We start from the raw sequence: 60948 nt of genomic DNA on the forward strand, positions 1-60948 counted from the left end.
GAACTTGGCGCTCTTATACTTCGTCAGCATACTTTCTTATTTGGTATATTTATCATAGTCTCGCATTGCCAGACCTTCCTCGACAGCGCTGCGGATGAAGGTCTGGCTAGTCCACCCAGCATTTCAGGATGGTAGAAACACGTGCTGTGGTTTATTGCCATTTCTTTAAACCAATCACAATCTTCTTGGGAGGCGCAATGCGCTGGTCGGAGCAACGGTGCCTCTGCAAAATAGCCTCGGGAAGGAACTTGTTTTGGTGGAACGTGTATGTTCAAAGTTGTTTTAGTCGCGCAACAGAAAACTCAGATTGGACAGATAGTCTAGCTAGCTGTCTGGATTTACCCTGCAGAGATCTGAGGAGCAGTTAACCATAGTCCTCACAAATCCACCGGAGTTTAGAATTACAACACAAAGAAAGAGGAAAGTAACGGACATCCGGCCGAAATGAGGGACATCTGGCGGAACCTCTGGTGGCACCTGAACAATCCCAGAAACGAAATGTCGTCGATATAGACTACTCACATCATAATTACTATGGCGACTAGAGGGCAGCGCCATTGTAAACGTTAATATAAGCGTAATTGCTGCTTGAACCTCCTGTTTTTGGTTAATATTCAGCTGTAGTGTTTTCTACAGCGATCCTGGGTAGAGCAGACAAAAGGGGAGTCAGTGGATCAGGATGGAATCTGGCCATGAATAATGCTCTTTTCATTCCCTAATCCTCTGTGATTGATCAGGATCTGATCACTTTAGTCAATGTGTTTAATTAATGTGCAGTTGGTTTAGCATTCATTCACTTGAGCTTAGTGAAGAAAAAAACATAAATTAGCAAGTTTGCAGCTCATCGGGCCAGATGGTGGTAAAAGAGACCTTGACAACATCATGTCTGTCGCCATGTTTCTTTACTGGCAGATGGTTCAGACAGGAAAGTCCTCCAGCAGTCACAAAATACTTTCAGGGACGTGTCCAAGTTTTAAGGAGAGTCTCTGGTGACTTCTCTCCTGAACAGATCCTGAAAGTGAAGTCTACTCTGATTGTTTCAGCTCTCTGGCCTAGAAAATGAATTTCATGGTTTTATTCAGTGTAACTGAAATGAAGCTGCACCAACACAATATGCTGAGTTTGGGGTATTTTTGGGTAAATTGGCAATTCAGTCTGGCCAAGAGCCCATTCAAGCCCATTTCCAATTTTTCCAAATCAAGGCACCAATCACAACCGTTGAGGCGGGCTTTACGTGATGGCGATAGCGCAGCGACGGTGAGCAGCTTTTTGTTTACATTCAACATAACGGCTACTGAACATAGAGAGTATATAAACTGGACCAACAGATCCCGTTGCTCTGGACGGAGACCAGTGACGGATATTAGAAGCACTTTTCTGGTGATGGCTGAGCGTTACTGCACAGCCTCCAACTGAGAGAGACGACGTAAATGTGACGTGAGCAACCTGTCTGAAAGTCTTCTGGTAGCTGTGCCAAGAGAAATCTCAATCATTCCCAATCTTGCAGAGACGGAGAGCGTAGGTATATGTAAGGAGATAACATGGACACAGGCTAATTATTGCTAACTAAAATGCTAGTAAACGTAAACAGCTAATGTAAGTCGAAACTGCCTGGGAGCTTCTCCTGTACTATACGGTAATTTCTCTACTGTGCGACAGTAAGTCGCGTGGTTATGACACAATCGTTAGCCTATTTTTACAAAAACGTCTGCTACGAAGCCATAACGTGAGATACAAGGTAATGGAGCCTTTTATGCATTGTCGTGTTTCTTTAGAAATAAACAATGGACAAATAAAGTCTTTCAATGCTTCAGAAGTTATTCCCTGTCAAAGTGACGTCAAAATGAATGGCAGTCAATGGAATGCTAACGGCGGGTGAGTGCTTGTTAGCATCAAAATAGCACCATAGGATCTACGGGTTGTTGACAAGCGCTTACCCCCTTGCTACCGAAACGCAGCAACCTCTTGATGCCGCTGTCGCTGCTACGTCACCCGGATCGTTGGTCTGATTGGTTGAAGGACTATCCAATTGCGCCCAGAGGCATTTGAGCAGCGTCCATTGGTGACGCCCCTTTGGAAATGAGCTGCGACTGAACCTTGCCCAGACCCACTCTCGGTTACAACTGAGAAGGGTCTGGTGTCAACCAGGCTAACGCCTTTTATAAGTTAGACAAATATAGTGGATGGCTCCTAAAGTTAGTACCAGTCTGTGGAAACACAGAGAGGGAATTTAACTTTGATTTGTCTAACTCAGACAGCTGAAGCCTCAGATTAGCTTCAGCTGAACATAAGAATGCATTTTATACAAATTACTTACTTAAGTAAAAGTAGAGATTCCACAATGTAAAACTTAACCCTGCTGTCGTCCTCGGGTCAAATTTGACCCATTTTCAAAATGTTTCTATATCAGAAATTAGTTTTTGTTTTCAACCAAATCTTCCAAAAGAAATAATGTGGATGGTTCCCTACAACCTTCTGAAATAAATGATCAGTTCACTACTTTTGATTGAATTTGGGTGTTTTAATCAATTTGATAGCATTTGAAGAAGAAAAATGATTATGTAACGTTGAAAAAAGTGACAAAAATGTCGGAAAAAGGGACAGAAGTGTCGGGAAAAGCTTTAAAAGCATCGGGGGAAAGCAAGAAAAAGTGTCGAAAAAGACGACCAAAGTTTTAATTTTAAATTTTGACCAAGAAAAACAAAAAGTCGCCAGGTCGACGGGAAGACAACAAAGGGGTTAATAAAAAAAATATTGAGAACTTTCAGCCCTTTCTATCTCTCTCACCTCACTCTGCTTTTTTTTAGGACTTCTGCTGCCACCTAGTGTTCAAACTCAGAGCTACAGGATATAATAATATAATGAATCAGTCAGCAACTGATTCACATCTTTGTTTTTAGAACAAGAGAAATGGATGCAACAACAACATTAATATACAGAAACAAATGTCCAGTGGTGGAAAGTAAGGAAGAGTTAAGTACTCAAGTACTGTACTTAAGTACAATTTTAAATTACTTGTACGTTACTTGAGTATTTTGTATATGCTTCTTCACTCCTGCTCCACTACATCTCAGAGGGAAATATTGACAGCTGTAGTTTACAGATTCAGATTATTCATACAAAACATAGTCGACAAATAAATGATGATAGCCTATATACAGTATATTAAACATAAAGTCATTAAAATGATTTTGAAGGCAGGATTTTTACTTGTTGAATACTGCTTCCACCACTGCAGATTACAAGTGCAACTTAAAAGCTCTAAAATGACTCACTGTTTACATCACTAACAACCAGACTGATCTACATGTGTGTTGTTAGTAACAATTGAATTATGGGGCTGTGACGGTGCAGTTTATTTTTTTTGCTGAAAGTAAAGTTGTGATAACCGTAATAAAGAGACGAATGATCTTGTAAGCATCACTGAGAAAGTTTCATTAAAAGAAATCAAAAGGTGACATGGGTTTTATTATGATACACTTTTAATTTGATAAGTAGAGAGCAGGTTGTGGAGATTTTATTTAACTCATGAGTGGGATCTAGAAGCTCAGACATGGATGAATAACTTTTAGATTTCATATATGAAACCCCACCTTGACTGATACCTACTGTTTAACCTGACTTGGCATATATTATATATCGGATTTGCACCTTATTTGTTCCTTAAAGTTATTGTTATCTGAGACTTGTATAGTTGCACTCTTTCCCACTTTGCATTGCAACTGCTGCACAGACATTTCCCTCTGGATAAATATATAATAATAATATAATACAAAATGTGACCCCGCAAGAGCCCTCCCCCCCCCCCCAATCCCTTGCTGCTGTAACGTGTGAATTTCTCCATAGTGGGATTAATAAAGGATTTTAAATCTTGAATAAAATCACAGCTGTGATCCGAATTGATTATTATGAATTGAGTTGTGTTTTTGTGATTTGCATGAGCTGACCCTTAAAGTTACACAGTCTCTGTTGAATACAGTAACAGGACTTGTTTGGTACAAACAGTCTTCATTCATTTGACGCGGCTGTGAGTCGTCTCTGTTCAGACAACACAACTGTTATCTGTTTCTGCACACAGAAAGTCGGTCACGACTGCCAGCTGACACAGTTCAACACCAGCAACAGGCAGTGGTGGGAAGTAACTAAGTAAATGTACTCAAGTACTGTACTTGAGTACACAACTGATGTACTTTACTTGATTATTTCCATGTTAAACTACAGGGAAAAAATGTACCTACTTCGGAAGTTACTTTTCAGATACAAAAAATGCACACAGAAAATGTCCAATGTGGTGGTTGAAGCAGGGAGCCGGGCTCAGCCTGCTGGGGAAGCCACTACAGCGCATAGTGCAGCCAGAAAAATGTGCGCAACTGGGAACAAAGTGCTGGAGAGCCCAAGGGCCTGGACGTTCATCTAACATGTGTTTGTGTACGATTAATGTCACCGGTAGCCTACTGCGAAGACATACTTGGGCTCTCAAGGTAGCAGAGCAGAGCCGGTGAATCCGCCGTATGTCCTTATTTTCGCCCGGATTTCCGTTACCTAACGCGTTCTTTGTGTTGACATTCTAAGCTCTGGTGGATTTATGAGGACTATGGTTAACTGCTCCTTAGATCTCTGCAGTGTAAATCCAGACAGCTAGCTAGACTATCTGTCCAATCTGAGTTTTCTGTCGCACGACTAAAACAACCTTTGAACGTACACGTTCCACCAAAACAAGTTCCTTCCCGAGGCTCTTTTGCAGAGGCACCGTGGCTCCGTTCAGAGCTTAGCCCCACACATTACGACTTCAATAAACCAGAGCACTGTTGCTGTGTGGAGTAGCCAGACCCTCCTTCGCAGCCCAGTGGAGGAAGGTCTGGCAATGCGAAACCAAGCTACAACAAACCTGCTTACAGTGTTGTTTTCTTCCATTGTACCATTAAGAATATTAAACTGGAGCCACTGAACCCCTTAAAATGTTGCTTTTATCTAAACTGTACACATGTTAATTTTTTAAATCATGACTTTATGTTGATGAGGCTGCTAACCGTACTTCCCATATTATGTACAATATTGTGGACTATTATGATGTGTTGTGCAACGGGCAGTGTGCAGTTGTTTTTGGCTGGTGGCAGTCTGTGCATGTAATATGAGTGTGTCCATGCGGAGTGGTAACAGTCTGTGTACTGTATGTATGTGGTTGCAACACATTCTCACTCCCATTGCGTAAAATATGGATGCTTGGTATGTATGCACTATGCTGTGTTGTATTTCCTAAACAGTGTATGTGTCCAAGACAAATTTCCTTCAGGACAGTAAAAATCCATATTTATTTATTTATATTTATTCATACAACAAGTCACACTGTAAATCACGGGCTTGATTGTAAAATGTTACCGGATGTTTTTGCACAACTTCATTAACTGTCAAAGTGCACAGAGAAGTTTACATCTGTGGTTGGTAAGATTTATTCTATATCGACTTGAGTCTTACTGCTGCCAGCTTTAAAATAGTTGTTTTCTCTTTATCAATCATTGTTGGATGCTGTTTGTCTGCATCCTTCACGACTGTCAGGACGCTGTTTTGAGAATGACATTTTGAAACATGCTAAATCTGCCCAGTTGGTTTTGAGATTTTTGGTTCACCAGGAAACGTTGGCAGGAAATGTTGCAAGATGTTGACAGCTCTGTGCCCCCACCCACAGAGACTGGAGGGGGGATTAATGCCATCCTGCTGTGGTGACATGTTTTCTGTCTGTTGAAGCAGAGCATGCTCACATTCAGCTTGGTTTCTTCTTTCATGTGACAACCAGAAAACAGGGAGGGAGAAGCATGCTTTTGTAGGGCTTCTCATTAACAGTGTTCTTATACGTATAACTGACTTTATGAAATGATAGTGGAATAAGGGTTTTATTTTCCCTTTATGTTTTACAGCTGATAAATTGCACACAAAAAAACTTTACAGATGCAAGTTTTTACGACTATATTTTAATCCAGAGAACGTTTGTTTGTTCATTAACAGATGAGATCAATATTTAAAAACCTACCTATGGATTATAAATACACAGTTACAGAATATTTTACAGGCAGGTTCCGTACCTTTTAATATGACAGAAAGACAACCTTCAGGTCAGTGGGGGGGGTCCTATTGTCCCTGTAATGTGTGTTTTTACTTGCAGGGGAGACAGGAGTCAAATGAGAGCTTCACCCAATGATTTTAAGAACTGAAACGGCTTGTTTTCTTATTTCTCATTTTTCTGTAAAAATTGATTTCATACTAGTTTCTGAGTTATCAAAATTTAGAACTGTCAAATTAAAGATATAAATTGTAAGAATTATTTAATTTTTATTTTTTTTAACCTCTCCTGACCCATAGAACAAATGGAATAAGAGTTAAATACAAACTTCAGGAGAACATCAAGTGGGCCCAGATGAAAATCAAGCTGAATAAGTCACAAATCATCTCAATAGTCAAGGGACAGCTTAAAAACGTGAAGTTCTGCATTGGTGACGACCCAATTAAACACAGTGTCTGTCCGTCAAAAGCCTGGGCAGATGGTACAACGCAAGCTTCAGGGACAAAGACGCAGCAAGTAAGGCAGGACATCACCAACAGTCTGGGAAACATCAACAAGACCCTACTGCCAGGGAAGCTCAAGCTCTGGTGCCTGCAATTTGGACTTCTCCCTCGGGTAATGTGGCCAATCACTATCTACGAGCTCCCAATAACAACTGTGGAGAAGATGGATGAACCATGATTTCATACGTGAAGAAATGGCTCGTTGTCCCATGCTGTCTGACTAACATCAGCCTCTATGGCAAAGGGGTCCTTGAACTGCCTATCACAAGCCTCAACAAAGAGTACAAGTGCTCTAAAGTAAGACTCCAGATGACTTTGAATGAAAGACTCCAGAGACCAGACCATCAGCAATGCTGTTCCACCCCTGTTAACTGGACGGAAATGGACACCATCCGACGCCGTGCAGCATGCTACGTCAGTCCTGACGTACAGCGACATTGTAGGGCATATCCAGTTGGGAAGAGGAGGCTTTGCCTTACAGCAAGTAAGCCAACTTGGCGTAAGGCCTCAACATCAGAGAGGAGGAAAATGGTGGTCGAGGAGGTGCGCCATCAGGAGGAGGCGGAAAGAAGCGTAAAGGCTGTCTCTCTTGCAAGCAGGGACAATGGATGAGGTGGGAAGGCCTGGAGAGGAGAAAGCTCAGCTAGAAGGAGCTTTGGGAAATGGAGGCAAGCAACATCAGCTTCATCATCAGAACCACCTATGATGTGCTCCCATCTCCAAAAAACCTCTATCAGTGGTATGGCGAGGACCCAATCTGTGCTCTCTGCCCAACTCCAGCGACTCTCAAACACATCTTGACTGGTGGTAAGACCAGCCTCACACAAGGCAGCTACACCTGGAGGCACAAGAGACTGGCAGCTTGAGAGCAAGAGGAATACCACCAACTCCTTGCCCCTGAGAGTAACCAATTCATACAGAAAAAGCCCAACCATCCCCCTACCAAACCAGTAGCTGGACAGCTAGCCATGGCCCGGGACTGGAAGATGCTAGTCGATATTGGCCAGCAACTAATCTTTCCACCTGAGATTGCAGCCACCACCCTTAGGCCAGATTTGGTACTCTGGTCCCCTTCACTGAAGTCTGTTTACATCACAGAGCTCACAGTCTCATGGGAGAATTCAACAGAAGAGGCCTATGAGTGCAAGAAACTGCGCTACACAGAACTGGCATCAGACACTCAACAACGAGGATGAAAAGCGAGAGTTTATCCAGTGGAATGCAGAGGCTTTGTGGCTTCTTCCACCATCAGGCTGCTGAAAGACCATGGCATCCATGGACAGGCTCTGCGACAGACAATTAGATCAGTCTCTGAAGCGGCCGTAAGAAGCAGCCAGTGGATATGGATCAAGCGGAAGGACCCTTGCTGGGCTCAAAGAGCATCAACATGACCCGCTCACTAATCCCGCCCACCCCATACCCCACTTGAGAACCCAGGTCACAACCCTCCAGGAGTAGAGTGAACAAGGTATGCTGTCAGCTCTAGGCTTAAATCAGGGAAGAGGACGCCCCCTGCCTTGCATAGTCCCGTGGGCTGCACCATTTAAACAACCAGGCAATTCTCATGATTGGGCATGGGACACAAGCTCAGGTTTGATTACTCCGTAGCTGGCCACCTTTGATGACGGTGTCTAGTGTTGAAAGGCCGAAACACCCCCTGATTCAAAGGTACACTGCTGATGATGTGTCCCGAAAATGATTTTATTAAATAATATGTGTACATCTCATTCAGTACTTTTGTGGTATATTCCATACAGATATTTTTGCTTTGACTGTATTCATTTGTGCTAAAAGTTCAACTTCATTTAAACAGACTGTGCTTTAAAAAACAACGGTAAAGCTTGACATTTCCAAAAATGCCAAACAGCAATTAGTGATTCAATTATTTCATAATGAAATATGCCAAATTAGCATATATTATTACTTGAAAAAAATGACATTTAGAGAGACATAATGACATCTACCTGGAGGAAATATTTAAATTCTTCATGTTCAGTCAGAGACGGTTTAGAACCGAGACGCCCCAACTCAAGCTAGTTTCCTGTATCTGTGTCACATGGGCTCCGCCACTGCCACGCCTCTTTAGGAGACTAGCTTCAGGTCCGAGCGTATGATTCCAACAGGAGAAGTGAACATGAACACAGGTTATGAGCGATCCTTTTGCCCCATAGTCACCAAAGTAGATATTGGACCCATTTCTCACAAGCCACATATCTCCAGAACATTCTGACACTAAAATTTAGACGGACACATCAGGAGAAAATTACCTTTGTTTGAGACCTGTTTCTGTCTCAGGACCGAACTCTCGCAAGATCAGGCAACACAGAGAAGCCAACGTCAGCTAACGTTCGTGAACGCCCTAACAAAGCTAATCTCTGTGATGCTAAATATGTCTTTTGGCTGTGTAAACATCTAACGTTAGCAAAAGAACATATTAATACATTTTTCAAGTATAACTTTTCATTCATCCACATGACGTTCACTACACGTTCAGACAGGAAGTGTGTACAGTTTCATAGCATTGGCGATGCTTGAAATGCGTTACCTTTAGTATAAAGGATCTATGGTTCAGTACGTCAAATAAGCGAAATTGGAAAAATAGCGTACTGCATTTCAAGCAAAAGTACAAGAAGTAAACATTATAGTTTTTGTTTCCATCAAATAACAACAATTGCCATAGAACAGGGGTCTTCAACGTTTTTTAAGCCAAGGACCCCTTAACTGAAAGAGAGACGGATCAGGGGCCCTACCTTAGTGACTACATTACCTATTGGCCAGTAAGCCTATCATCAGTGGGGATTTATATTTGCTAGTAATATGCTGAAATCATGTTGTGACTTTTTTTTTTTTTTTTTTTTTTTTTGAAAGTTTTTAAAAAAATTAACAATAATTTGGAGGCCCCCCTGCAGTGACTCTGAGGACCCGCTAGGGCTCCCGGACCCCCTGTTGAAGATCCCTGCCATAGAGGATATTATTTTTGTTCATTATGTAGTTTTGCGCTATTTGTATGTTTGTCATATGTTGTCTAGTAAACAAAATTGAAAATAAAGTTACATAAAAAAAAGTACAAGAAATAAAACTGTCGCTGTCAGATTATATCTTAATGTATAACAGTATATTTGTGTTATAGCTTGTGTTATGTGACTACATCATCACACTTTATCAAATTATGTGGTTGCTGTCATGAGAAAACCTCCTATTTCCTGTTCTCAGGTCAGGTGGTTTGATTCATAGGCAGTGCTAGGCTATTTTTTAAAATCATCTCAGCACCCCTGACAAATAAAGTCCTTATCATTGTGATTTTGTGAAATCGTTTAGTGCTCAAACGTTATTACTTCTGCAAACCTAATTTTAGCGATGGGATAGGATAAATGACGACTGTGACGACAGGCTCAGCTCAGTTGTAGCCTAAAGTCAACAGCCTGTCAACTTTGGGGAATTCGGTCGTCAGAGTATGGCTACTTTCAACCACTGAAAAGGTATGGCTAATGGAGGGAAAATTAAATCTAATCGAATGAACACGTTAAGTAGGCTACAGGTGTAGTATTTGTGGAACCAATCTGTAATTCCCTGATCACAATGATGGCAATTATATCTGAATTAGCCTACCTTATTCACAACGGAGTCCAATTTTGTTGTGCAACGTTAGACAAAATTGCTAACTGTAGGCAAATGTAGCTTAGGAATAGCCTATAACAAGTTTTTAAAGGGTGCTATTAATAGCCTGCCGTAACGGCTTGAGCACCGCTAACTCCCTACCAGACACTTTCTTATTTTTAACTGTCAATACAAATGAAAAATAAATAATTCGACCTGACGGATCATCAGACTCATTCATATCAGAACTGAAACTGAAACTGTGTTTCCCCATATATGGATATACGTTTCTTTTTTTTAAACGAAAACAGCCAGGTTCAGGTGAGAAAGTATAAGATAAGCCTTTAACATTATCCCACTGCACTGAACAGCAACCCCATATTCACATATGTTATAAATAGGTGAATGTATAACCTTTGGTAGCCACACGATACATTCTCTGTTGATTAGTCGATTACATTTGCCTTCTGGTTGACAGCACAAAGGAGTGAGGAGAATAGAGAGGGAGAAGGGCAGAGAGCAATATGAACAAGGTGAGAAAATGGCTAGGTAGCCTATAAGACACACACATATATATATATATATATATATATATATATAGTAGGACTACTGTGTTTTTTGTTTTCTCTTTTATTTGATTATTTTCTAGTTGATTACAAAATGTTTTGTATGTGATTGTCAGTGATATGACGGAGGGAGGGGAATAGAGAGTGAGAGCAGGATAGAGAGAGAGTGGACAAAGAGAGGGACCTGGAAGAACCAGGTGAGAAAGTGGACATATATTGTATGGGCAAAAACATGTAAAACACTTAAAATATTCCATTCTCATTATATTTACATATGCATTTCATGGAGGACTAGGCTCTTAAGAAAAAGAGATGTTGGATTTTCCCCATCTGGTTCAGAGGCATTATTAGATTAGATTATTCATCATTTAGCTGTATAACCATATCAGTTTCTATCAATGATGTAAATGAAAAAGTTGCAAATTAACAGCAGAAAAAAACATGAATAATCCTATCTAAAAATATGTTAAGGCTTATTTTACCAGTTCAAGGTACTGTATGTGCAGGGGCGTAGCTCAAAATTCTGGGCCCTGTAGAAAGGCATTTCCTATGGGCCCCTCCCTGCATCCACAGCTATTAATTCTAGCATCTTTTTGGGCCCTCCTCACATGAGGGCCCTGGGTACTCAGTCTCCCCAGTCCGACGCCCCTGGGTATGTGTGCTGCAATAATCATGCTTTGTAGTTGCCATCTTTTTTTTCACAGCAGATGCCTTGAATCTGTTGATAGTTTGTCATAATTGCATGTCTCAATCTGTCTATTTATTTCCCCAAAACTCACAAGAAGTCATGATTTAAGGGTTTAAAAAAAGAAAAAATCTTGCCCCCGGACCCCCCTAGCTTAACTGCTATCAACTTTTCATTAGGGGCTGAGCCCCCCCAAAGGTCAGATCCTAGAATCACCCCTGGTTGGATTTGAGGAGTCTTGATAGTATTTAGCATCTAACATCCCTAATGTCGAAATACTTGTATTCCATGTGTGTCAAATTCAGGTTTGTATACATTTTTTGGCATTATTGAAGTTTAATTTTTTATCACAAATGACTTTTTCTGGCCTTAATATGGACATCCACATCTTATATCCTGTCAAAAACATCCAAAGTGACTGTAGACTGACGTTTCCAGTGTGAAGTCACAACGTGACTTGTCATCTAATTGTATCAACATGACATGAAAACTGTTTCGAAAAATTTACCCCCAACGCTTCCGCTGTGTTCAGAAGACAGGAAGCAGTGTCACTCTGTCGACATCATTATCACACTGCAGTCACAAGTGGCAGAAACTCTTATATCATTGAATAAATCAAGAAGTCCACGTCTGAACCATGAACAAACGAAAACTGAGTAAGTTATATTTAACTTTTTTTTACTTAGTTGATGCTGTTGTTCAAAATTTAGGATATTTGGGGGGTTATTTCCACAAATTATCATAAGAGAAAAACCAGACATGGTAAGACCAAAGTTGTATGAATATATATATGTCTCCATAGCACAAAAATAACATATTTTTACTTTATCATCACAGAAAAATCTATAAAGAGATGTATAAAACTATATACTATAAAACTAACTATATAAAGTAGTTGAAACCAGCTTCACCTCGTGCAGCTCCAACAGTAACATGCTGCTCTCACATTCATGCATCAGTATTAATAATGCCATAAATAATATCAGTCACAGGAGACATTTTACTGCACGACTTGTACTTCTGAGTATCTGAGGATCTGAGTACTTCCTCCACTGCTGCTAACGACTAAAATGTAACAACGCATAGACTAAAAGTCCTCCCCACACACACACACACACACACACACACACACACACACACATAACAATTTATTCAAGTCAACTTGAAAAGAATAATTTACAGGGACATAAATATTATAGATACATACACAAAATCATGGGCCATTGGCATACAGCAGGTCTTCATAAGCTTACCCCTCTGTTCTTATGGGTAGATGTAACAGCATCTTCGCCATATATGGCGGCTGCCTATGATAGCAGACAGAGCACAGCCGTTTATCCGTCTTTTTGGGCATCCCAAGCTGATTAAGCCCTTTTACAACCAGCCGGTGTGTGTGTGTGTGTCCTAAGCTACCAAATATGAAAACAAATAGTCGGCACCTATTGAGCTCTGAGATGGTGTTTAGGAGTGGTTGGTATTTAAAGACCTTGGTCAAAATAGCTTCCTCCATGCTAGGATCAAAAGTGCATTCAACCTCTAAAATGAACTATGTGAACACACACACACACACACACACACACACACACACACACACACAGATAAACACAGAATGAGTAAAAACCACATTCAACCTCCCAACACATTGACATTCAAGTTTAACTGACAGGCACACAGTAACAGACAGGATGACGCTCTGCATTCACACAATTTCCGGCAATGCAGCACCTTCCCGCAGAGGTGTGGGTGTGTTTATTTATTTGGTTAAGAACATAATCGCCGTGAAACAATCACAATACTTTGTTTTATTCCTCTGATTTACTGATTTGTGGTTACAAACAGAACACGGTATCTCCTTCATATTACTGAGTTAAGAATGTATTGAATTAACATATTATTTGTAATGTACTATTTTAATCTAAAAGTAATAAAGCTGTCAAATAAATGTAGTTGAGTAAAAATTATATTTCCCTCTGAAATGTAGCAGAGAAGAACTGTAAAGTAGCAGAAAATGGAAATACTATAAATAATATATATACAGCACATGTACCTTAAAGCTATACTTAAGTAAAGTACTTGAGTAAATGTAATGAGTTACTGGGAAGTGATTCTACAGTAGAGACAGAGACATTGTTATATTACGAGTCAGGGAAAAGAGGCAGATGCAAGTTTATTTGTGTAATCCTACAGTATAAAAGAAAGACACTTGTTTCACTGTGAGTGTGTGTGAGTGTGTGTGTGTGCGTGTGTGTGTTTGTCTGTTGGCTCTTTGTTCCGCTCACAAACAGTTTTTTGGTGCATTGTAAATGAAGCATAGACGTGTCTTTGTGCAGTTTGAATGGACAGCGGCGCGGCTGAGAGCAGAGTTTAAGAAAAGAAAGCAAATTTCTCCTGAACGGACAACAGCTAGCTGTGCTTCTCGTCTTCTGCTGGCTGACATCATAGTTGTTCACTATTAAAAGCTGAATTTCACCCATGATGCATCTGAAGGCCAGCCATTCAGTCCAGTTTAGAAACTTTAGGACAGTAAACAAACTGTGTTGCTATTCTCTGAGCTTTACAGGATGTCAGAACTCCCAGTTCATCTATGATCTATGATTAAAACCCCTCTTAAAAGCTTAAAGCCTTGTGTGTCTTTACCTATAGTTTTTCTTTATAAAGTGTTCAGACAGGTCAGTTCTCACTTTTTCCACCCAAAAAAATATTAACCAACCCGTTCTCACTCCGAACTCGTAAAATACGGACGTTTGGACAGTGGCTGTCAGCGTCTGAAGCGACGAAAATGGCGCCCTTCAGCGTGTTTGTATAACATACCGGGGAGAGCAGGCAGCTACACGGGGTTTAGCGAGTAGTATGTAAGGCCGAAATTCAAACACAGGACTTTTACCCAGGAGACCGGGGTTCGTGTCCCGCTTGTCACGTTTCCTAAAGTCGCTTTCTTTGTTAACTGTCCCGTTATTCCCGCATGTCACGGAAGCGTAAACCTTTTCCTTAACCTAACTGCGTCAAAAGGGACACCAATAGTCTCGACCAAGCGCGTTTAATTAAGGCGCGTTATATGATGCTAAAGGAGACTTTTAGCGTCAATAACAATGACAAAGACACCTGACCAAGCGTCCGTATTTTACGAGATGGGAGTGAGAACCTGTTGGATTATCACTGTATGGTAGTATTTAATATATTAACATGTGTATCAAGTAAAGAAACAGATCAGCATTTTGGGAAATCCTGCTGCATGTTCTCCTCTCCAGAGTCAGTTTCACTTTTATGAGTTGTGTTTAGCGTAGCTTAGCACAAATACTAGAAGCAGGGGGGGAAACTGCTATCCTTGCTCCATCAAAAGTGACCCTCCTAAACGAATTAATACAAAGGTTATTTAAGACTAGTCAGCTGGATTCTATTGAGAGTTTGTCCAAACTCTGAATCCACTTGAACTGTTGTATAAAAAGACCTGTCCACATGTCGGGGAATGTGCTTATTTGGTTTCTAGTAGAGCTACATGAGAACGTCGACGCCACTCTCATATTTGTCCCTTAATTATGAAGCTACAGCCAGCAGCCACTTAGCTTAGCTTAGCATAAAGACTGGGGGGAACAGCTAACCTAACTTTGTAACTTTCTAAAGCTCACCGAATGACACATATCTTGTTTGAACAAGGTGTATTGTTCGAACTCTCCGCCTGGGAAAAAGTGTGTCTTTCCCAAAATGTTGAACTATTTCTTTAACCATCAAGGAGGCAGTGAAAAAAAAAAAAAATTCTAATTAAAAGAAATATCCCTGAGGTCCGATGGAAATCTTGCTTCTCGGTTTGTGGTAGAGATATAAATAATATTTAATAAAAATTCCTTCTAATACTTTCACTGTAAAAAACACTGAGTGAACGTTGTCAGGAAAGTTCAGCAGAGATATCTGGCTTCAACATGAAAATAAAACAAATGCAGCTTCTTTGCATCTGCACCTCCATCCTCTCCCTTCTCTCTCATTCTCAAAATCATAGGTCTATATTTAGCTGAGGAAATAAATACCCGTCGCTGTTTTCGGAGTCTAATAGGTCCCCGGGGCAGAAACATAATCAAACACTGCTGAGAGCTTGAGGGGCTGCGCTTTAGAATAGAAACGATGAGAGTTTTAGCAGATGAGGGTACAACAACATTCCTTAGCTGACTCCAAGGAAAAGAAAACATTTTTTTTGTGTTTCACAGGACTTAGTGAAAATTAAATGTTTGCAGCTGCTGTTTTCGCTGGTGGCCCAAAGGTCCAACGTTATTCTTTAATTGTCTTTAAAATGTACGACTACATCTTACAAAGGGACTAATGTACCTGACTGAGACCATGAAAAAAAACAAAAAAACCATCTCTGTCCAAATAAAAACGCAAAAAACAACAAACAAACAAACAATTGATGTGCTCTCAAGATATAACCCTAAAGCTTTTACCGGAAGTCTCCCTGACTGCAAAGGCGCATCGAGGAAGAGGGGACTCATATGTGTGGACTGATAGTGAAGTGGAGATACTCTTTAATATCACACTTGACTATAAAGTCAGCAAAACTCAAGAAAACATGGAGTATCTGTACATTTATGTATAAAAAAAAAAGTCCTCTTAGTGGTTTAGAACCTGCACTACTTTGGCCACGTCCTCCATTGCACAAAACGTTGCATCATTTGTGACACCTCACAATGAGGAGATAACAGCGCACACTGACGCCACGAGAGAAAAACTCAGTTTTCCCTGTCTACACCACAACACTGAAAACAGAGTATATAAAAATCTTCACCCTGGAACGAGCTTCCAAAAGATTCGTTTTCAGTGACCTAAAAGACACTTAGCGTGGACGAAAGGCCAAAACGCACAGAAAAAGCTACATTTAAAAAAATACCCAATGTACATGTGGACTGGGCCTTGGGAACAGAATATAAAATGATGCCAAACTCACATGACAAGTGAATGAATTTGGAGATCTGCAGGGTCAGAGGTCAGAATAGTTTGAGCAGTGGTATAAAGAGCGCCAAAGTCCGCTTAGTGAAGAGGTCGGGATGGTTGGGGCAAACGACCAAAGGACTTTCACTCAGGGGAACGCTGTTCGTGTCCCGTGTGAAACCAAAAGTAAACACTGACTTATTTGAAATTACGTACATAACTTAATGTACGTAAGTAAATGATGTTATGTAACAAATGTAGCCTACTTATTTTAAACCAAACCATGATCTTTTCCTAAACCTAACCTAGTTTGTGTCCTAAACATAACCCAACTGCGACCGTTTCACACGTTTACCACGTTTAAAACTGCGACCATTACGTTAAGGTATGAGGATGTGTTGATCTCCTACCACCAGTAAGGGCGCTTATTTAGGAAACGCTCCTGTGGGTCGTATAGAGGGTTGGAACAAATGACCTATGTGGTGTTATGGATTGGGGGAGTTGTTGGAGAGAATGTGTCAGCCTCTGACTGATCTCAAAACGAACCAAGAACTCTTTGGTTCAGAGTGAAATATCTCCACAGCTAGCCAAAATTATATCTAGTGTCTATAAGTACATTTTAAATGTAAAAGTACATATCTACTAAGTTTTAGTGTAAAAGTACATATCTGTTTTTTCCCTCTTTTATTGTTATTTATATGTCTTCATTTACACGTTGAGTCTCAAAGTCATTAAGGCCCATTATGATGTTGACAAAGGAATGATTGTGTCAACCCTAATTAACGTCCTCCTACTCTTCAGGTTTCAAATGGTTTGGGAGCCTCACCAATCTCTCCAACCGCCGCCAGTCGGAGAAGGCCAACATCAAGTCAGTCCCAGAGCATGATGGGAGCCTCGGCGGTGCCAAATCAGCAGCGGGGGAACAATCGGTGGATGACATGGAGGCCTGTCTCCACAGCCCCAGCTACGCCCGCTCCAGCGAGATGTACACACATGTGGGCACTGTGCCACGCAGCCAGACACAGAAGAAGAGCTGCAGGGGGCTGAAGGAGAAGAAGAAGAAAAAGGAGGAGGGGTTGGTGAGTGGAGGGCAGAGTCAGTCGAAGGCGGGGGAACATGTCCGAGACTCCCCTCTGCTCGGTGCCCTGTCCGGCCTCAGTTCGACCAGTCTGGACCGGCCTCTGCCCATTTCTGCACCGGCCTGGCCGCTGCCCGCCACCCCGCCACCCAGCCAGGCTTCACCTTTGACCTCAGCACCTGAAAGCTGTTTCAATGATCCTTCAGTGGACCCCGTTAGGAGCCCAGGGTCATTGTCAAAGAGCAGGGATGCTTTAGAAACTGGTAGAGCTGTAAGAGAGCCTTTTAACATGGCGACCAATGGCACCAAAGCGGCTTTGCCACAGGATGTTTACGTTCCGATGGATCCGATAGCTGAAGTAGCTCGCAGCCACGTGGGTGACCACACAGAGAGGCAGCGAGGCGCCACGAGTAGGCCTACACAGGAAACCACCAAGTCTGTGACGGGCTCGCAGGAAGTGAAGCATGTTGACAGGTGAGAAAGAGGATTTATTTATTATTGAACTTTCAGAAGATAGAAGAGCCCTTGTCTGTGGGTTTTTCTTCTGTTATTTTTAGGCCATGCCCTATAAACAGAGGATTTAAGGTTTAAAGCAACACCAGGAATAATCTGCCATGGCAATGAGATTATATCAACCTGTGGTCAGTAGAATGTCAATCTCTTGATACAAGTCAGAATAAGGCAGATTGCCACAGTATAAAGACAAATAGACCTAACAAATTTAAGAAAACTTTATTTGTTTTGATTTGGTGGAACGCTACATTTATATTGCACTGGCAGATATTTTTTTTTAGAAAACAAATAAACAAAGGCAATAATCTAACTCCTAGCAGGTGGTCCAGAAATAACCTTACAATTTACAATGTTAAAAACATAATTTTATTATACATATTATATTAAACAGAAAAATATAGGCTGTATTTTGAATAATTAACAATAATAACTATACCAACAACAGAGATAAAAACAAAATATAAATACTGTAATGCATACTCATAATACTTTTAAGTGTATTATGATAATTACATGAAAATAAGTCGTAATGTTGTTAGAATAAAGTATTTTCTATGTAGGCTAATTGTCATAATATTATTAAAAGAGGAAATGTTAATATTTCTACAGTAAAGTCATATTACAAGAAAAAGGTCATGCTAATATAAGAATGTTTTAATAAACAGTTGCCCTAATATTCTATGCCAGATAAAGCCTAACAATATAATGTTTAAAATACATTAAGGCCAGACACTTCAAGCTAGTTTTTTTCATGCACTGGTCAATTTTGAGAATTTGGGCTATTTTGCTTCCATAACATTTCTTCTTTCAGACTAGTGGAAAGAAAACATTTATTTTACAACACTTCGTCTAAATTTGCGCATGTAGATTTATCCTATAATGCCTCATTTTCATATTCAAACATGACATTTCCGAAAACTTGTAATACAAAAAACTAATTAAACTAAGGACGTTTCGTGGTGATATTTATTCAACTGTAGTAGGCTTTAAAACAGCCAACATAGTAGTTGTTGCAGCGGACATGCGCAGTGCGCTCCCTGCCTGCCCGCTGTGGTCCAGTCGGTTAACTGGTTCACACTCAGCGGCAGAGCGTCTCTGACTGTGCGGGAGAAGATGTGTGAAGTTGGGGACGTTAGCTGTCGGACAGCCCGCTGCGGCGAGCGAGATATAAGGTGAGACAACTAATATTGATAACTAAATGAATAGGCTACTTACTAATATAAAGTCAGTACGCTGCTGTTAATCTGGGACAGTCACTGTCCGAAGAAGAATGTCATATCTGTTAAACTCCCCCAGGAGTCATCTACATCAGTCATCTTTTCTACATTTCTAAGGCTAATATTTGAACTGGAATCATTTTCTTCCGGAGTGTGGTTTGTGTTTTGTGCATTTAGAGCGGAAACAAACACATGGTTTATGTTAGTTTGATGCCATAAAACATGAAAAGCTCCTGACTATTAAAACATTTACAACAACTAGTCGACTTTGAAGTCAGTGGGTGACCAGGATGGTCCACAGTCTGTCTGTCTGTCTGTCTGTCGGTCTGTGTCTGTGCTGGAGGAGAGCAGGAGGAAACTGGACTGGACTGTAGCCTACTGTATGTATGTTACATAAGAGGAGGAATTTGATCCTGCTCTGCTCTCAATGAGAATAGTGATAAGGCTTTTTTTTGGCAGAGATGCAGCAGGCTGTTGTCTGTCTTGTCTGTCTGACCGGATTTACACCTTACTTTGATCTGTGACTGTTAACAGTTAGCTGTTTGATATATGACACCAGATATTTTATGATTTCATGATACAGTCATTACTGTACAGTCTAAATGTCATCTTCAGGCTGTAACATTTTTTTTTCTGATCTCACTGTATCAGATTGTTGAAAAAAGGAACTGCTTGTTTGATCATCATAATGGAATTGGTAAGGTGTCCCTACATACGTAAATCCTCACTTGGACGATTAGCTTTTTCTTTTCGGTGGATCAAACATGTGGAATAGTTTTTGCTACAGAACTTAAAGCTATAGTGCGTAGTTTCTGTCAACACTGTCGGCGCGTCCACATGAAGCCTTCCGTGATGGCGCACGCGCCCCCACTCCTCCTCCACGCAGTTGCTAGTAGCCAAGGAGGACACGGAGAGATTAAAAAAACATCACGCACTCTTCAGAAGAGGTAATTATCTTCACTCGAGTTTCTTCGCGGGAAAGTCACCGGTCGCCACAATCTTCTGAACATAGTCGTACTGAGAAATCCAGAGAGAGTTGTGTGGAGCTGATAGTCTTAATTAGCTTTGTAGCAACTCATTTGGCAATGGCTTGAATGTAACGGACGTTCATTAATATCAAAACGTTATGCACTAAAGCTTTAAACTGGATCCTGACTGGGAACATTTAAACTGAAACCTTTGACCCTTAATAAAGAGGGAGCAGTCATGTAGTCATGAATGCTCTGGTGCTTCTTGTTTTATGGTGCTTTATTGTTTTGTCTGTATTTTCTTATTGATTTCTGTGTTTTTAATGTATGTAGCCTACCTATTGTTAATTCTGTGTTTTATACTGTCTCTTATGTTTCTTTTGTGTTGAGTTTTTTTTTTCCGATCTCAGTACCAGCATTGCAAATTAGCCTAGCTTATAAATGCACAGTGGTACATTATTATTGGTTTATACTACATACCTGTTAACTTGCACGACAGCCGGGTTCATGCGTAGTCACGAGATCACGCGAGAATCGCGGGATCACATATCACACGAAAATCCATCTTGTCAGGCTTCAAGTAAACGCGTTTGTGTCTGAACACCCAGCATACCGAACCAATCAGCGTCCGGTGAGGAGCTACTGGCAGCTACGGGCGTGGTTTATGTGTGTGACGGCTGTGACTTTTCGTTCAAAACAACAACGATATGGCAGATGGTTCATCCAATCACCTGCCAGGTATTTTTGAAAGTGCCTTGCCCGTTTCCAGTGATGGCTTCTCAGATGGTTCTGTGTAACAAACCATTTGGCTACTCAGGTTAACATACGTATCCGAATAAACATTATATAAATTGTGAACGACCATGTGTAAAATAAGTCCAGGGTGTCCTGCAGTGTTTTATAGTGGAGACACCCCGCCTAATCAGTTTTGGCAAGAATTCTGTCACTATGGCACCGTGTTTTGTTCTCAGCTACAATGACGAAGCGTTTTGAATTCGTGACCACTCTGTTTTATGTCTCTGATTGGCGTTTTATCCATGGCAACGGCGGCCAAGGCTCATGGGTATTGTAGTATTTACATACAAAGATGACGGACAAAACAACATCTCAGAAACAAAGTTGAAACAATTAAATCTGGTGGCCACAACATAAACTGTAGGATCGTTACATTGTTCGCTTCCAGAACCAGCGCTGTGTTCTGCCGTAAATAAGGTGGTTATTAAACAGCTGATGTGGACAATAAGAAGATATAATAACGGAAAACAAACAAGCGAGACACCTCTAGAAAGAAAGATAGATAGAGAGCAGGAGATTGTACCTTCTATTAAGGTTAGTTAGTCCAGCTGGGGACCTTGCTGCACCTCTCCTCACCTCATTTCCTGTAATCTCTCTATTGTCTGTAATAAAGGCATACAAATAACCATAAGTAATTGTACTCACACTAAAGGTCAACACACACTGACACACACCCAGTGGCTTCTCCACACGTCAAAATCGTAGAGATACCTCTGTCCTGTTTCCTCTTTCCCAAAGCGGATGCACATCGGCTCTCCAGAGAAGCAGCAATTTGATCATATTTTCTCCCAGAATTACTAGGATATAGACTACATATAGAATCTGATTTTAAATTGTGACATTTAAGTAAAGCGATAAAACTGTTTCCCAACAAACAAGGCTACAATGTTTTAACATTGACATAAAATACAAACCTATATTGTAACAAGCTGTGGGTACAGTAGGCTGACATTAAACCTTAAAAATATATTCTTTATGTGCAGCAAGCAGTATTGACAACATAATCAAAAAACTAATACCCAGTGTTTCACTTGTAATGAGGGCCAGATGATAAAATGTTATAAGATATTTTCTCATGATCATGAGGAAGTGATTTCATGATCTCAATAAATCAAACGTGTTTTCTTTTTCAACTCCTATTATTTCATGATCTGTTATCTAATTATTTCATGATCACAGCAAAACAAAACGTGTTATTATAATGCATGCACGTCCTAAACCATTGTTTATTATGAAAATATTTTAAAAACGGTTTAACTTATGTCACCCGATGAGCTCCATACAGATGAAAGCAGTAAATCAAGAAATGAAATCCGCTACATAAGATTGTAAATGCAGCCTTTGACTGTCAGGGAGTTTCACATGCAATATGTTTTACTTGTGCGTTCCCATCTGTGTGTGTGTGTGTGTGTGTGTGTGTGTGTGTGTGTGTGGGTGTGTGTGTGTGTGTGTGTGTGTGTGTGTGTGTGTGTTTGCTGTCAGAGTTTGTGTTTGGGAACAAAAGGTCACCTCCCTTGACGTTACCCATGGAAATATGCAGCATGTCGAGGAGCAGAGTAACCCAAGAAAGTTTCACATAGCCAACGTGCAGTGCTGTAGAAAGAAACCATGCAACTGCAATTTGTTTTTCCCCTATTTCTAACATCGGTTAAACGTGTTTGTGCTCCTTCGTATGTGTGGCTTTTTGGAGTTTTTTGGATCCCAGAGCCTTCAGACCTGGTGAGAAGCCAGCTGGTGTGATCACTGGATGGACATCTGGGGAGAAAAGAAGTTTCCTTTGCTTCAGTCCTGAAAAACAGACTGACTGCAGATATGACATTTCACACAGCAGCAGAAATATTCCCCGTCCTCTCCGGAGGAGTTTGTTGTGTGGCAAGCTGTTGCTGGGTGTTGTCGCATTAACACACTGCTGCTATCAGAGAGTTGTGCAACAGGACAGACAGACAGAAGGAAAACAGCATGTTCTGCCTTGACTATTACAGCACTGCTGGGTACTGATTGAACCTCAACAGTTCTTTGTTAGCGACCAAATTGGAGACTGTCCTCCGCACATAAGGCGTTTGTTCAAGCAGCAATTGCGAATAAAATGTATATATTTTATTGGCATTTTAGGCCTTTATTTGTGACAGGGCAGCTTAGAAATGAAAGGGGAAAGAGAGCGGGAACGACACACAGGAAAGGGCCGCAGGTCAGAGTCGAACCCGCGGTCGCTGCGTCGAGGATTGGTCCTCTGTATATGGGCACGCGCTCTACCAGGTGTGCTACCCTGGTGGCCATTGTGAATGATATTTACATTTATAGTGGGGGTGCCCTCTAGTGGCCGTAGTAATTATGACGGGAGAAAAGCAGCCAGTAAGGTGACAAAGTATAAGAGCGCCAAATGTCTGCGTAAGGAGGGGTGGTGGGTGGGTCAAACAAACAGGACTTTCAACCAGTAGACAGGGGTTCGTGCCCCGTTTATAAATAAAAGTAGACGTCAAGTTTTTTTTAAGCTTTATGTAACAAACAAAGCAACATCATGTTCCGTGTCACGTGCGTAACCTGAAGTGAAGTAGCGTCTGATTTAAAACCAAACCACGACCTTTCTCTAAATTTAACCAAGTAGTTTTGGTGCCTAAACATAACCAAACTGTGGCCGTTGTGAACATTTGCAACGTATTTAAAACTGCAACTGTTATGTTTAGATATGAGGATGGAAAATGCTCCTGTGGTCATATTTCATGCCACCCAAGTTGTAATTAAATATCTGGTCAGATTTGTCATCTTGTTTACTTATTCTCTGATAAGATTCTGATTGAGATTTATTTAGTCAAAGTTATTGTGTTAAAAATCTGAATGTGATCAGTTACCACAGAGATGCACAGTCAATCAAATCTGATCGAACCCCACCCACACAATCCTGACAAAGCAGCTTGGTGTTAAGATCTAATTCATTACTCGAGACTGTTGTCCATAACATATTTATTTTAAGATGCCCACAACTTCCTAATAATTTCCCAGGATGTCTCCTGGAAACAAATATATAATCTGATACTAAAGGCAAAATACTGGTAAATTGGGACACATCTAATTTGAATAAATTATAATTAACTGCTACTTTAACTTAGATAATAGTAAATGAACAATGAATGATTATTTCGTTTGGTTAAATTAGAACTGTTCTCTCAAGTCAATTATTATCATCATAATTAATACCAAAGTTCTGTGGCGGAAACATACTGGGAAATTAAAGTGTCCTAGACAAGATACACATGCAGCAATAGATACCACAGAAATATGCCACAAATCAGAATTAAACAGAAATGTGATTATAAAACCATGAATAAAATGTCCACCTTCTCTTGGAAACAACCTAAATTTCACCTTTAAACAACCCAAGAGCCGTCGAAACCATACAAATATATAAGAGCAATCTAAAACAATGACTCAATGACACATACACATCAAGACTCTAAAGGAGTACAGCACAGCCTCTGCAGGTTACAGACCCCTATAATAAGGCATTACTGAGTATTTTTGATGTTTCTTTTGTTTTTCAGTATGCAGGACTTGGCAGACAGCAGTGGAGAATATGTGAAGGTAAGCTTTCTTTTTACATGACTTTAAATCTATTTTAATCCAACACTCTTATACTCTTTATGTCCGTTCCTTTTTAGCTGTGATACTGGTTTTCTCTTTTCTGCTTTCCTCTTTTCTGATTTTCTCTTCCTCATTGGACAAAACACTTTCTGTTCCCAGCCATGGCACCATTTTCAGTGAAGGTTAAATTAAAACTGGGCTGCTGTGATCCTCTACACACGGCACTCAGGCTCTAATTCAATCAGGACGGGTGACAGAAAAGACTTGGGGAATGCGGCCCTGTGCGGTGAAATACTTTGAAGCCACTGTGGTTGCTGCTGGTAACCGCGGCGGCCTCGATTTGGCTGGCAGCTCTGCCTGGAAAAGGTGGACACAGAGAGCGAGAGAATTTCCAGTTCATTGACTTATAATTGGATACTTGACAAACACACTTGTCTGAAAGGGACAAGCTGGCAATGAATGATAATGACAATGAAATTAAAGCTATTCATTAGGGGCTTCCAGGTCACACACACACACACACACACACACACACACACACACACACACACACACACACACACACACACACACACACACACACACACACACACACACACTATATTGTTTTGAAGAGGTCCAGGCCCGGTGTTCAACCCTTGATTCACAGTCCAGTGAAACAAACCATTCTGTCAAAAAGCGAGGGGTGGGAGGCGTCAGGGAGAAAAACAACATGTCACCTATAAAGAAATGTAATAACAGTAACTAACTGTGTGTGTGTTTGTGTGTGTGTGTCCCAAAACAAAAGCATTCCCAGCCCGTCGTGGGTGTAAACTCTTGATATACAGTATCTTCGGGGTTTTTTTCTGTTTGTATAAAGACGTGTAAGACAAAGCGCCACTGAGTGATGACCCCCATCGCACAATGATGTTGCCACGGCGACGAGGACAAGACTCCAGTTTGGGTTTGGGTCTCGGGCCCCTGGTGTCGCCAGTGTGGGAATGCTAGAGCTGTCCGTCACACACACACACACACACACACACACACACACACACACACACACACACACACACACACACACACACATACACACATTTCAAGCAGCTTTTTGAAGGAGTCTGGTTTGCTTTTCAAGATGCAGGAGCAGCAGATATGCAGCAGACAGTAGACATCTGTGTTTGTCTGGATTCCAACCCAAAACCAGATACATGCCTAATGAATCTATACTCATTTTTGTGTTTTTTTTGTTGGGTCTTTGCATCTGATTGTGTGCCTGTGATGCCATTCAAGTTCTCCAAAGACAAGTTCTGGTTGGAGCCACCGTCGGAGAAACTGAAGAAGCAGCTGGAGGAGGAGCTGAAGCTGAGCGGCAGCAACCTGATGAGCCACGCCTGGTACCACGGTCCGATCCCCTGGGAGGTCTGTCTCAAACACACACTTAGTTTGTCACATTGCATTGGCTGGAGGCTTACCTTTAAGGGATAGCTTGTATTTTTTTAAACGTGGTTATATGAGGTACTTATACAATACTCAGTGTATTACCAGTAACAATAGTAGAAGAACAGTCGATGACCAGCATGTCCCCAGTTTGTAGAAGCAGACAGGAGTGTTCTTGCTTCTCCAAACTGGGGGCGTGCCGTCCGCCATCTACTGTAGGTAATACACTGAATATGGATAAGTACCTCATTCAGCCCCACTTCAAAATATACTAACTATCCCTTTAACGATAACCATAACCACTACATGCCTAACCCTTAACCCATAGCCTTATCTTAACCAAAAATTCTCAATTTAAAACTTTAGGTGTTTTGCCATGTGAGGACTTTTTTTTTTTTTTTTTTTTGCGAAACGGGACATGAGTCCTCATAGTTATCAGATTTACTGTATGTCCCCACATTGTAATACACACGCACGCACGCGCACACACACACACACCCACACACACACACACACACACCGGGCTTTTCTTGCCTTCTTGTTGTAAATGTTGTAGCTTGTAATCTAGAAAGCCACCAATACACCCAAAAAGTCACTCGTTTTTGTTTTAAGTTAGGAACAAAGTACAAAGTTGGCATCTTCTTTCAATTTTCCCCCCGTTAAAGGGGTTTGTTTGGCCATTTAGGTAATTCATCACCTGAATGATTTGTTGATTGCTTTTGCTAAGAAGTGCTTAATGAAAGCAGGTTCTTTGACAACAGGATCCAAAATAAAAATAAAACTGGCTAATAGGACCTTGCCTTCAAATTAAGTTTTACATACAAATTATGTAGAGTGGATTTTTCCTTTAAAATCTCAGGAATCAGAGTCATGCAGTGGTTAAACCACAAGATGGAGCGCTGCTCAAAGACCAGTTTAACTGATTCAAAATTCAAAGGCAAAATCTTGATCAGTAAATCCATATAAAAAAAAAAATTTAATAAAAAGAAGGGATCCCTCTAAGCAGCTGTGTTAATATAGGAGTCATTATTTAGACAAATAGGGGAATGATTGAATATAGTATTCTGCGAGACCTGATCGATCGGCTTTTCTGTTTGAGAATCTCAGATATCAGAAAGGTGTCCTGGATATTAAAATACAACAGCATTAAGAAGAACATATACAGTAGTAATTCTTTTGTAGGCAGTTGTTCTTTAGAGGTTGACACCTTATCTTACCTGCCTTTCCTTTCTGGGTTGATCCAACCATCTTTGTTGGCTCACAGCCCAGTCTCATGGCAGTTCGTGAAATGGTCACGTTATTGAATCTATTGATTTGATTTGTATTATTTGAACACGTTAATGTTGTTATGTGTTTTCGTGTGGTGAGCACGGATTTTAAAGTAATGTACTTCAATGGGAAGCATATTTCGTGATCACAGAACGGTAGCAAGTAGTATTGATAAGGCGAAAATCCGCGCAGGGAGATTGGTCGGGGTGGTGGATGGGTCAAACAACAGTTGGTGGATAGGTCAAACTAAAGTTCCTTTCCGCGTTATTCTCTTCCTAACCACAACCGTCCCGTTGTTGTCGGCGTCTCCTGCGTGTGACAGTTCCTTTCCTCGTTCTTCTTTTCCTAACCACAACCGTCCCGTTGTTGTGTGTTGCGTGTGGCGTTTCATGTCCCCGTTGTTGTGTCCCACAGAGCTCGCTGCTCGTGTCCCTGCGCCCGGGGGTCCTCCGTGTCAGGAAAGAGCACCAGTTGAAAAATAATAATCTGAAAAGCAATTATTTCCTATTTTATTGTATAAATCTGAATTAGAAACAGATTTACATCTCCTTCCAAATTACACTATTTTAATTGAAAATAAATATCATGTTTTTGTCGTAGTGGTAGATTATAAGCATTGACTGAGTTTGTCTAGTAAAGGAAGCAACCAAAACATAATCCAAACGTCCAAAATCCACTAACCTCAAATGAAACCTCTCTTTTACCTACAAAAAATGAACTAACACTGAAAATGGTTGTGACAGCATTTTTATTCCAATAGACAAATACAATATAATGTTGCCAAAAGTCAAGCCATCACACTGAGCCAATATGTTGTTTGAACTTCTATGTGTATTTACATAATATTAATCAACATTAATTTATGATTTACATGTCCCCTCAGGTGTCCGAGAGTCTGGTCGTAAATCCCGGTGACTTCCTCGTCAGAGACTCTCAGTCAAGCCAGGGCGACTTTGTCCTCACCAGCCACTGGGAGCAGAAAACACTTCACTTTGTCATCAGGAAGACGGTGGTTCAGTCCGGTGAGACATACACTCGGGTCCAGTACAGCCTGGAGGGCGAGGCCTTCGACTCTTTACCGGCTCTTGTTCATTTCTACGTGGGGAGCAAGGCAGCTCTGACCCGGTGGTGCAACGCTCAGATTCACCGGCCTGTGAACAGGACGCTGCCTCTCAGCTACCTGGAGACATCTTTCTGCACCGCCGTCAGCCCCCCGTCCTGTCACAAAGGGCTCAAAAATGGCAGCGGGAGCAGAGATGAGAGTGTCTGTCCCAGAAGGTAAGGTTTCACTGAGAATGTACAAAACATTCCAATTTCCATTTGTTTTGTGTTATTCAGATGAGCACAAACTACGAGAAATACGTTTTTTAGTAACACAGCGTGGGTCACAGGAGATTTCTAATGTATTTATATTTGCTTGATATTTATTGACATTTTTCCTTTATTAGAAAGTTCACTGTAGAGAGTGACAGGAAACAAAGGATTTCAGAAAGAATAAGACAGATGTTGCCATTAAGTTGTTTTTATCTTCGACCACTAGGCCACGCTGTTTTTACTAAAAGAGAAAATAATGAAAAGAAAATGACGAAAAGAAATGAAAATGCTTAACAGTCCAACCCCCCAAAATATACAATTTCTAATTATATAAAACAGAGAAAAGCAACAAATCCTCCTAACTTTGGAGTGTTATTTAGCCTGACAAGCCAGTATGATATGGTTGGTATGCACAGATTCCTTAGATCTTCTAATCATATAAGACTAATACCTTCAGCTTTAAAACTAAGCCCTCTTCGCCTCTTAAAGACAGTAATGTTGGCCGAGATCGAAAATATTTGTCACAGTTAGGGGGCCCAGAGGGGGGTCCAGGCTTAATATTGAAGGGGCACTGGCCCCCCTCTAGAACCGTCAGAGTTCAAATCTTAGAAACAACAGTCTGTTTCCATAGTTGCATTGTTCCATTTGTTGCACGATTCTTTAATTAGTGCAGGTTTCGGGCAATTACCCTAATGCGGATATATTTAAGAGAATATAACAAGATTATATAATTAATCTAGCACCAGAGCACTGCTTGGAATCAAACTGAGGGCATTGAGGTTACAAACACCCCCAACACGCTGTTTTTGTATTTTGTATTTTTCTGGTTGGTGGAGTGGAGGTCTAAAATAGACAGCTTTTATTGCATCTTCTCCTATTCAATATGCTGTCTTTTCCACCATGGTCAAGTAGAAACTTGCAACATTTCAGCTTTTTTTCTCCAGGCATTTTCACTCAGGTATTTCTATGCACAAATTGTAGATAAGCGCTGAAACAGATGGATGGAAACATGCCTAATATAATCAACCATCATGCAATGATAGAAGGCTTTTTTTTGGACTGTCTGACTGATGACTTTCTTCAAGTCTGCATGTAAAAAAGGCCAAAAATAAAATAAAAGAAAACTTAAACTTACACTTACTTAAAAGTATAGCAAGAATTAAGTATAAAGAATTAATTTCCTTCGTGTGACTGTACTCCCTAACTGAACTTAGTTTGGGCAAATGCATAATGTATGTGTCTTCAGCTTTTTTTGGGATAAAGGTTGATAAGTTGTATTCATTCCAAGTGCAACTCTTCTGTGACAACACTTTATTTAGCAGCAACATGAAACACAGACATACCACCCTTTTTATATAATTGTCTTAGTCTGAGAAAGTAAACAAATTCAAAACAATATACTGTTTCCTGTATGGTCATCTGTCTCTCTCTCTGTGTCTCCATGAAGTCCTTCCTTTCTGCACCACAGGGAGGCAGATGTACACAGGGAGCAGGACGACCGGCCTCTGATGACTGCTGGAGAATCCTCCCTCTCTACTCTGTACAACAGTGAGTTTAATACTAAACTCTTTCTCCTCTTTGTTTTGATGCTCTGTCCTACATGTGAACCCTTAAAATAGTTAAATCATTAACCCTCCTGTTATGTTTATGTGCCAGTAACAGCAGAAATGCTCCTTGGTCAATGTGGCCCGGTGCATGTTTACTGTAATCATCCAAACGTTGACTCTAAACCAAAGGTTTAGGGTCAAATTTCCCCTTTTACTTAAAATCAAGTAAAATTAATAAGGATTTGTATTGAAAGTAAACTTTATTTATGTTCAGAAATCAAACAAAAACCACCAGAGACCATCTTGCGATTGGATTTTACAGGAGCATTAATGACCAATGTCACTGTAAACTAATTCCCCAAAGATTAATTTAAACAGGAAGACTGTTCTAGCCATGGGCCGGTTACCGTTTTCAAGGTTTCAAAACCACTAACATTTTCTGTCATACCGTTCCTAAGGTATGAGCTGTTTTTAATGAGTGGTCAAGGAGCGAAACTGCAGTTTAGTAATCCTTCTCCCTGCCAGTGTGCAGTGTGTTTTAAAAAAACAACAACAACGTTGTATTCAAATTATACATTTTAAAGCTGTAATTGCAATACCGCAATACCGGTAACCGTGATATTTTTGCTGAAGGTTATACCATTAGAATCGTATACCGGCCCATGCCTAGACTGTTCCAGAGTTTTAGGCCTCTGACAGCGAAAGCACAATCTCCTTAATTTTAGGTCTTGATCAGGGGACTGTTAGCAAAGCTTTGTTGTTTTGTTGTACGATCTGAGAGCGCATGCAGTTAGATAGGGGCATACAAGTTCACAGATGTACAGTAAGCTGGGGCTAGACCATGTTGTGCTAAAAAATAGTAATAATTAAAACCTTAAAATCAATCCTAAAGTTAACTAAAAGCCCATGCAGGGAGGCTAAAATGGGGGTTACGTGATCTCTTTTGTCTGATCTAGTTAACAGCCTGGCTGCAGCATTTTGTATAATTTCAATGGGTGACAATGCTTTATTGTTTAGGCAGGGATAAAGTGAAATACAATAGTATTTTTCCTTAGGAAATAAATGCATGAATAATTGTTTTCAAGTCAGAGAATGATAGTGATGATCTATGAATTTATGAATATCTCTTTTGAGTTTTTATTTACAGCCTGCTCTAAATGATTATTTGGAAAACAAATTTGTGGAAAAAATAACATGACAACATCATATTGTTACTAAAGTCATACGTAATATTGAATAACGGCCCAGCCCTAGTGATAGAGATCTTATTTCATTGCATTCAAATAAGTGCAGTAGTTTATGAGAATAAAAAAATACCCCTACGAACAGAACAGAAACATGACCTCTTTAGAATTTACCAGTGTAGGAATGTTGTAATGTGGTAAATTAAGTTGCAGCACTGCGTTGCCGATGTGTGGAAAAGGAACTTCGTTGACACTGTTCTTGATTATAAAAGGTTTATTACATCAAGGATTTCAGCATCATGACGGATCCTGCAGAACCCGGAGAGTACAAAGCCTATATGCACTCTGTCTTGCTGCAGCAAGAACATGGCTTATAAGGGGTACATTTAGGTAACATGTTAGATAAAGTAAATAGATATGAGTTGGCAAATAAAGATCTGAGTTCCTTTGAGGTCAGTCTTTTTGGGGGGCTCCAACACTACACACATTGATCATTCTTTTTTGACTTTGTTTTTAGAAAACACTTTTCCCAAAAAAAACTTTACTGCAGAAACAAAAACAGTAAATACTAGCAAAATAACTGCCAGCAAAAACACCACCACATCAATTGAGTAGAACTGGATCATTGACATCTTGTAAGACTCCGTCCTTAGATGTGCCGCTCCTTTGTGCCTCATGACAAACTCAATCCAGAACATGGCCCGGTCCAGTGGTTTCATGGGCTGGTCTCTCTGCAGGTTGGAGAGTGCCTTCATCTTCTCTCTGTAGCTTGGGTCATAGAGTACCTCCTTCAGTGCCTCCAGGAAGTTATCTTTGTTCACAGTTGCAATATCCAGGTTTTTGGCCACACCTCTTACTTTCATCCTGAAGAAGTTGTCATGCTGGTCAAACATGAGGGGAAGGCCGACCAGGGGGACACCGTGGTAGATGGCCTCCTGTATTCCATTGGTGCCTCCGTGGGCCACAAACACTCTGGTCTTGGGGTGGCCCAGGAGGTCGTTTTGAGGCAGCCAGTCCAAGAGTAAGGTGTTGTTGCCGAGGGTGGATGGTCTTTTGCCTTTGTGCCTCCAGATCACCTTTTGAGGAAGTTGGGCGAAAGCAGCTGCAATGTCCTCAGTGATGTCCTCAGGAAGTTTTGCTACCAGGGTTCCCAATGTCATAACGATGACCCCATGTTCACCAGAGCTCTGGACAAAGTCCTCTAGTTCTTTAGACAGTGGCTTGGAGGGTTTGCACTGAAATCCTGACATGTAGATGATGTTTGGCATTGTGGGACGTGGAAACTCAAAAGTAAAATCATTCCTCATCAGCCAGATGTCTGCCGCCTGAAACAGCTCTATGTAATTTACATTGTTTCCAAAGTAATGATGTACAAATGGTTTGTAATTCGGGTCTGTGACATACCAAATTTGAAACAGTGTGAAGACATAGCAAAGTAAGTTTTTGACCCGCTGGAGAAATGTCATCTTGTCAGTCAGGTGAGACATGGCTATTGGGACATATGCCAGTGGGGAAGGAGCAATTGTATGATGTCCCTCACCATGAACAGTCCACCTCACATTTAAGACAAGTGGAAGACCCAAACGGTGACCCAGAAGCACCCCTGCACCAATCACAGGGTCTGTCAGAACCAAATCATATTTGGCATCACGCAGACTCTGCATCAGCTTTTTATTCTCAAATATCTCCCGCATCATCCGAATCACCTGCTCATGCAACTGATAGAACTGTGTCAATATTTCAAACTCCAGCGATAAACGAGTCCAAAGTGAAGCACCTTCCCGCTGCATGTTCATCAATGTGATTGCAAATGACCCAAAGCGTTCTTCAGAAAAACCACCAGAGGAATTTATAGTGATGGACTTGTAGTGAGGGGACTCTGGCTTGATGTACCAGCTGTCTGATGGCCGCATCACTGTGATTTCATGGCCTCTGGAGTCAAGCTCCTCAACGAGGGCTTTCATGTTAAGCCAGTGGCTTCCATCAAAGGGAAACACCAAGACTTTCCCTCCATTTGTCAAGAGTGAAGAACAGAGTAGCACTGCAAGTCCCACAAAGGTCACTTGGTACATTTCTGAAAGAGATTCTGACAAGAGATGCAACAATGTTAGATCTGTCTCTTTAAACAAGGCTTTACAGTTCTTGAGTTCAAGAATATGTGTCAATCTAAAAAACAACTGAACATAAAGAACTGACAAATAGAGAACTGAGGTGTCTAATTTCAGCTACTTCATAGTTTTAGAAAGGTTTGTGCCTATGAACATCTCTTTTAGGCATGGGCCGGTATACGATTCTGACGGTATGATAACCTTCAGCAAAAATATCAGTTTCACGGTATTGCAGTATTGCAATTACAGCTTTAAAATGTATTATTTTTAAATGTCTGGGTAAAAAACAACTTTGAAAATTTTTCCCTGACTTTTTTCCCATTGAACACAATGTATTTTATTTTTAAACACACTGCACCATGCACCATGAACCATGAACACTGCAGTTGGCAAGTAAAGGTCTGAGTCCCTTTGAGGTCAGTCTTTTTGGGGGGCTCCAACACTACACATAAAATCATTGATCCCACTCAGCCCCCAATCACAGAATCACATAAAACATCCTCTTCAACACATCACTCCACTGAGAGGAAAATCATTAAACTTACTTCACTAACACAGTGCTCATTATGTCTCAGCACATTTGAGTTTTATACAAACTTTAACCTTATAGGCTCTTCAGATACTACAGTAACCTGCTCAGCATACTAACAAAACAGTTTACTGTTTAATTTTAGTGCTGTTGTTTTGTTATTATTTTACAATAAATCAGGATCCAGAGAATGTGACACCAGTATCCCGCTGCGCATTGATCATTCATTGATCATTCTCACACTGGCAGGGACAGGGATTTCTAAAGTGTACTTTCTGTCATTCAAGACTAAAAAACAGCTCATACCTTAGATCAAGTTCAGGATCCAATTTAAAGTTCTTGTTCTGACTTATAAAGCTTTGCATGGTCAGCCACCTGTTTATATCTCGGACCTGCTCCATCCGTACACTACTAACAGGTCCCTTAGGTCTTCTAACCAGGGATTACTGGTTGTCCCACGCACTCTCTTAAAAACTAAAGGTGACCTTTCCTTTGAAGCGGTGGCTCCAAACCTGTGGAACGCCCTTCCTATTGTCTTACGTTCGGCAGTCTCTGTTGATGCTTTTAAAAAGCAGCTTAAGAGGCACTTGTTTAAATTCGCTTTTGACTCATGATTGTAACTTTGGGTTTTGGGTTTTAATCTTTTAAATGATTTTTATTGGTCTTTCAATTATTTTTTCCTTGCTTATTTTCTGTTGGATCCTACTGCCTTTTTACAAATGTTTATCATGTGAAGGCCTTTGTGACTTTGTCTGTAAAAGGTGCTATATCAAATAAACTTATTATTATTATTTTTATTATTAGGAATGGTATGACAGAAAATTTAGCTGGTTTTGAAACCGTGACTTTTTAAAACCGCGGAATACCTTGAAACCGGTAACCGGCCCATGCCTAATCTCTATATTACAAACAGTTGTATGGAACGTTGTTTTATTTCTTTAAAGCAGAAAATAGATCTTGAATAGTGAAAATTCAAACAAAGATGTTTAATACATAACTTCAAAAAGATGACAGCATTAATTGCTGGTTGGGTAAACTAAACATGAAATGTATTCATTTAATTAATTATTTGTTTCAATTACCTAGTTCAATATTTTATTGTGGAAAACTAAAGGTTCTGTATTTCTTTTAACCTGCATCTATATTCACTTCTGCAAAAGCAAGCATGATTCAAATGGTTAGCCGATTAAGTTGTAATCATTATTATATTATTAAGGATTGTTTCAACATTTTTATTCATTGTACATCATATTTTTGTATGGTAACACAGTGAGTCATTATGTTTGTATATATATATATGGTCCTGTGTCTATATATTACTGCGTATATGTATGGTCCAGGATGCAAGTTTTTATTTGCAGACTTGTGATGTATGATAATGATATAGAAAAGTACATAAACGTTAATCAAATTTTTTGTGAAGCAATAACCTGTTCCATTGTTACGCAGTACACCAGACCAAACTCTTAAAGTGGTTTATTATAGTTTTCCTTTTACACATATTGTAAGTTTTCACTTACAGCTTGCTCAAAATCATTATGTGGGCAACAGAAATTTGTGAAAAGAAAACATGACAACATCATATCATCTCCAAAAATCATATACAATATTGAATCATCCCCCAGCCCTAGTGATGAACTATCACAAGATACATGTGCCAGTTTTTTATAAAAAATGAAGCCTATTGCGTTTCAATTAAGTAAGTGCAATAGTTTATGAGAATACTTTTTTTTTTTCATAAAACCTGCAGGAAATCCTTAAACATTGCTGGATATGGACTAAAAACTGATCGCTTGACTCCAGGTCTAATTTTTCACCAAATTGTGTTGTAAAATATTTACAGATTTTTTAGATATTCTGCTAAGTTAAAAACGCAAACAAACAAAATAAAAACATGATATCTTTGGCGGAAGTCATTAGACAATTTGTGAGGGCATTCAGCTTTACACACTCAGGCATGTTAGGATACAGGTGTAAGAGTGTTTGTATCCTGCTTAAAACGCTTAATAAAGAACAGAACAATTTATGTATGTTGAATTTTTCTTTAAAATAAATCAGGATCCAGAAAATGTTAAACAATTATCCCGCGGCACATTCCTCATTCCTTTTTGACTTTGCTTCTAGAAAACATTTTTCGCAAAAGAAACTTTACTGCAGAAACAAAAACAGTAAATACTAGCAAAATAACTGCCAACAAAAACACCACCACATCAATTGAGTGGTACTGGATCATCGACATCTTGTAAGACTCCGTCCTTAGATGTGCCGCTCCTTTGTGCCTCATGACAAACTCAATCCAGAACATGGCCCGGTCCAGTGGTTTCATGGGCTGGTCTCTCTGCAGGTTGGAGAGTGCCTTCATCTTCTCTCTGTAGCTTGGGTCATAGAGTACCTCCTTCAGTGCCTCCAGGAAGTTATCTTTGTTCACAGTTGCAATATCCAGGTTTTTGGCCACACCTCTTACTTTCATCCTGAAGAAGTTGTCATGCTGGTCGAACATGAGGGGAAGGCCGACCAGGGGGACACCGTGGTAGATGGCCTCCTGTATTCCATTGGTGCCTCCGTGGGCCACAAACACTCTGGTCTTGGGGTGGCCCAGGAGGTCGTTTTGAGGCAGCCAGTCCAAGAGTAAGGTGTTGTTGCCGAGGGTGGATGGTCTTTTGCCTTTGTGCCTCCAGATCACCTTTTGAGGAAGTTGGGCGAAAGCAGCTGCAATGTCCTCAGTGATGTCCTCAGGAAGTTTTGCTACCAGGGTTCCCAATGTCATAACGATGACCCCATGTTCACCAGAGCTCTGGACAAAGTCCTCTAGTTCTTTAGACAGTGGCTCAGAGGGTTTGCACTGAAATCCTGACATGTAGATGATGTTTGGCATTGTGGGACGTGGAAACTCAAAAGTAAAATCATTCCTCATCAGCCAGATGTCTGCTGCCTGAAACAGCTCCATGTAATGTACATCATTTCCAAAGTAATGATGTACAAATGGTTTGTAGTTTGATTCTGTGACATACCAAGTTTGAAAACATGTGAAGGCAAAGTAAAATACATTTTTGATCCGCTGGGGAAACGTCATCTTGTCAGTCAGCTCTGACATTGGTATTGGGATGTAGGAGAGTGGGGAAGGAGCAATTGCATGATGCCCCTCACCCTGAATAGTCCACCTCACATTTAAGACAATTGGAAGACCCAAACGGTGAGCCAAAAGCACCCCACCACCAATCGCCGGGTCCGTCAGAACCAGATCATATTTGGCATCATGCAGGCTCTGCATCAGCTTTTTATTCTCAAACATCTCCTGCATCATCTGAATCACTTGTTTATTCATCTGATAGAACTGCTTCAACAGTCCATATTCCATAGATATACGGGCCATAAGTGAAGCACCTTCCCGCCGCATGTTAATCATCGTAATTACAAATGACCCAAAGCGTTCTTCATCAAAACCAGCAGAGGAATTTATAGTGATGGACTTGTAGTGAGGGGACTCTGGCTTGATGTACCAGCTGTCTGATGGCCGCATCACTGTGATTTCATGGCCTCTGGAGTGAAGCTCCTCGATAAGGACTTTCATGTTGACCCAGTGACTTCCATCCACTGGGAACACCAAGACTTTTCCTCCATTTGCCAAGGGTGAAGAGCAGAGCAGCACTGCAATTGCCACCAAGATCGGTTGGTACATCTCTGAAAGAAATTCTTAGAGATGTGAGGAAGTTAGATATGTCTCTCTCAACAAGGATTTACATTTCTTGAGGTCAAGAGCATGCATTGACTTAAAAATAACTTAAATAAATAACTTTAAAATATAGAATATAGAATAATTTCAGCTTCTTCATAGTTTTAGAAATGTCTATTTGCAGTCCTCTCAGATTAGTATATGACATATTATAGTATATATGATATTATACTGAGAGACAAAGGTTTTAGTCTGGAAAACAACTACTGAGCAATGATTGAATGGAAGCTAGACTTATTCGCACATTTTGGTTGGTAGTTTAGACAAAGATGTGACTTCTCGTAAAACTCCTGATGCTTGTAAAGATACTCTGATGTACTCTTATCTACAGGTCTGGTTGTGGTTAAGGTTCAGGATCCCTCAGCTCCTTGAAACTGGGATCAAACAAGCTTGTCACCTGGAAGTTGGACTCATTTGCAACCTCTGATTAGTGGTTTATAAAATGACATGTCTTGCAGTGTTGCAGGTCCTGAACCTGATTTAGAACCGCAACTGTAGATTAGATTACCTAATATGAAATAGTATTACATTAGAAGCACCATGCAAATTGCAGAACCATGTTTAATTTTACATCTGCAATACATAGTTCTATTTTCTCTCATTTTAGTCTTAAAAGCATTTACTTAGTAGATGTTTTTTTAAAAGCTAAAATTTGGTTTTGCAGGAGTACAGTCACATCCAAGAAGACTGCTTATAGTCCAAACTTTAAAAGAACAGAAAAGGCATATGTAATGTTAGTATCACAGAGGTAACATGTTCTTTTTAGTCTCTTTAGATCAATTCCATCCAAGATGATGTTAGTCAAAGGAAAGGGGCACTTATCTAATCAAGTGTAAACGTCCTTTTTAAAATGGATATGGACAGCACACATGCAGTTCTGTTTATACGTGTGTCCTCACATGCATAGATTGCGTGCATGCCCTAAACTTATGGGCTGCATTTTAGACGTCCACACAGATGTCCACATAGACCTTCGTGGACAAATTATGAAATTTACGTCACAAGAACTCTTGCAGCCTTGGGAATAGAAAGTGTCATTTGAACTTAAGAAGGGGTTCATGCTGATGTCTTATCAAAGGAGATAACTGTCAATCACCTGTTTACTTTAACCCTCCTGTTTGTCCATTTTCAAAAAGATTATCAGAAATTTGGGTTTCTTTAAACCGAATTGTCGACAGAAATAACGTGGATGATTCCATACAATGCTCTTCACAAGTAAAACAAATGATCAGTTCAATACTTTCATTGAATTTGGTGAATTTTATAGCATTTTATAGAATTTTATAGCATTTTAAGAAAACAATTGATAAAAGAACGTTGAAAAAAGTGACAAAATTGGCGGGAAAAGATCCAAAAACATCGGGGAAAAAAAGAAAAGTGTCGAAAAAGACAACCAAAAAGTTGAAAATAATTTGACCCTGAAAAACAAAAAGTTGCATAATTTCTTAGTTAAATTCATTAAGATACAAGCCAAATGTCCTCTGAGTCTTGGCTCTGGGACTAAGACTATAGTGTGTTAGACAATGCAATATAGCACCAGCGCATATGGTTGGATATTGACATTGTCACAACAACAATTACTACAACAGCAACATTTGCTGACTCTGTGATGAACAAATATCACCTACTCACAGCTGAGAGCAAAGTTTCAATAGTGCAGCCCAAATACAGTACACATTCTTACAAGGCTTTCCACAAATGATTGTCAGCAAATGTACACTCACTGCTCCTAGACCTATATAATTCTCAATTCCCTGATTACATAACCATACAGTGTGTAAATCCCCTTAATTCCCAAGATATTTACAAAAGCTGTTTGGATTTGGTAGATGTTTCCTCTCTCAGGTTTCACAGCTTTGTGTTCATGTACTTGTGTTGCTCAGTATAATAGGTGTTTATCCACTTTGAAGGGGTTTTAATAGCAGCTTAATAACATTTTGGAGACCTGAAAGTTGAGAGCAATGCATTAAATAACAAAAGACTACCAGTAATACATATTGTACAAGTGCATGTTCTCTGAATAAGGAAAGAAAAAAGTCTGACGGTGACATTTCTGCAGGAAACCTGAGGCCATTTTGTAAGCTGATACGCTATTGTTTCCCAAATAATTCCTCAATGTTCTTGCTGTAGTTGTAGCATACAGTAGAACATTTAGTTTTTTGAGTCTGAGTTTTCTTGCAGCCATGAGTCTGCTCATTTTCTTACAGTCTATAAGATGAACTTTAGGAATACCGTAGTTGTGAATTTGCATCGTCTGATGCCAGGTTGCTCAAATCATTCATAAAGTGGAGTACTTTTGTTGAACTTGTCAAAAGGAAACATGTGGAACGCGCTAGTCTTTGAGACCGTAGCATCCATTTGCAAATATTTTTGCTTCACACTCAATGCATGCACATATAAATCACAGTAACTTGCACGTAGAATAATTACATCATCCAACATGAAAACAAAAACGACTGCACCGAAAAGTCAGTCAAATATTTTTTTTAGCTTTATATCAACATGCCACCACCCTATGTCAGCTTGTACAACTCTTTCACTGGTCTTGATTCTTTGATCTCAACACTTACCACTTACCTCGTCCTAGTCAACAGATTTCACTTGTCAACATGAGCTTGTTATTTGTGCGTCCAGCCTCTCTCACAGCAGACGGATCACTGACTGACTGTCGTCCACCTCTGACGGTAAAGCAGTTAGGAGGGTGTAAGCACTGAACAGGAATAAAGTTCGGAGGGTGTGTGGTATGCAGCAGCTGCAGGTTGGTTATACAAGAGAGCTGAAATGAGGGGGGGGGGGGCGTGACTTGGACATTGACCATAAGATGTAGTACCGAGATAAGAGTGATATTGTTGCACTGGTTAAATAGAACAAAGGCAAACTATCCTGATTTGAAGACTTGAGAGATTTATTTTGTTTGTTTTAATCCTTATTAATTTACATTTCCTGCGCTTTGTCTTTTCTGTAAAGAGTTTTAATTTTTCCAACGAGCCGTTATTTTGTTGAGCACTGATCTTTAGGTATTCATGATTAGAGAAAATAATTATGAGAAACACAGAGGCAGCAATACTAATATTGCATTGTACAGCTAACATAAGACATTGAAGGTGTAAAGAAAAAAGAAACAAAAAAACAAAACAAAATTAAAAAGATAATGAAAATCTAACAAAAGAACTGAAAAACAAACAATTGAAATAAAATGTGAACAGAAGGAAGTTGAAATTAAATAATCTTAACATTGCATCTACATGCAGTAGATAAAGTATTCTTAGTCATGGTTGTTAAGTCAGTGTGATGAACCTTGAAGGTTATCATAGCGTGTAACCAAACATTGTGCTCATGCATGAACTACAGGTACCTTTGATACAGTCAATTTTTTTTTGTGAGACAAAACAAATATGCTTCACACAGAGGCTAAGGTGAAGGATTTTGTCAGGGAAAAAAACAATCTACCTTTTTGAAACAAGTCAACTTTACCTTAGATTCATATACACTCTAGCCTCAAATAGAGTATATCAGGCTGGAGATATACTTTGTGTTTTTCCGATTGTCTGTAAGTTGCATTTAAAAAAACTAAAACCTTAATCACTTCATGGGCTGACAGAGTAAAAAGGGACTGAAACACATTATAGAGTTCATAAAATGTCTCCTTTTCCCTCTTTTCTTCTGTCTCCAGCCCCACAGTCTACAAGCACTAGCAGTAGCCGGGCAGCCAGCGTGGCTCCATCCCCGTCCCTCTCCAGGCGCTTTGATAACGTCCGACCCCTGCCCTCTCCTAAAAGTACCCTCCGCAGACAGTGTAACAACAAACCCCAACCTCTTCTGAACCAGGACTCCCCGTCCTCTGATGCAGGTGGAAGCTGCTACACAGAGCTGTACCCTGGCCCCCAGAGCTACGTGGAGAGGCTGCGGGTGGAGGAAGGGTCAGTGGGCATCGATCAGCTGAGGTTGGAGGATGGGAACGTGTACTTCTCGCCAGTGGTGGAGGCGGTCTCATCTTTCAAACCGAGCAGGTATCTGTCGACGCTGATGCCCAAGGAGAATAAGCCTTTGGAAGTGGGCATCCTGCGGAGGGTGAAGGAGCTGCTGGCGGAGGTCGACCCCAGGACAGCGGCCAAACAGATCACCAAGGCTGACTGCATGGTACTGTTTAAAGTTGCTGTAATCTATATTTTTTAGAATAACAATTACTAAAATTACTATTTATAATGTGAAAAGGTTTGCTTGTTGTGTTATCACCCAACTCAACAGTTCTCCTCAACTATACCGAAGACTTTAGTCTCTTAAGGCTCTGACACACCAAACCGATAATCGTCCGTCTGACAGTCTGGTGAGGTCGGTGACTCGAGTCTGTTTGGTGTGTTCCGTGCCGTCGTCCGTCGGAGGGGCCGTCGGCCTGCATTTTTGCCGACCTGATTTGCTGGGTCGGAGGGCAGGCAGGCGGACTCAATGACCAATCTGATTGGTGGAGTGCTAACCCGGAAATGGCGAGCGTGATGAGTGACGAACGCCTCTCAAAATCTGTCGGAAATCTTTTAAACTGACCTTTGTCGATCTGAAATGAAGACAGATTCAGCAACTGTATGGCCTATGTCTCGCTTTACCACTATTTTCGTTAAATACGAGATCGTATTTCGAACAAGCCGCCATTATCGGTCATCTGGAGAAGCCAGACCCATGTGACGCGTTCGTCATTTACGGTTTTCATTTTTTGTTTTACGTCTCGCGCACAAGCAGAACGTACGCTCAAGTCGGCGTAGCTTCGGTGTGTTCCAAGGCACTTTTTGGACCTCGGGGAGCCGACTTATCAGTCCGACTGCCTTTTCTGCCGACGGTCAGCCGTCCGGTTGGTGTGTCAGGACCTTTAACCTCACTTTATGGCCCACAACATAACTGCTTTGATTGTGTCTCACCGCTTTTATCATTTCCAGATTCAACAGCTGTTGTCAGGGGAAAAGCTCTGTGCCCTAGCTTGTAAACCAGTCCAGACCAGTCTGCTAGTTTCCTGCTTCAAAACATACCATGCAATGCCCCAACTTACATGTATCACTCAGAGCCACGTTGTTGTGTTGTTCTGATTGGTTGTAGGTCTATTCAATTGTGTGTAGAGGTATTTTGGTCTGCACCGTTGGAAAACGCCCTTGGAAATCAAAAATGAACTGAGAGGTTCCAGAGTAATACGCATTTGCGAATCAGTCTGGCAATGCCATGCTATCTATTCCCCAGAAGCAAACAGCAGAAAGACACAGTTAGAAACCAGCTAGTGAAGAAAGCGGAACTTTAAGCAACTGAAGAGACATGTATTTTCCTCAGGAGTTGGCGGAAATCAAAACAGAGCTAAAAGGAGAGCCAATACTGGACATTCATCAGGTGGACACAAACATAACTTTAAATGAATGCTTATGTTGCTCAGTATCTGCTGGTGTGTAGATTGGGAACTGTTCGTCTAACTATAAGATGATAATGTGCCAATGTTGTGTTTTAATGCACATTTGTATTAATAATTTACAATGTTTTTCTTTACACAGATTAAGTGATAATGCATGACGAGGTGTTCAGAGACAAACATGAATATGGGCTGATATCTCAGAGTGCATTGTCTTGCTCATAAAATCAACCCTAACTAAAGAAAACCAAAATCAAACACATCACACACATATAGAGGGCTACACATGAAGTGCATTAAATCACCCAGCCACATATAAAGACACACAGTCAGGAGTAGATCAATAAAACTATGTCTGTGTTTCCCAGGTGGCCAGAATTCTGGAGGTGACCCCGGAGGTGCAAAGGATGATGGGAGTTAGTTCTGGGATGGAGCTGCTTACGTTACCACATGGCACACAGTTAAGACTGGACCTACTGGAGAGGTGAGAAAGAATTCAGAAATCCTGGGCACCCTAACCCAGACAACCTAGTCCAACCAGTAGTTCTCCATCAGAATACTCAATCAGAAGGGTGTTTCTTTATTGTCGCCAACGATCTTTGGCCGAGTACAGAAAGAGGCTTAGAGAGCAGCCCCAAATTTCATTGACGGAATTAAGGTCAACCAGCTGCAGCTGCTGGAATTTGCTGGCAGTGGCGTCATTTAAACCGGTAAAAAGCAACAGTCAGCACAGGCAATCCTCAGGAAAACACAGTTGCATTTCTGTTGGCCTTCTCTCAATTGGAAATCAACAAAGCCCCTTTCATTCATACAATGGGTCAGAGAGATGATGACCACTCTGAAATTATTCAGTACGTGGGTCTTGCAAAACGTTGTATACGACTTAGCCCCCTTTTATGGGATACGTACAAACTTTGTCTTTTGCTTGAATAGCAAATTAATCCTGTGTTTGTTTTACTACCAAAAGTATAGCACAAAAACACTTAAGAAGATAACTTTCATAGTCTGACTCAGTCTATATGCAAGCATCTTGCACATTTTCTTTTATCTATTTAATTTTTATATATATTTTGAAGCATGCACAGTCTATTTAGATATCTATTGTTTTCTTCATGTATTTGAGTGGGGTTTAGATTGGGAAATGCACTTTGTACTCATTCCTCTGAATAGAAAAATATTTAACAAGCTATCATGCTAAATGTTACATGTTAAATGTTAGCAGGTTCCCCTAAACGTGACAAAGTACAGCATCAAATTATGAGAATGAATGAAAGTGTAAAACTGAGACTGTACAGAGGATAGACCCTTTGATTTAGGTTACAACACGGCATGTGTGAAGTTTGTCCTAAGAACAGCAAAGTTGTCTCTCCATTTTTCATCCATCCAGTTTGGTTTTCTTTTTTGGGAGAGATGAAAATGTTCCTCCTGAAGCAAAATATGATTTTTTTGTCATTCTAATGCCTGGTGAATATGCGGATATGATTGTGATATATGAGCTAAACTCCTGCAGGTTCCAAACCATGGCGATCATGCTGGCTGTGGATGTGTTGGGCTGCACAGGGACGACTGAGGAGCGGGCCGGCCTGCTACATAAAATCATCCAAATCGCAGCTGAGCTCAAGAGCACCATGGGCAACATGTTCGGGTTCGCTGCCGTCATGAGAGCTTTAGAGCTGCCGCAGGTACACATGCGTCACTTAGACTGGAGTTACATTGATTGGATGATTTTTGGGGGTATTTTTGCCTTTATTGATAGAAATAGTGGAGACAGACAGGAACTATGAGGAGATATGCAAGAGGTGTCCCTGCTGAACATGAAAGCAATGTTATCCTCTGCAATAAAACCTGCAGTATACCCCCTCACCCACTGTCCATAAAAAACAATTAGCACGGCTGTACTTTGATAATACTGTGGCATGGCCATATTATCTTTGATTGGTGTTATAAATTTCGAAATAATGTATAGGTCCGTCCTGTGTTCTTTTTGTCAAAGTTAACATGACCCGGTAAGTTAGAGAAGGTATCATAAATGCCTTATCATTATTTTTAGTAGAGAAAACAACTCCTAAATCGTATTTGTCATTCATCTTTTGTGTTTTTTTTAAAAGTTTGTATTCAAGAGATTATTCATTTACAGAATCACATCACTGCATCACCTGTGACTGTACTGATAAATAATATAAATACAGTATAAAATCATGTAAAATTACCCCTTTAAGTTTATTCCATGTCAGAACAAACACCTAACAAAGAAACAAGAAATTAAATAAAATACAAAATCTAAAAACCTTTCTTGTACTTTTTCATTAAAATACAAGTTTATTTATTTAATTTTGTAAGCAGCTGAGATAAACATCACATACAGTGGAATCCCATTACACATTTTTGCCCTCCAAAACACTATAGAGGTAAGATATTGTGTTTAATTGAGTTCAAATAATGTTTGAGGCTTCCAAAGGTAGCTCTCAGTTCTCAGTCCAAGCGCAAGTAGAAGTGTAAAATGGGCTGGTTTAGAAACTAAACGGACTCGAGTGTAAATCCCTGGTTCTTTCTGGGGGTACCAGGGGGGCCTCACCCCTTACTGCCAGGTTTTAATGGTGATGTTTTACCCTCTCTAAGGTGTCTCGTCTGGAGCAGACCTGGACGGCGTTACGACAGCGACACACAGAGGGGGCTATTCTCTACGAGAAAACTCTGAGGCCGTTCATGAAGAGCCTGAATGACGGGAGAGGTAAGGGTTCCTCCGCTGCACGGTCCATTCGTAAAAACACATCTTCCTTTAAACCTGTTAACATCCACCGGGTCGCCGGTGGTGCGTGAGTTCTGACATGTTACATATAAGTATTTAAACACAAAAGTTCAAAACTTTTGTCAATATGGACATGCTTTACATCGTTTGATTGGTAAAATTCTCTGCAATTCAATCATTCAGTTCATTTAACTGAAATCATAAGCACCAAAGCATTATTCATGATCTTAGTGCTCATGCAAAATGATGACGCTTCTCTACCTGTAGGCTAGAAATAAATAACTATTTTGAACCATGTTTGAACTGCTGTAGTGTATGTTGTGTTTTAATCACATGCTAATCAAGCACATTTTCAGAAACTAGAAGAATTTAGGTTACAAATGAAGCCTCATACGTGCATTTTGGCCTTGCAATTCTTCTGTTATAAGCTTTTCCCTTTGGGAAAGGGAAATAGACGAAAATCAAGCAAAAGAGGTAAAACACTGACTCTGTCGGTGTGTCTGTCCTCCAGAAAGCTGTCCGCTGTCCAGCACCACCTTCCCCCACGTAATACCCCTCCTGTCCCTGCTGGAGAAGAGCATAGCGATGGGTGAGGGGACAGAGCCGTGGGAGACGGTGGAAGTCGGGGTGGACGTGGTCATGTTCCACCTGGGGGCGGCGAGGACCATCGCTCAGCTGGGGGGCATCTACCGCTCCAACGCCGAGAGCCAACTGCAAGGTAAGAGAGTGGAGAGAGGTGGGCTGTTGATCAAAACTGGTCAAAGGAAAATTATACCTGCATTATTTATGAATAACCAAATTAAAGTAATAGTATGTATGTCAAATTCAAATTAGGTTCACAATAAATGTTATTCCGCCTAGTTGTGTGCCAATCCAAAAAAATATGGGAAACTGTTTTCAAACTGCAATTACACAACACTCAAAGCAGAATCTGGCAGATTTGCCAACTTTCAGACTCAGAAATTCCTACACAACTAGTGGGTTTGTATATTCAGGCTGTTGTCAGTTGGCTGTGTGGTAGCCTGCTTTTAAAAATGTAATCAGAATGCATTGATTTGCTAAATTCTATGATGGCTAAGGAACTGTTTTGCTGACTTTTGTTGGGCTTTATGTGGACCAAACTCAATGTGAGAAGGCTATATGAGACATGCAATAAAACAGTCAAAGATATTTTACTTTTTTGATTAAATAAAAGCATGTCAATAAACTATACATGTCTGGCCCTTGATGTGATTCTCATTTTTCAGTGTGGCCCATAGTTAAATTGAGTTTGACACCCCTGACTTAAACCATATATGTTATATTTACCAGATTTAAATGATGGTGCCTTTTTTACAGGATAGAGCAATAGCCTCTCCAAATGTCTGTGCACGTCCCTGAATGGATATATACTTTAAACACACATTGTATGGCAACTGTGTACTTTTTGAAATTTCGAGGCCAGTTTAAAAGTAGGAATATATGGAACACACTGTATGCACTTTATTTTTATACAGTTCTGTGACAAAAAAAAAATCTTCCCAGCCCTTGTCACATGACCAATTAATGTTTCCATATATCCAAATGTTTGCCTTAAGAGCCCAGAGAAAATGTGTGTTGCATTTTGATATACAATTTGTTGAAAGAAAAAATTGAATAAGATGTGTTTCTTTAGTGAAATTACATTGTGTTGTTCTATGCTATCCAATATTTCCTATATTTCTAAGCAGATATATTATGCTGTATTCTGTCCCCCCCCTTTGACTGATTATTGGTCCCCCCCAGTGCCACCCCACTTAAAAAAATCCTGGAATCGCCCTTGCTACTAAAACCTTTGTCTTTCAAACATTTCTTGAAATAGTGTAACTGTCAACATTAAGGGTCTCCATCCACTTCTGTGGGCTGCCGCTTTAATTAAAGTAAAAAAGCTAAATAACATAACCTGACGCTGGTAATTTACCTGTTCTGTTTAAAATGTGTTTTATCAGACAATGCTTTTTTTAACCTAAGTTCGGCCCAGTTATAGAGGAGTAAGATGCCTTTTTCCCAGTTGTGTTTTTTTCTGAATTTATTATTTGAAGAAGAAAAAGATTTTAAAAATGGAGGTGAAAGTGAAAAAAAAAAAATCTGGTTATTATGAGCAAATTGTGAACTCTGCTGTTGATCCACTAATAAGGTGATGTTGATGTTGCAGGATTCCAGGAGCAGGCAGAGATCCTGGAGCTCTTCCTGACCGACTTCCAGATGAGGCTGCTGTGGGGGAGCAGGGGAGCCGAGGAGAGCCAGGCTCTGCGATACGCCAAGTTTGATCAAGTGCTGACAGCCTTGTCCAACAGGCTGGAGCCGCCTGTCCGACCGTGCTGACCCAAGACCTGTTTTTGATGACTTAGTTTATCCGGGATGAGCTCAGAAACACCTAGAGACAGATGATGGTGGAGGCACTGGAAGTATAAAGTAGTACAGCACCCTGGAGGACAGAAGATGCAAACCAAGAAACTACAAAATGTACAGTCGACTTGCACGGCATCACAGCTCCTGCTTTGGTGCTTTTTTTTTCTAAAACTGTATTTCATTTACCAATATCTATATTCTTAACACAACTTTAATGTTTCAAAGTGCCAATTCCAGAGGACTCCATGTATCCAACAAGGAACCAAAAATGTGAACGAAAGATATCTGTGTAAATATGCAGTACTGTGCCAGGTTCTGTCGCGGTACGGTGCTTTTGTTCGTCAGAAAAAAACAGGAAGTTGTTTTCTGTTTTTGTGGAAACATCTTCTGTGATGAGGCCGTGCCTCTCGGTCTGTTAGTTTAATGTATAGCAATGTTTTTATGTCTGCCTGAAGGCTGGACCTTCCCTAAATCTAAAACCGTATGTCATATTGTACAACCCAATAACAGAATAACATTGTATCTACATTTTCAGTTTATTGTATAATGTTTATCATAATGTGTTAATCATTAAGATTTTCTAATTTAAAGTGAGTATTTAATATAATCTGGGTTGAGATTACCACTATGTGAAGTGGAAGTGACTGAACTAAAGGTGAACTGATTCTAACCACATGAGTGCAGCACACAGGCACAGAGCATTTCTATTACTTTACATAGTATTAATGTCTAAAATTGATCTGAAATGTGAAATGGAAATAAAGCAGTTTACCTCACTGTCTAGCCAGTTTATCAGATGAATGAAAGAAACATGGGATTTTTGAAATGTTCTTTGAGATGTTGTGATATTTGATATTGATATTTGTGCAAGATGGTGTGATCACAAATGTACTGTATCTGTGAAGGAGCACACAGTAAGTATTTCACAACCTTTCCAAGCAGGTCACTCAAAGGCTACCGACTTGTTCTCTCTTAAGGAAACCTTAATCTCTTTAAAGCAGGGTTTTTCAACGTCTTTTAGGCCAAGGACCCCTTAACTGAAAGAGAGACAGAGCAGGGACCCCCTTACTACATATTTTGTATAAAATAAAGTTGCATATTAAACTGGGCCTACAATAACGTGTAGGGTGGCCTGAAGCCTTTGTACATACCTTATTGGTGCATAGAATACTAAGCTATTAAAATAATAATTGTTGTCATGATTTTATAAATCATGTTTAAATGTTAAACATACATGTGGCACAATGAATCCGTGGGATTATCTGTATCTGTGGATGGCTATCTTAGAGACTACCTATAGGCCAGTTAGCCTATCATCAGTGGGGCTTTTTCACAAATAGGTTGATTTACATTTGCTAATAATTTGTTGGATTCATTTTCAGACATCAATCTTCAAGAAATTAACAATAATTTGGTGGGCCCCCTGCAGTAACTCTGAGGACCCCCTCAGGGTCCCGGACCCCCTGTTGAAGATCTCTGCTCTAAAGTGGTTGGTTGTCTAAAATTTTTCCGGTGTGAAGTTTTTCCCTAAAAAATAAACTTAATTGCACCACAGTAGTATTAATGTGGAAATGGGAGCATTTCCACATTAATACTGTAGCCATAGGCGTAATCAAAACTGGCTAGGGCAACCCACTCCAAAAACCTATTAGATTATCCTTTACATAAATAAAGACATTGGCACCATACATTGACACAGAAAAGGGAAGAATTGTTGCTGAAAAAATTCACCATAATGCAGGAAATGAAGTCTTGATGTGATAAAAATGTTTCAATTTTGCTCAAAAGTGGAAATCTCAACCCCCCCCCCTTCCCCCCCAATGTTGAACCCAAAGTTACGCCCTTGACTGTAGCACCCTCTACTGTATGATATTTTATTTATTTTCTATCACACTGTAGGTTGTTTATTTCTATATATTACAGTTCATTACACATATCAACGTCTATTTCGAGTGTCTAAAATATTTTTTCTTTTGAATTATTTGCTGAAATCCTACTAATAAAACATAAGCAGCTATTACAGCAACGTTTCTAATCAAGTCTATTCTACCATGTTTCGCAAGTATGTCCAGTATAATTTCAATAAATTCAAATTTGCATATATGTCTTATAAAATACTGCATATACAGCAATAAAAGAAAATGTCAGTATGTTTCCAGATGTGTTTACCGCTGTGCTCTGGACTGTGATCCTCCAACGTGTCCCAAACGGTCCCAAACACTTCGCCCCATGCCAGATGCTTTCTGGGAAATGTTGTCCCATCTGTCACTTCGTTAAGCGTTAATGGACGCCTTCCTTGAAGTAGAAAAACTACAAACTGACCGGTTGTCCTTAGGAGAAGGTCCATTCGGTTTTTCTATCTGCCAGCAGCCAGCCAAAATGTTGGCCATCCTGTCTGTGCTGTTTTTATGCCTTTCTAATCCGGTCTGTGGCGTTTTTCAGAAACTTTACTGCAGCATATCAGAAAGCTGTGACTGCGACTTTAAGCCAAATATCAGAGGTAAGACGACATAATGTCGTAGCTAGCTAACGTTAACTGATGGGTGCTACTTATTGTTAGCCAGCTAGCGGCTGGGCTAAACAGCTAAACAAGTATGCCAAGATAGTTTGTCCAATAACTTAAACAAATGTAATATGTCTTGTTCGTGTGAAAAGGGTTGGAAAGGGTTAACCAACTGTCTTTATTTTACAGTGTTCACGAAGAGCTAGTTGATACTGTTACTGTAATCACTGATTTACTAGTTGGCTGTTATGCTAGCTAGCACAACCCAGGAAGTCTTCTCTGCTAATAAACATTGAAGATACAGTTTAAAGACGTTGGAACAAATCACTGTTTTGCAAGTTATAACTATGGGGGATATTTCTTAATATGCAGTTTAACACAATAGCAATGTGTGGTGGTTGCTACATGGAAAGTATTTGGTATATGGAATTACATTTTTAAATTAAATGTACACTTTATTCCATGGTAGGCAGACAGACACAGACTAGAGCCCATCACTAAAACAAACTGACAACAATACATTGGGCAATTGTGTAATTTAACAAAGGTACTTATACTTTTTATACACCTTTATACTTCTACTCCACTACATTTCAGAGGTAAATATTGTACTTTTTACTCCACTACATTTGTCTGATAGCTTTAATAACTTTTTTTTAAGTGAAAACCATATCTCCAGATGTGTTGATGTTGAACGTTTGTGATGAACTGAAGGATGAAGTGTTCCTTTATGTGTTGAGAAAATGTTCCCACTTCTTAAGCTAAATAAAGTCTTTAAAAGCCTGTTGGATCAGCTGGAAAATGCATCGTCACAGAGCTGAAAACAGGGCTGTTTTTCTACCATGATACCATGGTTCTCACAGGACAAACATATGATGATCTTAGAAAAGATGATACATTGCTGTAGATTAAACTACCTATCAGTATGTAAAGGGGTTAAAATGAGCCCAATCTTAAACATGTACAGCAGTAAAATGCAACATACACATTAATGCAGCAGTAATATTAATCCAGAAACATCAGATTTAATAGGAACACACTGGCAGGGAACATTTTTCTGCACAATCAATACTTTTACTTTACAATACTTACAGTACACATTTTCAAGTCAGGTTTTGAATGCAGGACTTTTACTTGTACTGGAGTAAGTACTGTTTAGTATATCTGTGGCTCCTTAGTTCCTGGACCAATTTGGTTGACAAGGGGCTCACGTTTTAAGGCTGTGAGTCAAGTAGGTGTTGAGGATGGTTGGTAACATTAACATCACAGGTGTCTTTATTTCCTGACAACCAGACCTGGAGTGGGATCTCTACAAGAATGTTTACGGACAACATCTGGCCCAGGAAATTGTGTCAGAGGAGGTGGCCAGGTTCCTTCAAAAAAAAAGCCCTGAGCGGCCCCTGGTGCTGTCCTTCCATGGCTCCTCTGGGACAGGAAAGACACTCGTCAGCTCCATGCTGGGAAATCACCTGTACGGCTCGGCGATGAGCAGCCCGTATGTCCACCAGTTTGTTCCCACGCTGCACTTCTCCTTACCTGACCGGGTCAAGGAGTACAGGGTAAGTTAGGGATCAGTGTGTAGGGCAGTGTTAATCTTGATTTAAGCAGGAGTTTAAGTTTGCGACAAAATCTAAAATGAGCCACAAAGAACAGATTCAATGTTTCCGGAGACAAAATGAGATGCAGCAATTGTTCCGTTTTACCTAATGCTTAATTTAGCTAACTTGCAGAAAGAAAACGGTGGTGGGTGGAAGAGAAGTGTCCTAATTTACTGGCATCCTTTGGCGCTCATGTCAGGACTGAATTTCCCTCCTTTGGTTTGCAGGAGGAGTTGAAGAGCTGGGTGCAGGGGAACCTGACGGAGTGCGCTCGCTCCGTCTTCTTTTTCGAGGAGATGGAGAAGATGCCTCCGGGTCTGATCGACGTATTGGAGCCCTTCCTGGGTCCTTCCCACATTGTGTTTCGCACTAACTACCGCAAAGCTATCTACATCTTCATCAGGTACGCACACACACTCCATTTTTTTTTTTTACGCAATTCTAATGTCAGTCGGAACACACCTGTGGAAAAACCAAACCAAAATTAATCAGCCACCATGACTTGAAAACAGAGGATATCCTAAATAAGTCAATATTATAACTATGAGTGAGGGTTTTGTAATCTGCTAATGTGATAAACTACTTAAATCAAGAGTTTTTAGAATGTAGTCATTATCCTGTCACCTCCATAAGTCCAAGTCAAGAGAGAAACGGTCAATACCGAGACAGAAAAAAAAGAATCCTCTTCAAGACCACTCACTTACCTGTTCATAATGTATGTGATGTGAGAGACAGTATATCTTCTACTTTAAGACGATCATTTTGCTTTATTATTTGTAATAATCAAAAAGCAAGTGCAGAGTGGTACACTATAGGATGAAATTAGGCTATATTATATAGTTAAAATATGAAATGGAAATGTTCCCATTCTGGAACTTATGACTTGTCTTGAAGAATTCATAGTCCAAAGTGCTCGCTGACATTGTGTCTGTGGCCAAAATGAAAATGATACCTGATGATTGAGGTATATGATGCAGCCAGGCATATACCAGGCGACCAGTCTCCATGCCCATTCTAGATGGATTTTGAGAGACCAGACTCGAGTACTACAGCCCTGCCTCCATGTGAAACTATGTTTTCAATGTGTGTATACATATATACCGGGGTTCAAACTCTCAACGCAACGTTCAAATAAAAAATGGCAGCGTTGAAGAGTTAATGTGGACTCTGAATGTGTTTTGTGTGTCTTCCCTGCAGCACCACAGGAGAGGAGGTGATTAAAAAATTGGCTCTGGAGAGCCGGCAGGCCGGACGGGACAGGGAGGAGATCAAGTTGGCCGAGTTGGAGGAAGCCATCGCACGGGCGGTTTACAACAGCACAACAAGTGAGTGTCTTTTGTAATTTATCTTGAAAACATTCAGCGAGAAGTACAGACCGTATATTTGACACGGCACTTTATTTTCCTATTTTTAAATTCACATGTTGCTCAGCACTTCACCAGCCGTTCCTTCTGCCAATATTTGTGGTTTAATTGGGCTTATGTTTTCGTGTGCAGTCACCAGTACATCTTACTCTGTGGAAAACAGTATGCACAAAGCTATTCAAAAGAAATTGTGTATTTAAATACAGTACATTCACAAAGTATATACATTGGAGAAAAAACTAATATGGGCCAATTTAATAACTGTGTCAGGATTATTCAGAGAATATTGTGAGAGCTCCGTTATTTACATGTAATGTTTCAAATTCCTTATATAGAGCCACTAATTAATCCTAATTATGAAGAAAGTTGCTGCTTTTCTTTGTCTCATCTGACATTCACTGATTATCTTCGGTTTTTGATGAAATAAACAACACACAATACAACAATGTTTTGGAGAGGATTACAGCCTCCTCAGTGCACAGTAATGAGCTGAATGTTGGACACGCTGAGATGAAACGGCTCCTCCTCTTTGTTCAGTTGATCAAACAAGCTAATTTCCCCAGTTACTGTTACATTACTGTCAGACGAAAGGAAACAGAGTTGAATTTCTCTCTCCAGGCGGCTTCTTCCAGTCCAGCATCATCCAGCAGAAGCTCATCACGCGCTACGTTCCATTCCTGCCGCTGAGCCGACGCCACGTGGAGCGCTGCGTCCACTCGCAGCTCTGCCAGCGGGGCAGCTGCGGCCGCAGTGACGTGGTGGAGGCAGTAGGGGGCGATATGATCTACACTCCCGTTCAGGGACAATACTTCTCCAGCACCGGCTGTAAGGCCGTCTCCGCCAAAATCAACCTCTTCCTGTGAGCCGAGGGCGGGACTGAACTGTTGATTTATTTATTTATTTTTTCCAAGGACTAAAAGGGAAACTCCTTCTGAGGTGAGTCAGTGAAGAGAAACAGATCCCCGAGTCTGTTTCTTCCACATGGAGGTAAGAGCAGCATCAAGGACGCCGCCTGCACTTGGAATCAAGGGGAATTGAACTCGCAGTCAGCAGTCAGCTTTGTGCTGCCAGTGCAGTAGTTCCATGAAGGCATCCTTGGTACTAACTGTGAGCACACAAGAGTTTATTCTCTAAACGTTAGTCAGTGTCTGAACCAGGAGTCATGTCACGCTCTACCTCAAACCCAACTCTACCGTTAATTTATGAACTCTAAAGTTACAGGTACAATGCGCTTTCAGATTTCCTGCATGCAGCAGTTAAACAGGGAGATGAAATCTCAATCTTGTATTTCCGAAATGTTGACTTTTCATGAGCTTGAAAATGGGTATATTAGCTGGATTTGGATACATATTTGGCTTTGTTTAAAGAGTTGGTAAGCGAGCACTCAAGTGAGCACTCATGAACTCACTCAACGTGTGTGAAAGTGTAAGAAAAAAACACTAGAATCATAAATACAAGTTTTCACTTAGCAACACTTTAAGTGATTATGTAATTCCATGTGAGATTGAGAAATTTAAGAAATATACCAGAGCTTTAAGGGAAGAAATTTAGGGCAGATGTTTTGGCTCATGCCATCATTGGCACTCAACCAAATCCTATATTTGGTTGAGTATATATATATATATATATAATTAAACAATATACAATGATTACAAGTTTTGCGACCAAATAAAGTCCTTAATTAGAAACCAATTATCATTAAATGATCAGCTTCCTTAAAAACTTATGACTTCACTCAGCAACATTTAGGTTTCCTCTAAGTGATCAGCATCCAATGTGTCATACATTTTGTATTCAAAATGTACATTGTCTTCTGGAAGGCTGTATTGGGACTCAAGATCCTGACATGCCTATTAAAAAAAAAAATGTAGGAAGAAATCTGAAAAAGAAAATGGATTTTACTTGAAGCTGGTTTTGTTCCTTTGCTGCGGTCCAGCGTGGGTGATGTCATGGTTTTAGAGCACATCGACCATTCGGCCACCAGGGGGCAGTAAATACTTAACTATGCCAAGAGTGAAAGAGGTGAAGCAGAGTTCACCTGCAGCTCAGTGCATTTTAATTCAGTTGAGTTCTGTCAAGAAAATGATGTTTAAGTTATATTTTGTTTCTTTACTGTAAAATGTTAGTTTTAAAAGTTATGCGTGTGTTTTCAAACGCACTCAAAGTGCAATTTACGTCTTTGGAGGATGAAATGGACCTGATGTATTATTATTATAGTCTCACTCTGCCTTTGTGAAGGCAAAGTGTGTGATGAGAAGTCAGTATGCATCCGCCAAAATGCATACTTTAATTCTGCAATATTGCCATGATTTAATTTTTGAAATCATTGTAATGGTTTACATTACATGACGGCTGTGTGAAGACCTGCGGCAGCAAGGCAAGACAATTTAAATGCCATGAAAATCATGCTTAATTGAATTTACAAGTGCAGTACATGAAGAGGATGATCTTATCGGAGCAAAGACTCCGTAACATACTTAATATTGACCCATAACAGTCAGAAGTCTGTAACGTACAGTCCGTCTTTACTGTTTTATGAGTTTAATGTGTTTTGCTCCTTCCAGCCAGCTGTTGGTTTCAGTTGTTTTATTTTCTATTCTATTTTTTAAATTAAATAATTGCAGGGACTTGAACGTTGTTGAACCTGTATTGTACACAGAGAAGACAGCCTGTAAACTCCCACCAGACTCCATGTAAATATCAGTCGTTTTTGGTATGGCCAGGCAGGGAGAGTATTACCAGTTGTAATCAAACTTACCCTGCCAATAAACTACATAATCTCCCCTTTTAAGCCACAGCAATCACAATCAGAAGCAGACATAATTTGTTGGGTGTCTTTTTGGACAATTCTGGCATCTTCTGTCGTTACATGACCACTAAGGTTCCTGTGTCAGCCACTGAAGTGCCTGGATGTTGGTGACTGAAGCCAAATACAACTTATTGTACTACAGTGTAATGAAAACAATAAATGCATTTAAATGCACAACGAAACTGTTGTTCTGTTCTCTTTCAGACATTGAAAAAAAAAAAAATCCATTAAATACATCAACATTTCTGTCTACGCTCTAAAACAACTGCGTTAGTGATTTTTGTTTGAACACATTTTCTCTGCACTTTGCTTGGTTGAAATTATAATTTTTAAAACCACATTTTAAAGTAATCTTATACATTTGGTTTTTTTGTTCTCTTTTTCTATAATAACATTATTTCTCCATATTTCATCCACCTCCAAAACATTTGCAAAGCCATTTGAAAAGATTTTAAAACCTGCATTGTTTATATAATGACTACTTCTTTCTTGGCAAATTGCAACAAAAACACATACATTACATGAGAACATTTAAGGCCAAGCACGGCAGGCACATTGTTTTTTTAACGTACTGGTCAATGTTTAGTAGGCATGGGCCGGTTACCGGTTTCAAAAAGTCTCGGTTTCTTCAAAGTCTTCAAGGACAGAAAGTGCAGTTTAGAAATCCCTCTCCCTGCCACTGTGCACTGTGTTTCAAAATAAAATACATTGTGTTCAATGAAATAAAAAGTTGTTTTTTTACCCAGACATTTAAAAAAAATAATACATTTATAGTTGTAATTGTAATACCGTAAAACCGTGATATTTTTGCTGAAGGTTATCATACCATCAGAATCTCATACCGGTCCATGCCTAATTTTTAGATTTCACTCTATTTTGCTTCCATAACGTGTCTTCTTTTAGAGTAGTGGAAAGGAAACATCCAAAATACACATTTAGGTGTTTATTTTACTGCACTTTGTCTATTTGCGTCTGTAGATTTCTCCTAAGGGTATAGGATATACGTATATATATTTATATATGATAGAAGATAAAGCATGCTGAGGATTTTATTAGATATTGTGTCTGTAAATTGTGGTTTCTAATAAAAATGTATACCATTTTACAATCCATTAGTTTAAAGGCTGTTTTCTTAAAATGAGTTTGTTCTCAGATTCCGGGCGCTACTTCAGGAGCACCTACAGACACTTATGGGTGTTGAAATGAATCATTGCATCGCGATGCAGAGCTGGACGATTCTGCATCGTTGCAGTGACATTATTGCCTCTGTTACTTGTTGATTTTCCGTTCGCTGCTTTTTAGTTTTTGCCTTTTGTCTCTTGTGTTCAGACTTTGTTGCATTCAGGAATTGTCTTTTTTTTTGGAGCAGATGCAATAAAAAGGGAAGTTCATATACACTCACCTAAATGATTATTAGGAACACCATACTAATACCGTGTTTGACCCTATCATATCAATATGGGCCAACATTTCTAAAGAATGCTTCCAGCACCTTGTTGAAGCAATGACACAAAGAATTAAGGCAGTTCTGAAGGGGAAAGGGATCCCTCACACCGTTACACCACCACCAGCCTGCCCAGTGGTAACAAGGCATCAAGGAACAGATCCATGTTCTCATTCTGTTTATGCCAAATTCTGACTCTACCATCTGAATGTCTCAACAAAAATCGAGACTCATCAGACCAGGCAACATTTTTACAGTCTTCAACTGTCCAATTTTGGTGAGCTCGTGCAAATTGTAGCCTCATTTTCCTATTTTTAGTGGAGATGAGTGGTACCCGGTGGGGTCTTCTGCTGGTGTAGCCCATCCGCCTCAAGGTTGTAATGAGTGCTTATTTGAGTCAAAGTTGATCTTCTATCAGCTGGAATCACTCGGCCCATTCTCCTCCGACCTCTAGCATTAACAAGGCATTTTCGCCCCCCAGGACTGCCGCATACTGGATGTTTTTTCTTTTTCAGACCATTCTTTGTAAACCCTAGAAATGGTTGTGCGTGAAAATCCCAGTAACTGAGCAGATTGTGAAATACTCAGACCAGCCCGTCTGGCACCAACAACCATGCCACGCTCAAAGTTGCTTAGATCACCTTTCGTTCCCATTCTGACATTCAGTTTGGAGTTCAGGAGATTGTCTTGACCTGGACCACACACCTAAATGCATTGAAGCAACTGTCATGTGATTGGTTGATTAGATAATTGCATTAACAAGAAATGTAACAGGTGTTCCTAATAATCCTTTAGGTGAGTGTATATCTGACTGTTTGAATTTGTTGAAAACCACATGTAGCAATATATAATAATATTGACGAGGTGACGCATCGTGATGCATTGTGATATCGAATCGATTCGAATCGTTGACAGGATAATTGTAATTGAATCGTGAGACCAGTAAAGATTCACACCCTGACAACAGACACCAAACCGTACAGTTTCATTCCTATCTATATTCTGAAGGTTCTTACAGAGGGGTTTATTTATGTATCATTCATAGCCTGGTTTATAATTAGAACATACATAACAGAAACATGGCGAAAATGTTCTTTTATGGCTGTTCTCAGTCATTAACTCAACATTATTTAGCCAATGTGGGATATTTGGTTGTGATTACTTACTAAATGAATGATAACACAGAGAGGCGTCTCAGCAACTTATAGATAGTGGCCTCACAGATTTTATGTTTAAAATGCAGCACAGATGGACTGCACAAAGATCAATGTAAAAAAAAAAAAAAAAGCATATAAAGGTGCATAGGCCTATATTACCAAATCCAGTGGTGGAATATATCTAAATACATTCACTTATGTACAAGGTATTTGAGGTATTAGAACTTCACTTGAGCATTTCCAGCTTTTCCATCAGCCTGACTTTTGGTAGTTTATCAGGACCTAAAAGTGACATTGATGTCTGAAAAAATGGTGTAGTATTGATACATGTTGTTTTTCCTCCACCTGTCACTGATGGAGAATGAGTGGAGCTGCTGTTTGTCAGCTCTGAACAGGAAGCAGAGGAGATGTGATCTCGGTGACAGAGACGTAGCTCCACTATCTCCTTCAGCAGGAAATTAATAGTTTCTCCATCGGAAATGAACAGGTGTCAGAGGTCTTTAGTATGTGTGTGTGTGTGTGTGTGTGTGTGTGTGTGTGTGTGAGTGGTGTAGTCTACGTGATACGCAGGTATACGCAGTATACCTACTAAGAAATCTCCAGGATTTCCATATACCCACGTAAAAATGTGCAATGATACGCAACAACATAGTTTTGTGACAGAACTTTCACTTCAGATATTTGTATTAACAAACACGGGGTCGAGTAACGTGACAGCAAACTGAACTAACACTGCAGAACATGCAGAGAGACTTTTCTCATCTTTCATCGACACACTGAGCGCAGTGCGTAGTGTGCCCGTAGCGACGAAAGCTTATTGCTTTGGGGTCAGCTTTTGTGATCCAGGCTCAGGGCCTCATCATCAACACATCTGGAGATGTTAACATGGTCATCTGAAAAGTAACTAAAGCTGTCAGCCAAATGTAGTGGAGTAAAAAGTACAATATTTACCTCTAAGATGTAGTGGAGTAGAAGGTACTAAGGTATTAAATGAAAATACTCAAGTAAAGTACAAGTATCTCAGATTTGTACGCAAGTAGAGTACTTGAGTAAATGTACTTAGTTACATTCCACCACTATCTTCAAAGGTCTGATTGCTGCAGAAAGATGAAACCTCAGTGGTTAGGAACAGGAAGAGATTTGCTGTGATGAAACCTGCAGAAACTGCTTAACAGTTTCTGAAATTATCTGTGTGTTTTTGTATAGTTTTTCTTTTTTTAGCTGTGTGTCAAACTCAAGGCCCGTGGGCCAAATCAGGCCCCTCGCAGATTATTATCCGGCCCGCATATCAATTTAGGTTCACAATACATTTTCGTCCACCTAGTTTTTGTCGTCTTTTTCTGACGTTGGTGTCATTTTTTTTTGACAATTTGTAACTTGTTTCCGACGTTGTTGTCACTTTTGCCGAAGTTTTTGTCTTTGACTTCTTTAGGACTTTATGTTGACCAAACTGTAAGGGAGAAGACTATATGACACATGCAATAATACAGTCTAAGATATTTGACTTTTTCGATTAAATAAAAGCATATCAATAAACTAAACATGTCTGGCCCTTGATGTGATTCTTATTTTCCAGTGTGGCCCTTAGTGAAGTTGAATTTGACGTCCCTGCCCTAAAGGGTCACGGTGGAATTTTCTCTGTAACACTTTTTTGCGTTCCCCCTGATCCATAACATTAGTTAGTGTGCTGGTCCAGTCCAGTTATATAATACACTGCCAGTTTAGGGAAACGCTCTGCAGATACTACAGAAAGCAGAGATGATGTGACACTTTACTTATTACTTTTATTGCTCATTATTCCTTTCAAAAGTGTTGTTAAAGTCTGCTGATGAAGCTCTGGTAAAAAGCTAGTAAGTGGAATAAATCTTACTGGAAAAAGGCTAATGATGAAGAAACACTGGTTTAGGGATGGCCTAGAGATGTAAGACGTTGACCAACATCCCAGGTTCAGCCCTTCCAGAGATCTGTGTTGCCCATCATCTCTTTCTCTCTCAT

The 60948-nt window shown here is 40.1% G+C and overlaps 2 protein-coding genes and 2 pseudogenes across 5 annotated transcripts; 2 read left to right on the forward strand and 2 right to left on the reverse strand.

Moving 5' to 3' along the window:
• Positions 1–9892: 9892 nt before the first annotated feature.
• On the forward strand, positions 9893–48854 carry sh2d3cb (SH2 domain containing 3Cb). 4 transcript variants are annotated; one of them, XM_078251491.1, is made up of 12 exons: positions 9893–10040; positions 17128–17878; positions 24437–24476; positions 25746–25874; positions 28045–28439; positions 29923–30023; positions 41250–41716; positions 43328–43443; positions 44470–44641; positions 45579–45690; positions 46220–46426; positions 47882–48854. In XM_078251491.1, the coding sequence occupies exons 2-12, from the start codon at positions 17265–17267 to the stop codon at positions 48049–48051; spliced, it is 2523 nt and encodes an 840-aa protein (XP_078107617.1). In that variant the 5' UTR covers positions 9893–10040; positions 17128–17264; the 3' UTR covers positions 48052–48854. The 4 variants fall into 4 exon arrangements, with proteins under 4 accessions (XP_078107617.1, XP_078107615.1, XP_078107616.1 ...); XM_078251489.1 differs by lacking the exon at positions 9893–10040 and adding an exon at positions 11948–12065; XM_078251490.1 differs by lacking the exon at positions 9893–10040 and adding an exon at positions 11948–12065 and having other exon boundaries at positions 29944–30023.
• Positions 31482–33278, reverse strand: LOC144518661 (UDP-glucuronosyltransferase 2B31 pseudogene; annotated as a pseudogene).
• On the reverse strand, positions 35314–37531 carry LOC144518660 (UDP-glucuronosyltransferase 2A2 pseudogene; annotated as a pseudogene).
• A 1553-nt stretch (positions 48855–50407) lies between the features above and the next one.
• tor2a (torsin family 2, member A) lies at positions 50408–57462 on the forward strand. The gene is made up of 5 exons (XM_078251493.1): positions 50408–50578; positions 51875–52140; positions 52407–52582; positions 53377–53504; positions 54162–57462. The coding sequence occupies exons 1-5, from the start codon at positions 50458–50460 to the stop codon at positions 54404–54406; spliced, it is 936 nt and encodes a 311-aa protein (XP_078107619.1). The 5' UTR covers positions 50408–50457; the 3' UTR covers positions 54407–57462.
• Positions 57463–60948: the final 3486 nt, after the last annotated feature.

The sequence above is a fragment of the Sander vitreus genome, chromosome 5 (genome assembly GCF_031162955.1).
Source record: "Sander vitreus isolate 19-12246 chromosome 5, sanVit1, whole genome shotgun sequence".
Classification (NCBI taxonomy): Eukaryota; Metazoa; Chordata; class Actinopteri; order Perciformes; family Percidae; genus Sander; species Sander vitreus.

Coding starts and splice junctions, on each gene's coding strand:
- sh2d3cb (XM_078251489.1), top strand. Junction 17,879..24,436: donor GAAGTGAAGCATGTTGACAG/GTGAGAAAGAGG, acceptor TTTGTTTTTCAG/TATGCAGGACTTGGCAGACA. Junction 43,444..44,469: donor AGACTGGACCTACTGGAGAG/GTGAGAAAGAAT, acceptor AAACTCCTGCAG/GTTCCAAACCATGGCGATCA.
- tor2a (XM_078251493.1), top strand. CDS start 50,458: ATGTTGGCCATCCTGTCTGTGCTGTTTTTATGCCTTTCTAATCCGGTC. Junction 50,579..51,874: donor CTTTAAGCCAAATATCAGAG/GTAAGACGACAT, acceptor CCTGACAACCAG/ACCTGGAGTGGGATCTCTAC. Junction 52,583..53,376: donor GCTATCTACATCTTCATCAG/GTACGCACACAC, acceptor TCTTCCCTGCAG/CACCACAGGAGAGGAGGTGA.